The sequence below is a fragment of the Lithobates pipiens genome, unplaced genomic scaffold (genome assembly GCF_037356315.1).
Source record: "Lithobates pipiens isolate NorthernLeopardFrog02 unplaced genomic scaffold, aLitPip1_a1.2 Scaffold_16, whole genome shotgun sequence".
Taxonomy (NCBI): Eukaryota; Metazoa; Chordata; class Amphibia; order Anura; family Ranidae; genus Lithobates; species Lithobates pipiens.
Window position 1 is genome coordinate 555,631,763 of NW_027507748.1, and position 72,089 is coordinate 555,703,851.

The following is a 72,089-nucleotide window of genomic DNA, read 5'->3' on the forward strand; positions in this document are numbered from 1 at the left end:
GGTATTACAGAGTATTCCAGGGTATTGCAGAGTATGGCTAGGTATTGCAGAGTATTGCAGGGTATGGCTAGGTATTGCAGAGCATGGCCAGGTATTGCAGGGTATTGCAGAGTATGGTAGGGTATTGCAGAGTATGGCTGGGTATTGCAGGGTATTGCAGAGTATGGCTGGGTACTGCAGAGTATTGCAGGGTATGGCAGAGTATTGCAGGGTACGGCTGAGTAATGCAGAGTATTGGCAGGGTATGGCAGAGTATTCCAGAGTATTGGCAGGGTATGGCAGAGTATTGCAGAGTATTGGCAAGGTATGGCAGGGTATTGCACAGTATGGCATGGTATGGCAGGGTATTGCACAGTATGGAGGGATGGCTGAGCATGGATGGATGGATCCATGGATGTGACTGCAATTGTCACAGAGCAGCGCTGTGGGCAATACAGATCCAGCCCACAGTGCTGCTGCCATCCGCTCTCTCCCCTCCACTGTACAAATCAGTACACAGAGGGGAGAGAGGAACTGGCGTCATGACATGACGCCGGTTTGTTTACAAGTGTTCGCTCCGTCATTTGACGGAGCGATCGCGTGGTAAACGCCCGCGATCAGCGGCTGTTTACCGTGATTCGTGATGCGCCGGGTAATCTAGACCCAGCGGTCACAGATATTCTTAGGTGCGTGCCCCAGGGGGCATGTAAGAGCAGGATTCTGGGAGGACATCACTATACGCCCTCCCAGAGTTATCCAACCACCCTGTAGCCATCATTTGGCTATGGGCCAGTTGGGAACTGGTTAAGAGAACTACCTGACCTGTAAGCATGAATGCAATATTAAAGTCTAAAGACCCCTAAATTTGGTTAAAAAGGGATGTATGGGAATCAACAAAATAAAAAAATAATGCTGCTCTAGATGGCTGCAGCATGAATTTGAGCTTCATCTGTCCCCCACCGACACTACAGGGAGACTATAAAACGAATCAATCAGCGCTGAACACAACAAATAAGTGAAAAATTAAACAATTAATTAAAAAACATGCAGCTCGAATACTATAGGTCAAAATACCAAATCCCACATTACAAAGTAAAAAAGTAACAGTACAGCGCATAAATAAATAATCTAAGTGAATAAAAAAGTGACACTCTATTAGTGCATCAAAACACAAAAGTCCATAGATTTAAAGAACAACATGTAGAGATGTCAGAAGAAAGATCCGCTTGTGCAATGTGCCTTCAATCGACAAAAATAAGTGATGATGTGATTCCTTCACCAATGAGCAAGATGGACTCTCACCTCAAAATATGGACCCCTGATTTAACAGACAGGTCAGAAAACGCATGTTCCCATCATGGGTAACTCACAGCATTCAGTAGATATAGCGGTAGTGCTCAAAGATTGAATCCTTTTCAGTATCCTCAATTTAATATGATTCCATAAAAAACATAAAAAACAAAATCTAGTGCTCTCTGTTTCCACAAATTTATTTAAAACAGAAGTAAAAGAGATACACTCACATTCTGGTGCACTGATCTCCAGTGCTGAGTGCTGGGCATGAAAACAAATGTACCGTATATACTCGAGTATAGGCCGACCCGAATATAAGCCGAGGCCCCCAATTTACCCCCAAAAAACTGGAAAACTTATTGACTCGTGTATAAGCCGAGGGTGAGACATGGCTGTCCATCCCTGTGTGTCCGTCCATCCCTGTGTGTGTGTCCGTCCATCCATCCCTGTGTGTGTGTCCATCCATCCATCCATCCCTGTGTGTCCGTCCATCCATCCCTGTGTGTGTATCCATCCATCCCTGTGTGTGTGTGTGTGTGTGTGTGTGTGTGTGTGTGTGTGTGTGTGTGTGTGTGTGTGTATTCATCCATCCATCCATCCCTGTGTGTGTGTGTGTGTGTGTGTGTATCCATCCATCCATCCATCCATCCCTGTGTGTGTGTGTGTGTGTGTGTGTGTGTGTGTGTGTGTGTGTGTGTGTGTGTGTGTGTGTGTGTGTGTGTGTGTGTCCGTGCAGCCTTGTGTGTGTGTCCAGCCTACCTGTGTCCCAAGCCTCCGTCCCGAGCCGCCGTCGTCCCGAGCCTCCTCTGTCCCGTGCCTTCCGGTGTCCCGTGCCTCCTCTGTCCCGTGCCTCCTCCGTCCCGTGTCGTGCCGATGGATCGCCGCTCTTCTCGGCGGCCATTCTACGATTCAAAAGCTGCGCCTCCGTCCTCCGCCTGTGATAGGCGGAACACTCAATTTCCCAGCAGCCTGTGTTCCGCCTATCACGGACATCCTCTCATACTCGTCCGTAGTATGAGAATGAACGGATGTCCGTGATAGGCGGAACACTGACTGCTGGGAAATTCAGTGTTCCGCCTATCACAGGCGGAGGCGGAGAAGGAGGCGCGGCTTTTGAATTTTAATGTCCGCCGTCTGTCTGCTCGATACGCTGATCGAGCAGTCAGACAGCGGTGACTCGAGTATAAGCCGAGGGGGCACTTTCAGCCTCAAAAAAGAGGCTGAAAATCTCGGCTTATACTCGAGTATATACGGTATCACAGCGTCCATGCATGGATCAGTATAGCAGCTTGCGGATGACGTCACGGCTTAGGTCACGTGGTCCGTACGCGTTGCGTCCCCAAAAGTAGGCGGGACTTCATCAGCGGCGACGGCGTGACGTCGGACGGCCGCTTTTAAGCTGGTATACTGATAATGAGCCAATGAAAAAGAAGATAGTGCGCAAGGCAATTTCACAGAGATAACACACATCAAGCGTGACTCCGGAAGCCAAATTAACACTTAGATAATTACAAGAAAGAGAGGAAAAGTTATAAAAAATAAATAAAACTAATAACACAGAGGAGTGCATATGAATTGAACCACATCAATGGCAACTTACATACGCACCAACCCGGTGCCCTCAAATGGGGCTTATTAGATAACAAAAGAATTCCTAATTACCTTTAAAAGAGCAGTATTATAGCACAAATGCGGGGACACATAAGTATATCTCAACCCATCATTGCACCACTGCAAAACATAAAATAAAACCACAATGCCGCCGACGCCATCAGCAAGCAATACTGATCCATGCATGGAAACAACAATTTAATACAAATAAGTTACATAATAGAAATAAATACCAAAATAAATAACAAAATAAATGAAATATAAATAAAAAATATAATAAATATGAAAATAAAAATAAAAATAAAAATAAAAATAAATTTATAAAAATAAAAATAAAAATAAAAATAAAATAAAAATAAAAATAAAAATAAAAATAAATGACACATACATAAGTGAAATTAGCAAAACTATCTATCCGAAATGAAGCAATTTAAATCAAAGTCAACGTTCAAGCCACTTGGGGCAAGAACCTTTGTTTCATGTATCCAATGCGACTCACGTCTGCTCAATTGGCGTATGAAGTTACCTCCGCGCCAATGTTTCGTAACCTTCTCTATCCCCCAGAAACTCAAACTCTTGGGAGAACTGAGCGATCAAACACCACTGATCACTCCTTCTGCTCTGAGCAGAGAGCCATGACTTATCAATTAAGCACTGGGCTGTCGAGTAGATATGTGTGGTTTATTTTGTTCCATATCATAATTTGGCCGAATTAAATGAATGAAAATTGTAACAAATTTAAACAAATCTGAAATATTATAATGTAGCGCTAAAAAAAATACTGTGAAAAACACATGTGACAGATAGTGACAAAGAAAGAAAATAAATAAAGTCCATATGTTCAGTGAGTACAAAAAGTCCTTAGAGTCCTCACAGCACATAAATTTTGATATATCACATAATATAAACGCTAAAAGGTGATCATTAAGACATCTTGAAGCAGTGGATTCTCGGTAAAAACAAATAAGATGGGTACTCTTACCAGAACCATGAGGTCATATGTGCATATAGAGATAGGTGGATCCCCACAGGTCTACCAGCCGTTGAGATTACTGGAGGTCCTCTGGTCATAGGAGGAATGATCCGTATCGTCCCCAAGATGCCTGTTTCTCCAGGGTCCCGATGGAATAGACGGAAAAAACTCAACTCCAACAAAAACCAGGAATGGTGGATGACTCCAAACTACGGTCACCACACCAACCACCACCAGCACTCATTCATAATGGCCCACATGATTTGTGGTCCATTATGAATGAGTGCTGTCGCCGTCTTCTGTTCTTCTCTTCTAGAGATGTTGCCTCGTCGCTGTCTCCGGTCACAATGGCAGGGACGCGGCGTGCGGCGACTTATATAGGGACATCCCCAGATGATGTCCCCGCCCATTATGATGTCACAGTCCCAGCATGGGAATGTGACATCATAATGGGCGGGGACATCATCCGGTGATGTCCCTATATAAGTCTCCGCACGCCGCGTCCCTGCCATTGTGACCGGAGACAGCGACGAGGCAACATCTCCAGAAGAGAAGAACAGAAGACAGCGTCAGTGGCAGCGGCGACAGAAGACCAGGCCACCGATTGCAAAAGAGCTAGAAGAAGGCGTGGTGGCCCGGCAAGAAGAACCGAAGAGGGGGACAAGACCCCCGAAGTCGGAAGAAGAGGGCGGCGGCGAAGAAGAAAGCCGGGCTCCTCCGCTAGTGAAAGAGCTAGCAAAAGAGCAGAAGATAGCGGAGGAGTCCGGCGAGAAGACCCCCGAAGACTCCCGAAGACGGAAGAAGACCCCCGGAGCTGTGCAATAAACTATTTTAACCCTTGTGTGTTGTGTTTTGTTTTTTTTACTTTTTTTTCACAGGTGAATGGGCAGGGGTACATTGTACCCCATACTCATTCACATAGGGTGGGGGGCCGGGATCCGGGGGCCCCCTTATTAAAGGGGGCTCACGGATTCAGATAAGCCCCCGCCCGCAGACCCCAACAACCAACGGCCAGGGTTGTTGGGAAGAGGCCCTTGTCCTCATAAACATGGGGACAAGGTTCTTTGGGTTGGGGGGGGCCACGCGGCCCCCCCTTCCCCAAGGCACCCCCCATGTTGAGGGCACGCGGCCTGGTATGGCTCAGGAGGGGGGGCGCTCGCTCGTCCCCACCCCCTTTCCTGGCCGGCCGGGTAGCGTGCTCAGATAAGGGTCTGATATGGACCTGGGGGCGATTTTTCGGCGTAGGGATTCCCCTTTAAGTCCATACCAGGTGAAGGAGGCGTCGCTGGCCCCGGCTGCCTGGAGCCATGCTCAAAATGAGAGGACTTTTCTCCGGGTGGAAAAAGTCCGTTCATTTCAAAAGTACGGTGGACTGACACACACACGGCCGTACTGGCTGCCAAAATGCGAGTCCGGTGGACAGATTGGAGTGCAAAAATACTTTCTTAGTCCGCCGGACTTTTGGGTAAAAAAAGTTCGCTGGAGCCTACACATGGGCGGATTGTCCGGCGGACTTGTGTCCGCCGGACTTTTCCACCGGATTGTTTGATCGTGTGTACGAGGCATTAGGCTACTCGCCAAAACATTTAAGCTGTTTTTATCTGTTACCATTCTAGCAAATAAAAACTTTCACGGATGCTTTGAGTTGCCGACTCCTTATATTTGCTTGTATATTTTGAGTGATCCTGGACGCAAGAATGGTGTGCCACCACACTAGTGGCGCAGTATTCTAGTAAAAATCAAAGGGGAGCTACCCACAGTAGCTGGATCTTTTGGAAAAGCTGCTTGCTTTTAGGGTCTGGCTCAGCTGCCTGCCAACCACACGTCAGTTCTGATGGTGGAGGGCTTTTTATCTGCCTGCAGATCATTTGCCCAGCTCCACCTGCTTTCTGAGGTGTGGCTCCTGCTAAAGAGAGAGAAAATTAGTTAAAAGGGCCTGCGCCTGCATCTGAACATGTTGAATGCTGTATATGGTCACTAATTATAACTAGTGAGCAGGATAACATTGTAACATCAGTGTTTCTTCACTTAAATGGATTAGGTAATTAAGGCAGACAGTCTGGGAACATGGGAATATCGAAGAACATGGAACATGGAAATATTGAAGAACAGCAGGGAAACCACTAGCCCTAGGAACCAAGAGCAAGCTCCTTTAATTCCCTGTTTGGTGTCCCAGAGCAGCAATACCCCCATATTACCATTACGCAAGAGTCATTGGTCACATTGTCCAAGGCTATGCAGTAGCACCTCCATAGCAGTAATGAATCTATACAGACCCCAGAATCAGAGCAGTGCAGAGCCAAGGGAACGTCTCTCAGGCTGCTCCTTGGCTGTGACGTGTCACAAAAGTGGCTCATTTGGGAAAATACACCTTATGTACATGCACAGGTAAACACCAAGAAGCCATCAATGTTTACAAGAGTATGGTAGCATATAGCCATTCACTTTATGTGCAGCTGGCCATGCCCTTTGTGGCTCCTCAGGTATGCAGAAGTCCTGGAAGTTTTCCGCTAGAAGACTTTTGAGCATGTAAATGTCCCTATGGATTAGGCCTTAGAAACTTGCACAATAAAAAAAAAAAAAAAAACAATCCTTAAGTTACTTAAAGTGGATGTTGGAAAGAACACACTGCTGACAAGAGCAAGAAGGGTGCTGCTCACCCCTATAAATCAGAAAAATAAAACGAATTCCCCCACCAACGGGATTTTTAGGCAGCGATAAACAATGAGCGTAGCATACTATATAAAAAAGATTACTTTATTGTGTGGTAAAAACATGAGCTTCACCCAGGTATTTAAAATAAAAGAATATAAATAGAACCAAGCTTGTACATACAAAAATTACAATGACAATTGGGCATACACCAAGCAGACCTAACTATAAATATACTGTATAAGATTAGTAACAGCAAAAATAAATTTATAGTTCTAACGCGTTTCAACCACTAGGGTCTTCTTCAGAGATAGTCTGTTGATAGAGAGACAAGATACAACTTAATAAATCTATCGAATAGGATTAGTATTAAACATATTCTAGATTTGTTAGTGTAGTTACCCAATATGGTATTGCCGAGAGGTTCATACAAATTATAGTGCTTAATGGTGGAGTTTACCCAGGTTCATGCTTAGACGTCCTTCACAAGTTGAGAAAGATATATGGTCCATACATCTCGCCACAGGATCCAGCAGTGGGGTGAGGGTCGGAAGCCCAGAGGCGCGGCTCACGAGCGGTCACACGACAAAAACCCTATGCCCCACAAAGGTTGTAGGGAATAGGTGCAAACGTAGGCAGCCTGCCTGTATGGTAGGCCACGCCTGTGATGGAAATCCCAACATAATCGCAATTAGACATATATATTTTTATATTTGTTTTTTATATTCTATATTATATATATAGACAAAAAAACGTTCCCTGTGACACTGCGCTATCCAAAAAACAGAAAAAAGCTGCTAACACAATCACAAGGATAAAACAGTGAATAATTAACAAATATCAAAAACGTAGTGTAGCGCTAAACAAAATTATGAATGACCTAGTTAGTGCATCATCATACAGTAATTAACCCAAAACACCTTAAGTGTGAAGATTCATGTAAAAAATTATATATAGAAATGAAATTACCCCAGATGACGTCTGTAGAGGACGAAACGCGTCGGGACTACTGCTGTAGCACTGTTTTTATGGAATAAGCGCTTGATTTCTTTTGGTTACATGTGAGTTCATTACTTTTTTATTAAATTTTTTCTTTTAAATGGATTTACACTATTGTGGCTCCTTATTTTCTTTTGTATGAGTTCAACATTTTGTGCTGGAGTGTACCGATGAGGATTTAACAACTAGTTGAGGACATCTTTATGTGGAGTCTGACTTGCTACTTCCCTGGACATTTTACATCTATAATCTCGCCTTCTAAGTGTACAAGCTTGCATGATCCTTCGAATATATATTCGTTTGGATCCATATTATCTGGTAAGCCTTTATTTCTAAAGGTGACGGGAATATCACAGGGTGTCTGCATGCTAGCTTCATCTTGAGAAGGTGGATGGTGACCCGTATTTCACGTTTGGATTGGATCAACATCTTACATAGAGACTTTTTCTATTTATATATATAGACCCACATATGGGGTATGGAGATATCTTATATATGATTTGTGTGCATATAAAGGGAATATCCCCAGATATCTGTATTCACATCCAAAAAAAAAAAAAAAAAAAAAAAAAAAAAAGGGGGGGGGGGGAAAGAAAAACAAAACGCAAAAGCCAAACACGTATTAAAAAGAAGGAACAGAAACAACAAACGTAGTTAAAATCAAAAGAAAACAAACGTGAGATGACATATGGTAGGAATAGTGTGTGTGATAACAACCCGATATTGGGTGACTGGAGTGAGTGAGTGAGTGAATGATGTGCAGGTGAAGTGAGTAGTGAGGTGAGAAGTGTGGGTGTTGGTGTGATGAAAAAAATTTAGAGGGATAACATATTAGGAAATCAAAGTGACAATGGGAAAAGTGCATAGGGGTGCTAGTGACGGATAAAGATAGAAATGAAATTGCATGGAAATGCTAATGTTGAACTAGTGAGAAGTGACAAAAAATAAAAAAATAAAAAAAAAAAAAAGGGGGAAAAAACCATTCAGATGTGATAAACCATGTTTATACTGAGAGTGATAACAGTTACCTGGATAGCTGGGCTGAACAAAAGATTCCCAAAATGGAAAAGGGGAGACAGTAGCTGGGAAACTATCCCGGGAAGAGTGCCAGATACGGTCAATAACTCCTAGTCCATAGGGGCACCCCCATCTAAAAATGAATAGAATGGTAAAGCGAGCTAGCTGTTAGAAAAGCTAGTTTTTCAGAAGTTTATTTAAATAAAATGGGGGCATATCAGCCAGGTTAGCAAATAATCAAACTTACCAACCAGGGATTCAAAGATACGAGAGTCCTTGTTTGTGTACAGGAGCTGATGTTTGCTGCCAAGTGTACTGTGTTATATAGTGCCCCGGGATTGCATCACAGGCATGGCCGCCCACCCATTGGCTGGTACTGCCTATTATTGCTTGGCCGCCTAAACAGGTCGACCTCGTGTGAACGCCCCGGCGTCCCGGAAGGTCGTAAAGCGACCCCGAAACGACGTCACTTCCGACGCAAATGCACGACGTGATTGCGTCACGTCCGTCCGTACGAAGGGTCAGACGAACGTGAGGCACGTCCGGAAGTGTTCAGGGACGCCACCGACAAGGAAATACGTGTCTCCAATGGCTGGGCGGGACCAGCCCGCACCAGTCATATAGGGAGACATCTGTGGAGAGAGCCCTGCATGTGCACAGACAGGGGTCCCTCCTACCCTTGTCGGGGAGTCGCGCAAAAGAGGCAAACAGCCCCCCACACACCACCTCCTCCACATAAAAGCGGAAGGGCATTGGAAGCAATGTGCAGAGGGACCATAAAAGTGGGGGACAAGCATAAACCCGGGTCAAGTCAATGTGGGGATATGCCGCTACTGTCCAATACCTCCCCTAACCCCCAGAACAGGGATGGGGTGAAGGTGTGTGGGTAGAAGGCGGGGAGGGGAGAAGAAAAAAAAAAAAAAAAAAAAAAAAAGGGGGGGGGGGGAAGGGACAGGCGACCGATCCCAACACACCATTAGCTAAAAGAAGCCATTTGCTTAACCAAAGACAAGAATAAGATAACATCTTTTTCAGATTATTACATATACACATATAGCATGCATGTCCCGACGTGCAAACGCACGTCTTTATTCGAGGACAGACAGAGTAAATATATAGCTAAGTGAATATATACAAACAGCAAAAATGAAGTGATAACATAATTATACAATGAATCACAGAAGAATATGGTGTTCAATTGCGAACACTATACCATGGTACCCTGTTTAGTTATAATCATAATAATTAGAGATTGTCAACAATTTATGAGAGGGGCATGGTCAGGAGATGTTCCTAGACACTTACTAAAGAGTTAGAGAGGAGAAAAAGAGGGAACATAAAGGAGAACGGGCTCACAAAGAAAGGGGGCAGGTACACCCGGTCTCTACTGTGTCCTCCCTGAGGAGAACCCCTTTAGAAAGGGAGCAAAAGAGACCGATTCGTTCAGGCCTGGGAAAGAGGTGGCATCCAATTTATGTATCCACCTCTGTTCCCGTTGTAATAAGGTCTTATTCCAGTCGCCCCCCCGAGCAGGTATGTGTATACGGTCCAGGGCAGTAAATGTAAACTTAGGCATTCTATAGTTGTGTATTTGCACAACGTGACGTCCAATCGGCAGGTAATAGTTGCCTATTTCCATGCTGTACACATGTTTGGACATTCGGCGATGGAATTCCTGTTTTGTTTTGCCTACGTAGTACGCCCCACACTCGCATTCTAAGAAGTAAACCACACCCCGTGTCTGACAATTCACGAAGTGTGTGGGTCGAAAGTTGGCACCGTTTGGTAGACAGAAGGTTTTATCACGTCTAATGTATTTACAACATGAGCAGTGATTGCAAGGGAAGGAGCCAAGAACTGAGCAGTGTTTGGACCTTTTGTTCTCATTCCTATATTCGCTCTGCACCAGTTTATCGTATAGTGAAGAGGCCCTTTTGAAAGAGATAGAGGGGCGTGCTGGAACCAGACAGCCGATCTTAGGATCGTCTTTTAAGATCGACCAGTGTTTTTGGATAATACCCAAAATAATATTATGTTGTTTACTGAAGCGCATAATGATCCTCAGTGGGTCCGCTGTGGGGTCACTGCGTTCCTTTTTAGAGAACAAGAGGTCCCTGCGTGGTAACACTGCAACTTTGTTGTAAGCCCTGCGAAGGCAGGAGCGACTGTATCCTCGCGCAAGGAATCTAGTCTGAAGTTTCTGTGCCTCTTCTTTAAAGAGACTGTCATTAGAACAGTTTCTGCGGAGGCGGAGATATTGGCCGTAGGGTATAGACCGTTTTAGGGCCACAGGGTGAAAGCTATCTGCGTGCAATACCGTGTTGCCGGCAGTGCTTTTTCGGTATAGAGAGGTGAAAATGGAATTATCTGGGGTGGGTCCTATAGTGACATCTAAGAACGTAATGCTCTGAGTGTCATATGTCACAGTAAACTTGAGGTTATATGTGTTTATATTCATGCAGGACATAAATTCCAACAGGGCAGCCTCCGATCCCTCCCAGATGACGAGGACGTCATCGATATACCGCCGCCACATAGCAATGTGGCGCGTGTATTCGAGGAGGCCCTCGTCATCCAGGAGGGACTTCTCCCACTCCCCCAGGTACAGGTTGGCGTAGGCCGGGGCACAACAAGTGCCCATGGCCACGCCCTGCACCTGGAGGTAGTGGGAGTCATTAAATAGGAAGAAGTTGTGATGTAGGATGTAATCAAGTCCGTCCACTATAAATTCGTTGACTTCAAATTTATATCTCCCACTTAGTTGGAGTAGATTTTGTATAGCCTTGATCCCCTTCTCATGTGGGATCGAGCTATACAGTGCCTCCACATCAATTGCCACTAAGATGGAGTTAGCAGTTAAGGTATGGTTCTCAATAGTTTGTAATAGATGCGTTGTATCCTTCACATATGAAGGCATACTCAAAACAAATGGCTGTAAAAATGAATCAATGACTTTGCTAAGATTTTCAGTTATTCCCCCTTTCCCTGAAACGATCGGCCGGCCAGGAGGTCTTGTTTGGCATTTATGGATCTTTGGTAAACTATAGAAGGTGGCAGCCTTAGGGTATTTAATTCCAATAAAGGCATGTTGGTCCTTTGTGATGCCACCCTGAGCCAAGGATACATCTATTAACTTGTAGAATTTATTGTAAAAAGTCTGTATTAATGTACTCGGGATAGTCCTATACCATTCTTTGTTGTCTAGAATCTCTTGGCACATGCGTACGTAATTTGAGTTGTCCATAAGGACAACATTGCCCCCCTTGTCAGAGGGTTTTATTGTGATGTTGACGTTGTTTGTCAGCATGTGAAGAGCTTTTATTTCTTCTACATTTAAGTTGTTAGGGTGAGATTTCCTAGATGGCAATTTGCGGATATCCCTAGATACTTGTTTGACAAATGTATCAATATTTGAGTTTAGACTTAGAGGTGGAAATTTACCTGAGGGTTTTTTGACCATCGACCCAGGGGTGTTGGGGGGTTCATTCATTGTATCCAATAGCATATCCAGATCTAGCTGGTCTATGAGGTCCAGAGTATTGTTTTCCTCGTATAGAAGTGTCAGATCTCTCAAGGCCTTAAATTCTCTCATACTGAGTTTAGGGTAATCAATGGCATTGATATCAGTAGCATTCCTAGTGTGCAGGCTCTTTAGCAACAGCCTGCGTGCAAAGAGTTGTATGTCTGTGATGGTCCCGAAGGGATCACAGTTTTCTTGTGGGCAAAATGTTAAACCACGCGCCAGAACCGCAGTTTCCACTGGTGATAGCGCGTAGGACGAAAGGTTGATCACACTGAAGGATTCGCTTGGATCCGTGTGACAAATGCGTCCAAGTTTCCTACTCCCTTGTTTAGTCGGGGTGAGGGAAATCCCCGCTTCGGGTTTAAAGAGTTCTGACCAGTTTCCAAATCGGATACATGGTTTTCCCTATTCTTGCCACTGCTTGTCCCATTAGTATTGGTGACCTCAGCCTTCTGGCTAACTTCCATAGATGATAGCATGATTTCCCTTCCTCTCTCATTACATGTCCCATTGCTGCGGACGGGGTCGGCCATCTCATCAAAATATGTGTACGGGGGGTCTAATGGTGCCAACACGGCATGTGATGTAGCTTGCAATTCCTTGTATGTACTTGAACTTTCTGTTGGAATGTTGTCAGTGATACGTTTTTTACTATTTACTTCCGGGGAATCCTTATTGCTTCTATTTCTTTTAAATTTGCCCCGAGGTTTCTGCATAGATTTAGCTCCTTCATTGGGGTTGGGCATGGCTTTAGATTTAGTGGTATTTCTTGTAGCGGGATGCACTTTCCCACTAGTATTATTATGAGATGGTATATTCGTATTCCATTTGTATGCTCGTCCTTCTGAGAAGGCAAACTTGTCCCTCCAATATTTGGCCTCCTTCTTGCCCAAAATGCTCTTATTGTGGAAAGATAAATCAGCACGGAGTTTAGTCCGGGATTCCACTGGCCACAACTACAAGGGTGAACGGCATCGTTAGAAGCTCCCATCCACAGCCCCGCTGACCCCCCTGAGTCTTCCCTGCAATATTTGCTGTTCTGCTGCATACCTTGCAGCTGCAAGGTAATTGTTTAATATAACCAGCACTGGCACGGAACACCGTTGGAGGAGAGTTGCCCCGGCACATTGCACTTTTTTTGCGGCTGTGAAATCACATCGGAAAATTGCATGATTGAACTGTGTATGGGACACTTTATTGAAATTCACGTTTTTGCTGCTATTTTACTTTTTTTATTAAGGAATGTAATTGAGACATTCCTTTGTTTTTTCTACACATTTTAGATCACCGATTTTATGTGTTTATATGTTTTTGATCACTTAGATTATCACATATACTCTTTCTATTACTTTGCTGCATTGATATCACAGATGTCTATTTAACTTTAATTCATGCACTTTATGGTCTTAAGAACTGTTTCTGCTTATTTTAAGACACAGGAATAATACATATGAACACTATACATTAGTTGCTCAATCTAATACACCCTTTAAGTTCTAAGCACTGCTCACTGAACACTTTAAGAATTATTTATAAGTTTTTTTATACTATGTGATTTATATTTATTGTAAGTGTTTTGTTGGTATTTAGGAAGCGCAACACACCCCTCCCCCCCTGTTCTTTGTCTTTAATATTGAGAGTTCACTCATAGAGTGTTTGCTGCTCCTGCTAGAACATTCCTTTTGCTATCTTCCATTTTTTTGTCATAGAGCGCAGGAGCCCCTTTTGTACACATCTTTGTTCTATTACCTATGTGGAGGGGGGGGGGGTGCCTTTCCTCCAATCAGCTTTCTCCCAGTGTAAGCCAAGAATATACTCCTACAGCTGAATGGGGAAGTGACAATTCTAACCCTATATAAGAGTTCTAAAGAATATAGAAAGGGAAAGACATCACATATACAATTAAGGCTTATGTAGGGATATTTGTTTCATCCCTGTATATCATCTGACGCTGTTCACTTCACTGAGTATAGGAGAGGGTTTAAATCCACTTTAAGTTACCTGATCCAAAAGCTACCCCGTACACTCAGAAAGCCTGAGCACAATGACTGGGGAATATTGTTTTTAGCTATATCGTTAGTTCTGTTGTAACAGCTGAAACTATTCTAGCACGCTTAAAGCACAACTTTTATTTTACATAAGCTATAATTTGCATTAAAAGTCAATATGTGTGCAGTATTATACTTTGTTTTCTTTAAAAATAGGCCACAGCATGAGAAAAAATTTGGGAAAAAAATGGGACTCTTGCTTTCTATGGGAAAGCAGTGGTTGAACATGCCACTTGCTGAGTCAGAGCTTTCTGGAAGTTTAAGCTTCGCTGTTTGCTGATTGTAAGTCTGACTCAGCATGGGGTATATAAAAGCCTGCCCCCTGCTAGTATGATGCAGAGAAGGACCCTTGCTCTAAAAGCAGTGGTCTCTCTGCAGAGTTCTTAAATTAACCTGCTTAGTCAGAGCTCGTGCTCTTCAATCAGCAATCCCAGCAATGCCCAGTGTTGATTGGAGAACTTTAGCTTGGCTCATCGGGTGGTTGTGTTGGACCACTGCAGACAGACCACTGCTTTCATGCAGAAAGCAAGGGTCTTTTATCTGCAGCATGGTGGCAGAACACAACATTTTCTATTCATACTGTGGCTAAGTGTAGTCCTTTTTATATGTAGCACCCTGATGTTTAGTCAGGGTTGCTGGTAAATTTACCTGCCAGGTATAGTTGCATTTGCCAATTGATAGGAGGTCAATTGATTTCACCCTAATTCTGGAATTGCTACACTTCTCTCTTCTGTCACTATATGGCCAGGTATCTGGTGGCATTAGATAAGACAGGGGCATTGCAAGGACAGATTAGGGATATATGGGGTATCTCAGCCAATGGGCAGGCACCTTCTTGGGTCCTTTGGCCTACTGGGAGAGCCTATTTATTTGGGTGAGGTCAGGTGATCGGGGTTCTATGCCACCTGGACGGCTGTCTGGGTGGACATGTGTTGTGCTGCCCCAGGCTTCTAGGCCATCCCGGGGACATCTGGCTGCTAGGCTGTATGAGGGCCTATCCAGAAGCAAGACAGCAGCGTAGGGTTGGGACTGTAGCTTGCAGTCCAACAAGAAGTGATGGTTCTGCTGGCCAGAGAACCTGCCGTGGTCAGAGGTAGAAGGTAAGCTGTCGCCATTAAGGGACCAGCCACCGTGTTACCAGAGACTACAGTGAGTAGCTGAAGCAAGTACCAGAGCATTATTCTCACCAACCGGGGACGGTGAAGAATTGGAAAACTTCAGCAGGTGTCAAGTCAGGGACCCAGCCAGTGGAGGTGAAGCTTGCAGAGAAGTCTTGTGTGTCAAGCCAGTGGGGTGATGCTTGAGGAGTATCCTGAATGCCAAGCTAGGGACCCAGCAGGGATGCGGGGGTGACGCTTGAGGAAGATACTCAGTGAGAAGATTGGAAGAGCTCAGGAGATCCAGTGGCAGTGGATCTGCAGGTCTACTGAGAGAGACTGGGGGCTCAGTTGAGTGAAGATCTACAATAGGAGATTGTGGAGGACGTAAAGAGTTAATTATAACCTTTGTTAGAAACTGTACAAGATCATTGCCATAGGAGACAGCGTGTCTACACATGTAGATGTGGTGTCCGGCTGGGTGCCTTTCCCTGCATGACTGTCCACCTATGGAAGTCTCAGAGTCTGCTAATTAACATTGCAACTACTAAAGGGTGTCCTGGCCCTAAACCCTCTCTCCCACAGTTCTGTTTAAGGGACAATAAATCTTTTTGCATTCAAGAAGTGTCTGGCGGCAATTAATCTACCTTGCACTACACCCACACCCACCATACCTTGTAACCCATACCTTGTAACCCACTCTACACAGAAGGATGTCACTATCCCTAACTCTGGAAGTTCTCATTAGACCAAAGGGGGCCTGGGACCTTGCTAGATTTAGCGCCCAATGTGGGGCAAAGGCGTTATCCTCACAGCTGTCCCCCATAGCAACCGGCTACGGTTTAATTGGGATCTCGTCTGGCTCCGTGGGAATGGTCAGGCTCACCTGCTCGCTCTGATGTCGGAGTCACAAAGGAAAAGGGTGCCAGAGTCAGGTAGGCCTACAAGGAGTGAAAGCAGAGTGCCTGTAGAGGAGGTAACACCTGTGGCCATTAAGGGAGACAGCGTGCTTCTGCCGGTTAGAGCCAGTGCCAAGCTCAACTACCTCCCGAAGAGTGCTCCACCATAACCAATTCAGACATCCCCTCTGATGGATTATCTAAACTGTTTTCAGACACTTTGTCTTGGATGGGGAAGTGTAGTGAAAGTGACAAGGAGCAAGAGTGTGACATGGAAGAGGATGAAGTTTTTCCTGTTACTGATGCTAGTGACAAAATTGATCTGTCTGCCAATGCAGCTCCACTGGTGTGCATTGCCAACATTTTTAAGGAGGATCGGTGGGCTATATGGGTTCACAAAGCTCGCCACACCAATCAAAAGCCGTGAATAAGTCTGATTGCAAGCCGGAAGTTGTTGCAGGGTATTCGGTTCAGCGTGCTCCAAGCGCCTGGATCCCACCCGGGTATGGAGGCCCTAAGACCCTGCCCAGGCTGTCCAAGGTGCAATGAAAAATTATACAAGAAGTGGCTGAGGAATATGGGTATCTGTATCTGTCACGTACCTGGTCCTTGAGCCCAATATGCAGAGGGAGGCCTCTCTTATGTCCCTGACTCGCGGGTACAGGACAGCACGAGTGCCTGGCAGGATCAACAGCTGGATGGCTGGTCTGGAGCTCCGGATGATGCTGAGACAATTGGAAGAGCAGGTGGAATGCAGCAGACAGGAAGCTGAAGCAGGCAAGGCAGGGAGGCACCCACAAGATGCAGGAAGATGGTCCCAGGGATTGGAACACAGGAGGGACAAACAGTCTGGGTCATACACAGGCGAGCAGTACAGGTGCAGATTCAGGAGGCAGAAGAAGGGTCACAGAGCAAGCTGGGTCAACAACAGACTGGTACAGATAAGCCAAGGGATCAGACAAGAGCAAGGTCTTAGACAAGCTGGGGTCAGGTGCAGGTGGATGGCAGAGGGTAGTCACAAGGTAAGCCGTATGTCACAGGAATGGATCAGAAAACACGGATATCTCTCAGCGAACGCTGTAGATCAGACAGCAGGGTCCTCTTGTCACAGTAAGGTTTAAATAGCACGCCTGGCATTGGTAATCGCACGCTCATACACGCCCACGCATAGCCGCGTATTCTCGCATGCACTATGCACAGGCACCCGTAATTGTGTGCACCCGCTTGTGAGGAACTGTTGGTCCCAATAAGCCATTCCTGACATTATTCCTACATCCCGGCTCACCTAGAAGATGAAATCCTGGATAAAGAGACCCAATGGGTAGATGAAGCTGTGCGCAGTTTCCTCTGGATCCCGCTACAGGTAGAATTTCCAAAGTTGTGACCAAAAGTTGCTGAGAGATATGTTTCAGTGTTGCATACCTGGGGCTACAGCCATAAAATCAATCTGGACAGTGTAATTATTCGCAGGCCAGACAAGAAGGAAATTAAATACTTCATCACTACGGTGAATACAAAAGGAAAAGATTTGAAGTTGCCAGATCCCAGATATTACTGGTGAGCTTTATGGAGTGGTATCTGTTCGCTAAACCTTTGGATCACAAATGTGTGCTGTGTGGAGTCAAGAACACTATGCTGGAAGCCACTTCACTTTTGCAAAAAAAAATGTATTGCTACTGGAGAACATTCTTGCTAGCTGTACTGCTGAGGTTGTGCTGGACTGAATGCTGATGACAGATACAGGGAGTGCCCACTTGAGTCATGCTGGCTGGTGCTCTGAAAGTTCTCAGTGTGCCTTCCTCTGAAAAGTAATCTGCTGATGTGACGTTCAGCAAATTTGCTCCTCAACTAAGGATGAGGTCTTCTTCAGTCCCCGGCTGTAATGCGGACAGACTATGGCTTCTATTGCAATGGAACCTATCAAGAGTGCATCGTGGCCTGGCTGCTTGTTGCCTGAATGCAGCTGTGCCTTTGCCCCCGGAGTTGCTCTTAAAGAAGAAAGGGAACTGCTGGGAAATATTGTCCTACCCCACATGAAGCCACTTTTATGGACTGTGAAATGTCAAGGACATTGGGGTATTTAGCTAGTTAGGTAGCATGATCTGTGGAAAAGGGGCAAATTCTCACCTTACATTTGGATGATGGACTGATCAATGTACCAGGACTGTTCTCATGCTGGTCACCAGGCGGCATGAGCGGTACTGACCTGAGTGAACCTTCACTTATGCTATAAATAATTGGTAGCATATGCTAAGTAAAGTTTCTGTAGATTAGTTGTGGAAGGGGTGGCATCTTGAGACGAGGATGGGACCCACTTTTGTCTATATGCATGTCGTTTAGACATATTATAGGGTGTATTTACACTGCTATGCTGTTTTCGGTTGAGAACAATGAACTTCTTAAAGTGTACATATTACACTGTATTATCATAGGGATAGGATGCATTTGCATTGCTGTTTATTTCTCTTTCAGGTGTTCCTGCATCATTGCATCTTCCTTGGACAAGGAGAGACAGTGACCCGACATGGATAATAATTAGGGATGAGCCTAACACCCCCTGGATCGGTTTGCATCAGAACATGCGAACAGGTAAAAAATTTGTGCGAACACCATTAAAGTCTATGGGATGCAAATGTGAAAAATCAAAAGTGCTAATTTTAAAGGCTTATATGCAAGTTATTGCCATAAAAAGTGACCCGGGTCCTTCCCCAGGGGACATGTATCAATGCAAAAAAAAGTTTTAAAAAACGTCTGTGTTTCAGGAACAGTGATTTTAATAATGCTTAAAGCAAAACAATAAAAATGAAATATTCCTTTAACCACTTGCCAACCAGCTCCCGCCAATATACGTTGGCAAAGTGGCATAGGTGCGCAAAACGATGTACCCGTAGGTCACTCCGTCATCGGCGGCTAGTGTGTGCATGTCTGCCAGTGGCCCGCAATCATGTAATGGAGAGGCAGAACGGGGAGATGTAAACAAGGCATTTCCCTGTTCTGCCTAGCAACATGACAGGGATCTACTGCTCCCAGTGTTCGGGAACAGTGATCTCTTTCATGTTCTAGTGAGCCCATCCCCCCTACAGTTAGAGCACACTAAGGGAACACACTTAACCCCTTGATCGCCCCCTAGTGTTTAACCCCTTACCTGCTAGTGACCTTTACACAGTAATCAGTGCATTTTTATAGCACATATCGCTAAATGCCAATGGTGCCAATGGTCAAAAGTGTCCGATCTCTCCACTGCAATGTCGCAGTCATGATAAAAATCTCAGATCGCCGCCATTACTAATAAAAAAATGAAATAAAAATGCCATAAATCTATCCCCTATTTTGTAGATGTGATAACGTTTGCCCAAACCAATCAATAAACGCTTATTGCGATATTGCCATTAGTGCGATTTTACCTACTTTCACATAGTGGCAGGGCCTAGCACTGTCACGATAATTATATAAAAAGTGTACAGCATATGTAAGCTATAGGAGAAAGAGAGAAAGAGAGAAAGAATGAACAGAACCTACTGTCCTAAATCAAATATACTTTTCTGACAGTTAAGTTGTATGTCTGAGCATTACTCCACTGCAACCTAATAATATGTATGTTCACAGGTAATTTTAGGCAGATTGGAGTTCTCCTTCAACCTTTGTCCTACGTCAAACACATTTACCATTTCTAAAATTGCTGTTTCATCCGTAAACCATTTATAGGATTGAGCTGAACACAGATCTTCTCAGCCCAGTGTTGCAATTTTCAAGTGTCACTCTGATTTAGAATCAGTGAGAAGGTATGATAGTTTGCAATTTCCTATCAGATAACATTTAGCTGCAATGCGCTGAGAATTAGACATTGTATTAGATGTGCAGAGGTCAAATTATTATAATTTTTTTTCTTTTTAATTTTGTTACGAGAGATACAAAGTCATCTAGGTCAGCTCTATACAAAGCAGGGAAACTTGGCACACTTTTGCATTCTTTGCTGATTATGTTTTGTAGGTATTAATAAATATGCAATGCTGAAGCTGAAATGTTTAAAAATAAAATCTAAGTATGAGGTTCTGCCCTTGTATAACAATACGATAGATGCCAGTGTTATAATCAAAAGCACCAAAACCTCTTTAACCCTTTCGCTGCCTGGCCCTGCGCTCCACTTTTAAACTCAGGTGCCCAGACCATTTTTGCAATTTTTGCAATTTTTATTCTATTTTTCTCTTACAGCTTTCAGAGTTTGTGAAAGACCCCCTAAACCATAAATTTTCTGCAGCGCATGACCAGTAGAATAAAAAGAAGGTGCTACTGATTTTTAGGGCCCCATGATATTTGTGCAAATGTTTATCAAAAGAATATTTTCGCAAAAAAATACAATTAAATAATTATTAGCAGATACAAACACAGTGAATTACTAAATATAAAAGCTTAGCTTGTATAGAGTTAATAAATAACAAATATTTGTAAATTTTAAATTGCACCTTTTTGCAAAATGGTGAAAATTGAATATAAGCAAAAATGTAAATAACCAAAATTTCTCAAAAAAATCGGAAGGTTTTCATTTTTCACTTACAGCTTTCAGAGTTTGTAAAAGATCCCCCAAACCATAGATATTCTGAAAGCACATGACCAATAGAATAAAAAGAAGGTGCTTTTTGTTTTTAAGGCCCCATGACATGAGAAAAAAAAGGTTTATCATGTCAATATTTTTGCAAATAATACACAAAAATCATTATTCGAGGACAAAACACAGAAAAACTTTCAAAATTCTTACTACATTCCTACTAAATATAAAAACTAAAATTGGTTTGAATTAATACCTAACACATATTTGTGAATTTTAAATTGCGCCTTTTAATGAAATGGTGAAAACGGATGGTGCGCAAAACTGTAAATAAACACAATTTACTTTAATAATCTAAGTTTATAATTTTTCACTTACAGCTTTTAGAATTTGTAAAAGACCCCCCAAAGAATACATATTCTGAAGGCACATGACCTGTGGAATAATACAAAATGTGCTGCTGATTTTTTAGACCCCATGATATTTGCACAAATTTGTGCTTTCTTCACAAAAATCCTTATTAGCAGGCACAAACAGACCATAACTTACAAAATGCCTGCTAAATCCCTACTAAGGCCTTGTTCACATGGGGTAAACTGAAGTGTATGCCCATGGGAGGGTGTGTTTACCTGCACAGGGATGCCCAAGTGTTCCATGCATCTTTGTGCAGGCAGTCCCATTCATGCCAATTGGGATAGGGCGGCTGCACAGGCACAACTGCAGCACCCAATCTGACATCTGTGTGGGTATGGGTGCATGGCTCTGAACATAGACAGTCTGAGCTCAGGGACATGCACCCAGACCCACATGGATGTCAAATTGGAAACAGCGGCTGTGCCCATGCAGTTGCTACATCTCAACTGACATCAATAGAACTTGCACAGAGATGTACAGAAAACCTGTGCATCCACATGTGGATAAACATGGTCTCGTATGTGGTGTATGCAGTAGTATGCCCTGTGTGAACAAGGCCTTACTATGTTTTTTTTTTTTTTATATATTGTACAATTTTATTTTATTTTTGTGGGTGGTGGGGGCTTTGGTGAAATTTTAGAGGTCTGAACAGACCCCTGATATCTCTTTTTTCAGAAAGAGAAAGGGACTGAAGACATAGAGTTTGGTCCATTTCTCTGCAGCTTTAGCTGCAATGCATATGGATGAATAGTCTCTGCATAGAGGCTCCTGTTAATCCATAAACTGGTACATAGTAAACACTGTTTACTATGCTCCAGAGATGAATGAACGCAGAAGCAAACAGTACTGATCACTGTTTGTATTCATTCAGGAAAGGAATGGGGCTAGTAAACACTTGTTTACCACCAGCGCCCTACTCTCCATCCTGATAGCTACTTCCCTCTTGAGCAGTAGGTGCAGCCAACGGGAGGAGGGAAAGCCAGCCGGCTGCACTTTATTTTCCTAGACCTCCAAAATGTGTCCAATGAAATAAGGATAACTAAGAAGTGCTTGTTGGTGACTGTGGTTGCTGTTGAGGCTTAATGCCACCAATATATGCTGACAGTGCTTCACTGGCAGAGGGTGGCTAGAGTCTACAAAGTCATGTCTTTCCTTACTAACCCTTGCATCATGTAAGAAATAGAGGCTTTGAAGGAAGTCATTCTGTCCATCTCTTACACAACCTTTGTTACATTACAAACAGGGGTCAAGCCCTGGGGAAAAAAGTGTGGGAACTCCCACCCAAGATCCACTCCCCCACCAAAAAAAAAAAAATGGTACGCTTATATGCACGAACGATTCAAAAGTGGTATTTTTCATCCAATTTTCAGATTGTGTGTATGAAGCTTAACTGTTAGTACATTAAAAAAAGCAATCCTCAATAAACATAAATACGGTAATTCTCTGAATAATCAGCATTCATTCAATTGTGCTTCCATGCAAATGTGAACATCATGTTCTGATCTTTATTGGGGAATGTTATTTTGTATATAGAGTGTTTATGTGGTGAGTTTACACTTTTCATTGAATGGAGTTTGGATAACACAGGGTTAAATGGAAAGGTCATAAATTAACTGCACATTATCTGGACAGAATGCTTGGGGAGATAATGATGTGTTCCTGCTTAGGAGATGTATGTTAGCTTGGGGGGCTGCAAACTCTGCAAGGCTCCAACACACACTCACTGCTATTCCAACCCTTCACATATTTCCACATAAACTTCCCTCCTGGCATTAAACTTTGCCAGGTATTGTGCTCAGCTTACCACCCCAAACTGATATTCCTCCCTCAGCTCACCTCTCTCCCTGCATGTCCTGTGAGCAGAATAGCTGATCTACCCATCAGATAGACCTAGACCTGATGTACCTGTCAGCTAGCTGTGATTGACAGGTAGATCGAAGCGGAAGCTGTCATGGGGCCCCCTACTGGCAATGCCTGAAAGGTCAGGTGTGCGCCACTTACTATTGCGAGCTGTGTCGGCAGCTGCTGGTGTAGCACATGCCACACAGCTCGCATACTTCAAAGTCTTGCAGGACATGGCTGCTAGCGGGAACTGAGTTCCTGTTGTGGAAAAAGTACAGGAACTCCGTTCCCATGCGTTCCCGCAGGACTTGAGCCCTGATTACAAACCATATTCAAATCAGATTCGACCACTTTAGTTGAAATATTAAATATTTAATGAAATAATATAAATCATGTGAATCGGGACATGGCTCTGTGATTATTGGTAGGTAAAACACTGCAGATTTTATGATAGGTAATGAACATCTGATGGGACCAACATGGGTGGGGTTCACATGCTATGTGAACCCAAGAAGGGTTCACATAGCAATGGTCATAGGCATCTGCATTCAAGTTGTTGCTTGTATGTCAACATGTTTGATAGTGTACTCCCCACCCCTGATAACAATGAACAAGTTATTGCAGATTTAATGTAATTCGTAATAAAGCTTAGGGTCCTTTCACACGGGGCGGATCAGTTCTGATCCGCCCCGTGGATGTCCGTTTGCTCAGCGGGGATCACTCCGCCGATCCCCGCTGAGCAGGGAGATGACAGGTCTGTCTCCGCACACTGTGCAGGGACGGACCTGTCACAGCGCCGCTCTCCCCTATGGGAGATCGGATGACGACGGACCGCAGTGCCCGTCGTCATCCGATCCGATCCGCAGACGGATGGAAAAATAGCTTTTTCCTCCGTCACACTTTTTCGGATCGGAGCGGGTCGGATGTCAGCGGACATGTCACCGCTGACATCCGACGCTCCATAGAGCTCTATGGAGCACCCGTTCAGGTCCGCCTGAAAAACTGACAGGCGGGCCTGAACGGGACGTTAGTGTGAAAGGGGCCTAAAAGAGGATCTTATTTATTTTTTCTTATTCCATTGAACAAAAGGCATACTCGTCTGCCTGGAGATTGAACCATCTCTGAACAAACTCTAAGCTATTATTGTGTTGCGATGTCATGATTAAAAATCTTTTCCAGTTTTCAAACACATTTGCCAAAGATTAAATTGTTAACACCCATTATATGCCGAGTGGTCCTTGTCTATGACAAAGACCTTTTTAAGTCTATAAGAGCAAAACGAACACCATAGGCATAGAACCCCATCTGGATGCTTGTGAATTAATCAGTTCTCCTGTTGATAAAAGCTTTCTCCATAGACTTTGAAGTCAGTTCTCTGCTTCTATTAATTAGTGTTTTTTTTATATTGGCTTTAAACAACAAAAGGCGACTTTGAATGACATGTTGTGGCATCCTTGTCATTGCTTGCCCCTTAGTCAAATTGATGCACAAATTGTAAAAAGGTCCTCTTGATTTGTCAGTTACAACTGCACCGGCCACAAATGTCAGGCATACAGATGGATCAAATCATGGCGATCACTGGGACTTTGGTGACCTTTCATGTAATTTACCAAAACTGGAAAGTGCAATCATGTGAAAATGTATGCACACCCAATGGGAAAAGGCAAATATTACATTATTACATCTTCCTTCAAGCCAATACCTACAGACAAGGATGATATACCACAACATGCAGGGATATACAATGTAATACTGACATATAATCACACACATTGGTTGGACTTGATGGACTTGTGCCCTTTTTCAACCTCACCTACTATGTAACTATGTATATACAAACATTGACATTTTGAGATTATTTTCATTATATAATTTGTTGAAAATACAGATTTGTCTCATGTAAAAATTAAGTACACACTAGTTAGGGAGTATCTTGATGAAACTTTCACCCCCTATCTGCCCAGGCCAATTTTCAGCTCTCAGCACTGCCATTGTTTGAACACTAGTTCACACTGTACAAAATAACATTTTTATAATTTTTTGAGACTTATAGAGCTTTCTTTTGGTATTTAATCATTACTAGCTTCTTTTTCTTTTGCTACAAAAGATAACGGAAATTTTGAAGGAAAAAACGAGATTTTCTTTTTTTTTTGAAACTCCGTTTTTTATTAATAATATTTGGCACAGACATATATAATAAACAGATTGTATACATCTTTGTGGGATATAAACAAAACTTGATAAACAATGACAAACCGTACAACAATAATTGCCCTGTACCTCAGCTATAGCAAAATCCTATTCCACTTGCATTTTTTATTTCCGCCCCCTCCCCCCACCCTCCCATCAACAACAAACAACCCAACAAAGAACAGATGCACTCGTAAGGATACCAATTAGGTGGGTATGAGGTCTAGAACCTCAAATCATCCTGTCAAGGGCTTAGAAATCCTATGACAGCGTTATTTACCGTATAACAACTTATAGAGGGGCAGAATTACATGTATCTATCCCGTCCACCCAGTCTCCCCATATTTTGCGGAATTTCCCTGGCTTACCCCTTGTTTCATACGTTATTTTATATATTGGCAAGTCTTGGTTAATCAAAGCTTTCCATTTGTTCAGGGAGACCAATGATGTGCGCGTCCAATGTAATAGGATCGCCTTCCTAGCATAATAGAGGAGAAAACGCAAAAATTGTTTCTGATGGTTACTAATGCCAACCTCCTCAAAAACTGAGAGGAGGCACCATTTAGGGCTACAAATATTGGGGAGGTCAAAGGTAGTCGCCACAAAGTGGGTCACCTGAGACCAAAATGGTCTTATCCGCTCACAGTCCCACAACATATGTAGTAGGTTACCTTCTTCCCTACCACATTTATGACACAGAGGAGAAGGCAGTTTCCGCATACGGAAAAGGCGTAGAGGGGTATAGTATATCCTATGAAAAATACGTATCTGAATCATTTTATCTCTGGCGGAAATAGCAGTGCTAAAATAGGTATCTAAAAGTTCCTCCCAATTATCGTCCGACAGGTCGGGTACATCCCTCGTCCATTGTTGTCTCAGGATTTGCAGTCTAGAAATTTTAGGCTCATTCAATAATTTATAATAATTGGAGACCAGTTTAGTATGTTCTGGTTGGGCAAGCGCCCCTTCCAAAGTAGAATTCTGAAAGGTAACAGCCCGGAGCCCAAGTTGTGACTCGGCCACATGCTGCAACTGTAAATATCTAAACCTCCAGGATTCAGGTATACCCAGCTCTTGTCGGAACGCCGGGAAGGTTTTAAATCTACCCTCCTCGTACAATTGGTGGACATATTTCAGACCCCTTTCGGCCCAATTGCCAGCGAAAGGGAGATCTCTAAAGTGTGGGAACACCGGATTATTCCATATGGGTTGATTGGGAGAAATCGTGGGGTGGGGTTCAGGCACCAGTGTCTTACAGATCTTAAAGATTTTGAGAGAGTTTGCGATCATATCTGTACCCCTCCTTTCAGAAATCGCTCCTCTGAAAATCACATTTGATAATGCTTCATAGGAGGAGAGCAACGCTGCCTCTGTTGCAGTAGCAGCATTGTTCAACTGTGGAAATAGCCACCAATGAACATATACCAACTGTGATGCATAGTAGTATAATCGCAGGTTCGGTATTGCTAGTCCCCCTTTGTGTATAGGCAATTGTAAAGTAGTCAGTGCAATCCGTGGATTCTTGGGAGACCATAGAAATGTAGATATCAAAGAGTCAATCTCTTGAAAATTCTTCTTTGGTACGTACACTGGGCAGTTCGCCAAGACATACAGCAACTTAGGGAAAAACACCATTTTAAATAAATTAGCCCTCCCCATCAATGTAAGAGGTAAACCCACCCAGTTATTGAGTTTAGCTTTAAGCGAGGCTATACAAGGAAGAAGGTTATCCTGGATGTATGCCGAGATCGGTAGCCTAACCACCACCCCCAAGTATTTAAACGATGTTGTGAATTGAAGCGGACAATGTTGTGGCAAGTGGGCCGGGGACTCTGAGTCCACCGAAAATACAGTGGACTTAGTCCAGTTAATCTTCAGGCCTGAATATACGCCAAAATCAGTGATCAACCTCAGGATTTTGGGAATCGTGTATTTAGGGTTTGACAAGTAGAGCAACATATCATCAGCATATAGCGAGATACGTTCTTCCAAGGAGCCAATCCACATGCCCTGAAGTTCCGGAGAACTCCTCAACAACCTCGCTAGAGGTTCCACTGCCAGGGCATACAACAGGGGTGACAGCGGACAACCCTGTCTGGTGCCCCTGTGGATTCTAAAGGGTCTAGAGATAATCCCATTAAGCCTAAGACGGGCAATAGGTTGATCATACAATATCCTAATCCAGGTGATAACATTCTGTCCAAAACCGAATTTTTCCATAATATATATAAGATACGGCCATTCCACGGAATCAAATGCCTTGTGGGCATCTAAAGATACAATAGCTCGGGGGACAGACAGTTTATTGGGGGCTTGTAAATTAGTGTATAATCTGCGAATATTACTATAAGTAGACCTACCAGGGACAAAACCAGTTTGGTCCGGATTAATAAGAGCAGTAATGATGGTATTTAGGCGGGTGGCCAAAATCTTAGATAAAATTTTTAAGTCCGTATTAATTAACGAGATGGGTCTGTAGGATTCACAGTATTGTGGGTCTTTATTGGGCTTGGGAATTAATACAATTAGGGCCTCCTTCATAGATGATGGTAGGCAGCCTTGTTCAAAAATAGTCAAGTAGAGCTTTCTTAGTCTAGGGATTAGGACATCTTGATATTCTAAATACCATTCTATAGGGAAGCCATCTGGGCCTGGAGTTTTGTGTTTAGCAAAACTTTTAATGGTAAGCAGTATCTCCTCGGCGGAGATAGGTGCTTCTAGAGACAGCTTTTGTTCTAAGGGTAGTACCGGGAAGTCAATTCTATCCACATATTCATATAATTCCGGGATGGTATAATGGGCTTGTGAGCGGTACAATTCCGTGTAAAATTTGTAAAAAGTGTCTACGATCTCCTCCTGAGTATCTCTGAGGGTGTTTAAAGTATCATAAACACAGGGGATAAAAATAGGGTCCGGGAGCGGAGCGGCCAAAAACGCCAGCAATTTCCCGCTTCTGTCCCCCATCTCAAAAATCCGTTGGCGTTGGTATAGATTTTTCTTTTGTGTTTTCGAGAGTAGTGCGAGTTCATACTCCCTACTAACACTTTGCAGGGTTTGATAATGTTGAGGAGAGGGATCTCTAACGTAAGAGTCTTCTGCCCCCAGTAACTGAGTGGCCAGAGTTCTCAAACCATCCCCAGTCGCTCTCTTGAAATCCGACACTCCCTGCATATACGCCCCCCTAGAGACCGCTTTGAAAGCATCCCAGGTGATTAGGTCGGGGAACTCTTCCCTGTTTTCCTTCCAAAAGTGTGTCACTACGTCCTTACAAATTGATGCTACCATGGTCTCCTGCAACCAATATGGGCTCATCCTCCACACACGCTCGCCCAGGACAATACCCGCTCTCATAGTCAGTTGTAGAGGTGAGTGATCCGATATAGCCCTGGGTAGATAGGAGATAGCCTCCACCTCTGGCAATGCAGCCCCAGAAAGAAAAAACATGTCCAATCTAGAAAGCGATCTATAGGATGCCGATGCACAAGAGAATTCTCGGGTATTCGGGTGCTTCCATCGCCAGACCTCCTTGAGGTCATAGGACGCCGCCCAGTCACTTAACACCGTGGATGATGGTCTAGTGCAGCGTAGCCTATCCTGATCAGCATTCATGACCTGGTTAAAATCCCCTCCCATAATAAGGTGACCACGCAGCATGGGGAGAACCACCGCCATGCAGGCTCCCAATCTTTGTAAATCAAATGGAGGGGGCATGTAAAGGTTTACCAAAGTATATAACACACCCAGGTATTGCAGTATGACCACGACATAGCACCCCTGCGGGTCAGTCCTAACCTCTATTATCTGGACAGGTAGGGACCGTAATATAAGTATAGATACCCCTCTAGAATAAGTTGAGTAAGTGGCATGGAAAGCATGAGCAACATGCCTCTTTTTCAGGGCCATAACCTTTGAACCCATCAGGTGAGTTTCCTGAAGCATAATTATTTGCGCCTTAGTGCGTTTCAAATAGTCGAAGACCAGTGATCTCTTAATCTTCGAGTTCAGCCCCCTGACATTCCAAGTAAGACAGTTAAAGCTCATTCGTATAACGCATTAGTCACATGGAGGGGGGAGAGGAGAGAGGGCAGGACATCAACAGGGTCCCACTCCCCTCCCCTCCCCCCCGACACCTTATAGACAATAAACCTACAATGAAAAAGTTGAAACTCCCACCAATATTTTCGGTATCGTTGCGTGCATGCATCAGGTATATCAAGGAAAAAAAACAGGAGCAAACAGCTCCAGACTAACCTTCCCCATTCCCCCCTCCCCCCTCCCTGCTCATTACCCCCAACCATAACGAGCTTTAGCCCTAAAAGAAAAACCAACAGAAAAACTGTTCAGTCCAGGGAGTGACCAGGCGTTGCTCCCAGTGTCAGTTTAGTAGAAAAAAAAAAGGGGAAAAAAAAGAAAACTATGTCAGCACAAAAAAGAGGAAGCTTGTGCCTCCTCCGGCAACACATATCACAAATAAGGCACTTGATACAGTAGCCAAAGAAAGATATGCGCATCCCAAAGTAATTGTAGACACCATGTCCGGGTCCTCCAGCAGGGCAAAATGGCGGTTCAAAGTCAGTGCCGGTGCTTTGGGTAGAAAAACTGCAAAAAGGAGCAAGAACAGAATAAAATCACCCAGAAAGTACCGTATAGATTGGTCGTCCTCCGCCATGTGTATAGAATTCCATCATAAACTGTAGGGAAGGCCCATAACGTGACGATCATGAGAGAGCAGTCAGGGACCGGAGTATTACAGCCCATCCAACCAATCCGAAGCTTCATTTGGTGAAAGGAAAAATTGTACCTTGCCGTCATTAACAACTCGTAATTTGGCCGGGTACATCATACTATATGGAAGATTTTTTTCTCTGAGGCGTTTCTTAACGTGGAGGAAGGCCGCTCTTTGCTTTTGAGTAGTAGCAGAAAAATCCGGGAAAATGGAGATCTTTTTTCCGTTGTACTGTATATCTTGTAGGTTCCGCGCGGTACGCATAATACATTCTTTATCCCGAAAATGAAGGATCTTGGCTAAAATGGGTCGCGGAGGGGCTCCAGGGGGCATAGGGCGCATGGGCACCCTATGAGCCCGTTCGATTGCGAACAGAGGCGACAGTGCCTCCCGTCCCAACAGAGTGCTCAGCCATTGCTCCAGGAATTGCTCCGCGTCCTTGCCCTCCGCACCTTCAGGGAATCCCACAAAGCGTAAATTATTCCTGCGCATTCGGTCCTCAAGGTCTCCCAATTTAGCAGCATGTTCAGTAATCTCTTGTTGATGTGTGCGGAGAGTAGCAGACATAGGTTGCATATTGTCCTCCACCTCACTGATTCTTTGCTCCGCAGTGGAAATCCTAGAGCGAATCTTTTGCATGTCATGCTTAACAATAGAGAGATCCAGCCTAACTGTTTCAATCTGTGTGGTCAGAGTGGTTTGGCATTGATGGATAGCGTCCATAACATGTTTCAAAGTAAGTTCCTCCTCACCCTCTGCCGTTCTCTCCCCCTCCGACCCCCTGTCCACCTGTGGAGTAGGATACCCCGGATCGCTGTCCCTCTCCCAGGCCTCACCCTCCTCCCAGGGGTCTATGGCCTGCTCTGCTCTCGGGGACGCTGGGGGGGGGGTATGCTGTCCATGCGGAGAATCCGCAAAGTGTTCCCTGATAGTTGTCGGTGGTTTTGGCTTACCCGGAGCACCGGAGGGCACTTGTGAGTTCGCCGAGGGACCGGAGTCAGCCTTCGCCTGTGCCTTGCCTTTAGAAGATTTCCCCGCGGCGGAGGACGCGCCGGCGCCATCTTTGGCCTTGCTGCCCGTCAGCGTGGCCGCCTGGTCCGCGGCGGATTTCTGGCTCGCTGGACCGTTCCGACCCATTCCAGCGGGTGCCCGTGAAGGTAGTGGGTATTGCGGTGGTGGCTACGAGGTCGGTGTCTAGATAGGGATATCGGATGCTGTTCAGGATGAATCGGTGCCGGAGGAGCTCCGTAAGCTTGCTGCTTACATGTCCGCCGCTGGCCACGCCCCGTCTGTCAAACGAGATTTTCTTAGTTTCTGTATACAATTTTGCAAATAAATAATCTTCATAACTTTAGACCAAAACTTATTCTACTACATTTCTTTGGTATTAATAACCCAAAACAGTGTTTATTATTGTGAAAGTCTACAATCTATGGCATATATATATTTGAAAATTGATCAAACCCGATGTACTGACTGCCAAGTCTCTAAATGCCTGGACAGTACAAATACCCCTAAGATAATCCCTTTTTGTAAAGCAGACACCCAAAGGTATTTAATAAGAGTCTTGGTGAATTTTTTGAAGTTGTAATTATTTGTCACAATATTTTTGGAAAAATTAAGAAATTAACCACTTGCCGCCTGCCCTATAACAAAAGCACGGCGGCATAGTGGTTTCAAAATCCTGACCGGACATCATATGACGTGATCAGGATTTTGAGCTGCTGCGTGCCCCCGGGGGCGCGCATCACGGCGATCGTTGTTGCAGGGTGTTAGTCTGACACCCCGCAACTACGATCTCGGTAAAGAGTCTCCGACGGAGACTCTTTACCACGTGATCAGCCGTGTCCAATCACGGCTGATCACAGTGTAAATAGGAAGAGACGGTGATCGGCTTTTCCTCACTTGCATCTGTCAGACGCGAGTAGAGGAGAGCCGATTGGCTGCTCCTCTGACAGGGGGGGTCTGTGCTGATTGAATATCAGCGCAGCCCCCCGAGGATGCCCACACGGGACCACCAGGGATGCCACCAGACCACCAGGGATTCCCAGCACAAGGTATGCCACCCTAGACCACCAGGGATGCCACTCAGTGCCCACAATGGATGCCAATCAGTGCCCACAATGGATGCCAATCAGTGCCCACAATGGGCATCACTGATTGGCATGCATTATTGTTTGGCACTGATTGGCATCCATTAGTACAGTATAACACAATACAATGCCACCTATCAGTGCCCATCCATGCCCATCTATGCCGCCTATCCATGCCCATCCGTACCACCTATCCATGCCAATCCATGCCAGCTATCGGTGCCAATTTTTGCTACCTATCATTGTCCATCCGTGTCACTCATCAGTGCCGCCTATCAGTGCCCATCAGTGCCACCTATAAGTGCCACAAATCAGTGTACATCAATGCCACCTCATCAGTGCCACTTCATTGGTGCCACCTCATCGGTGCCCATCAGTGCCACCTTATCAGTGCTCATCAGTGAAGGAGAAAACTTACTTATTTACAAAGTTTTGAAACTGAAACAAAAAAACATATTTTTTTTCAAAATTTTCGGTATTTTTTTATTTGTTTAGCAAAAAATAAAAAACGTAGAGGTGATCAAATACCCCCAAAAGAAAGCTCTATTTGTGGGGGAAAAAATGACAAAAAATTTCATTTGGGTACAGTGTAGCATGACCGCGCAATTGTCATTCAAAGTGCGACAGCGCTGAAAGCTGAAAATTGGTCTGGGCAGGAAGGTGTTTAAGTGCCCTGTATTGAAGTGGTTAAGTAACATTTTTTTTCACTCTTTTTTAACAGACTGTCACCAGAGCAGTACAGGGTCACCATGTGGCATTGAGCAGAAACAATAACTAGTAACAGCATGTAAAAAAATACATGAGTTCATTTTAAATTTTATTTATTTTTTTGCTAATTTTTTTTACATTTTTAATTTTTTTTTACAATTCATTCTTTACATATTGTCACCAGCGCAGTACAGTGTTACCATAGTGAACCTGTACTGCTCTGGGGGGATGATTAGGACTTTTTTTTACACAAGGATTGCTTATTACAGTGATGATCACTGTATAAGTAATCATTTTTACTTTGTGAAAGGCATCCATTTATGTGCCATTGTGTACAACTGTGATAGCTGGGATTGGCCACAGCTATCACATTTTACAGGTATGATGTGATTGGCCCTGTACCATGTGATCACTGTGACCAATCACAGAGATCACAATAGTACACAATGAATGACTATGAATGAAAGAAATTGTGTACAACAGATGAAGGAAAGCCGGCAGCTTGATCTTCCTGAATGAATACATTTATTAATCCAGGTGTGGTACAAAATAATACACTGCTCGCATGTTTTGGCATGTAGCTTTAGTCATAGCCTGACTATGACTAAGGCTACGCGCAGAAACACGTAAGCCCTATATTATTTTGTACCACACCTGGATTAATAAATCCATTCATGCCGGAAGATCAGGCTGCCAGCTTTACTATATCTACATGTTTTCTCGAGTGGTAGGAGGACACTACAAGCCAGTGCACTGATTGTTCACCACCTTGTAGAATTACTACAGGTGTTTTCTACTATATTGTGTACAATTGACATGTGATCGCTGTGATTGGTCACAGAGATCGCATGGTACCAGGCCCGGGCCCAGTACAACAATCTGTGTTCTGCTGTATCCAGTGCATGGCCCCTAGGGCATGCACAAATTGGTGGTTATACCTAAGATATCTAGGGTCTGGTGTTCTCCATGCTATTGCATGAGGTGCCATAATGCCAAAATAGCTCTCTATGACCCAAAAGAAGCTCTCTATAATATGAAAAAAGGTTGTAGATGCCCATGAGTCTTGCAAGGGATTTAAAATGATTGCCAAATAGTTTGAAATTATTCAGTCCACACATTATCTATGTAGCATTAGAGGTGTGCCAGAAAAAAAAGCCTTTGCTGTCCAAAAAGAAAATATTAGACTAAGATTATAGTTTGCCATTAGACATGAAGGCAAAGACGAGACCTTCTATAACAATAAACTGATGAATCAAAGATAAAATTGTTTGGCCACCATAGCATTATTCGCCAAAAAACTTCCAGAGAAGAAACTCATACCAACAGCGAATCATGGTGGTGGAAATCCTGTATATGGACCAAATTGGTCATTTTAAGAAAATCAGGACGATGGAGGTCCTAATCTCTTCTCTTCAACAAGAAATCATGGTTTTACCAGTATCAATTCCAATACTTTGATCAATATAGGTCTTTTCTTTAGAGAACATCACAAAACCAGATATACACTATATTACCAAAAGTTACCAAATATGCCTTTACATGCACATGAACTTTAATGGCATCCCAATCTTACTCAGTAGTAGGGATGAACTTCGAGTTTGAGTCGAACTCATGTTCGACTCGAACACTGCCCATTCGCCTGTTCACCAATCAGCGAACAATTTGGGGTGTTCGCGGCAAATTCGAAAAGCCGTAGAATACCCTGTACAAGTCTATGGGAGAAATCTAAAGTGCTCATTTTAAAGGCTTATATGCAAGTTATTGTCATAAAAAGTGTTTGGGGACCTGGGTCCTGCCCCAGGGGACATGTATCAATGCAAAAAAAGTTTTAAAAACTGACGTTTTTTCGGGAGCAGTGATTTTAATAATGCTTAAAGTGAAACAATAAAAGTGTAATATTCCTTTAAATGTCGTACCTGAGGGGTGTCTATAGTATGCCTGTAAAGGGGCGCATGTTTCCAGTGCTTAGAACTGTCCCTGCACAAAGTGTAATTTCTGCAGGAAAAAAAGTCATTTAAAATCACTCGTGGCTATTTTAAATTGTCGGCTCCCGTAATACAGAGAACAGTCATTGAAAGTCATTGATTAAAAAAAAAAAAAAGAGTGGGGCTCCCCCAAATTTAATTACCAGGCCCTTCAGGTCTGGTATGGATATTAAGGGGAACTCTGCATCAATTTTTTTTTTAAATGACGTAGGGTTCCCCCCAAATATCCATACCAGACCCTTTATCAGAGCACGCAACCTGGCAGACCACAGGAAAAGAGGGGGGATGAGAAAGCGCCCCCCCGAACCGCACCAGGCCACATGCCCTCAACATTGGGAGGTGACAGGTGGCCCCGCCCTCCTCATATAAGAAGTGTCAGGCTGCCGGGATCCCCGCAGTGTCTCCGCTAGTGGAGACAGAGGATGGATGCGCTGCGCTGGAGGGAGAGATAACCCATCGCTGGATCAGATCAGCCATCGCTGGACCCCGGAGAGATTATCATTCGTTGCTGGATAGCAAGAGTGGATTACCACCGCTGAAATCTTTTTTTTATTTTTTTTATTTTTAATAAAGGACTTTTGCAACGGTGTGTGTGCCTTTTTTAACTAATTTTTACATTTTCTTTATGAAATGGTAAGGGTATTTTGTACCCCCTTACCATTTCAAACAGGGGGGGGGGGGCGGGATCTGGAGGTCCCCTTTTTAAAGGGGGCTTCCAGATTCTGATAAGCCCCCCGCCCACAGACCCCCACAACCACTGGCCAGGGTTGTGGGGATGAGGCCCTTCTCCTCATCAACATGGGGACAAGGTGCTTTGGGGGAACCCCAAAGCATCCTCCCAATGTTGAGGGCATGTGGCCTGGTACGGTTCAGGAGGGGGGTGCTCTCTCGTCCCCCCTCTTTTCCTGCGGCCTGCCAGGTTGTGTGCTCGGATAAAGGGTCTGGTATGTATTTTTATGGGGAACTCCACGCCATTTTTTTTAAATTTGGCATGGAGTTCCCCTTAAAATCCATACCAGACCTGAAGGGTCTGGTATGGATATTTGGGGGGAACTCCACGTCATTTTTTTTATTTGACGCAGGGTTCCCTTTAATATTCATACCAGACCTGAAGGGCCTGGTAATTGAATTTGGGGGAACCCCACGCTTTTTTTTTTTATCAATGACTTTCAATGACTGTTCTCTGTATTACGAGGAGCCGACAATTCATTATAGCCGCGAGTGATTTTAAATGACTTTTTTTCCTGCAGAAATTACACTTTCTGCAGGGACAGTTCTAAGCATGGGAAACATCCGCCCCTTTACAGGCATACTATACACACCCCCCAGGTATGAAATTCAAAGGACTATTACACATTTATTGTTTCACTTTAAGCATTATTAAAATCACTGCTCCTGAAAAAAAAGTCAGTTTTTTTAGGACAATAACACTTTTTAGGACAATAACTTGAATATTAGCCTTTAAAATTAGCACTTTTGATTTTGAACGTTCGAGTCCCATAGACTTTAATAGGGTTCTAAAGTTCACACAAAGTTTAGGTCTGTTCGCAGGTTCTGGTGTGAACCGAACCGGAGGGTGTTCGGCTCATCCCTACTCAGTAGGGTTCAATATTGAGTTGGCTCACCCTTTGCAGCTATAACAGCTTTAACTCTTCTGGGAAGCCTGTCCACAAGGTTTAGGAGCGTGTCTATAGGAATGTTTGACCATTCATCCAGAAGCACATTTGTGAGGTCAGGCACTGATGTAGACAAGAAGGCCTGGCTTCTAATTCATCCCAAAGGTGTTCATCCCAATGTTGAAAAAGTTTCCATGGAGTGTACTTAGTTTTTCACATGACTGTATCATACCTTCATCTTGACTGCTTTACACTAATCACTTGCTTGGTGAGGCAGCAATGATAACACATAGCAACCATCATTCATTTTGAGCACATGTATTGATTAGAGCTTTCCTTATAATTCACAGATGACATACCCATGTATGGTTGCATGTCTAAGCACCTCAAAAAAGGAAAGTAATCTGACTGTATTTTTTTCAATGTGAGATGTGTTATAAATAAGTACAGTATACAGTTTATTCATGCCAAGGCTAATTGCAAGTTGCAATTTAAACCAGCATTAACCTAAGAATTAGAACACAGGTGAACTTGATGAGACAAATTATTCTGTCATTGTTTTAATGTCATGTTTGAGGGGGAAGTACAATTCCGGGCTATTATGCTAATTTGCATCTTACATTGTGAAGTGTCAGTGGGAGCTGTTACCTAAATAAAAAATAATTACATTTTAACTGTAATCTTTTCAGGTATTGAGTGCATAGCTAACAATGCCAAGAATAATATCAACAGGGTAAGTGTGATTTGTGTTTTGTAATTGATCTCAATTCCAGAACAGTGCTAAAAGAGGGTCAGAAAGATCATTCGTTCCATCAGAACAGGTAACTACTAGAAAACTTGCAAGTTAATGGGGATTAGATTGTGAAATGTTAGATGTTTTCATATCAGCCCCATGCTTTCTCATAACCAGGGCTATATAGGCATCATGCTGCTCTAGGCACATCAGGATGATGGTAATGGCCTTTTGTTTTCAAGCTCTGCCTCATTTTTTAAGTAATTACTTCAGGAAAATCTACTCCCATGGTGCATAACATGAGACACCTTGTTTGGCTGTACTTCTCAGTTCATTCTGCACACCTCTGACTCATTTTCAGCAGACAACGGGCTAGAGCCCTCTGTTGGCTGACATCACAGAGCCAGTTCAGGCTGGGGAAAGATCTGCCCACACGCCTGGACCGGCACCCTTCTCAGCCTCTCAACGAGCTGCTGAGAGCCTGAGCCGGCCACCAGTGTTAATTTCATCAACAAAAACGTTTTAGTTAAAGCAGCATTTTTAGAGTGACGAAAACGAAACAAAAAGTACAGCACGTTTTCGTCCACTGATGGAAAATCAATTCCGTTTTCATTAACGAACAAAAAGGAAAACAAAAATGTGAAGGAGGGAGGTTTACCCTTGTGAACTTCTGGATTTTCTCATCACCACACGAATGGGCTATGGGGGTCTGGACAGCACATTCTATTGGATCTCTTCTCTCTCCCTGTGTCCGCCCCTCCCTCTGTGCAGCCCGTCCATGCACTGTATATGTGAAGAGGATGTGTAGGCAGGAAAATTTCAATAAAGCAGTCAAAATATGAACTTGGGGACTGAGTGAGTGAGCAGTTCAGCACTGTGACCATACTCTCCCACTTCTTCAATCCCTTCCTCAAATCTCTCTCCCTCCTCCTCTTTCTTATGTTGTCCCCCAGCAGAACCTTTCCCTAACTGCAAGCATAGAGCTTTCTTTCTTCATGGCTATAATAATACTTGGTTCTATGTGCATTTAAGTGGGCTCACCATGCCATTCCCTTGAGGGATTGGCATTTAGGAGGTTAAAACAGGCAGTGAGGAAATGTGATATCACCTCCTCACTCCCTGTCAAATGCCTTTGAAACGTGGCCTGAGCATGGATCACTTTTCAGTGGAGCGACAGTGCCTGCTGCAAGTATGAACAACCCTTTGGGTTTACACTGGTATGCTGTGGTTTGGCCCCAATGGTGGTGTGCTTGCAGTTTTCCTGCATGTTACTCCTGGTTATAGCTGCAGTCCCATTAGGTTGCACATTTTTGTTACTATTAGGTTGCACATTTTTGCCACATTTTCTGAAAGTGCACCAAAAGACCTGCATGCTGCATCTTTGGTGAGCTTTCAGAAAACCCTAAAAAAAAGGTGCAACCTAATAGGACTGCGGGTATAACCAGGAGTAACATGCAGGAAAACTGCGAGTATACCACCACTGCGGCCAAACTACAGCACTGTGCATTACAGGCCTCCTCAGACCATCCAGAGCGGCTAAATCTGTATCTGTGAGTTTGTTCAAACCCCAATACCATAAATTATAATATATTCACATTTTTTACTCCAGGAATGTATAATGAGTTTGGAAATTCTAGAGAAATGCATTACAATTTAACTAAACCCATTCGATTTTAGTCGACTAAAATTATTTTAGTCTAGTAAAATGTACTGTAGATTTAGTCGACTAAATACTGAACTAAACTAACACTAATGCCGCGTACGACTTTTCGGCAGAAAAGGTTCAGACGGAATCATTCTGTCAGATATTACGATCATGTGTGGGCTTCACGGGACTTTTTTCTTCAAAAATTCAGACGGACCTAGAAATAGAACATGTTTCAAATCTGACACTCTTGAGCAAGTCCCTTTGTAGGAATAATTGGCGGCTGCTCTTCAGGATACTAGCCAGTATGCCCTTTCTGCTAAATCCAGCAGCTGACTCTCCTAGCACAGAGGGAGAACCAGGCCTCAAGATCTTTAAAGTCTGTATTCACAAGACCTCTGGACCAAATGGCAGCCTTCTTCCATTTCTCCAGCAGCACCCTCCAGTGATCCCAGACAGATCTCTTAGGGATAGCTCCCCCTCCGTCGGCTCTTCAGAAAACTCTGGTCAGCATTTCAGCCTCCAGGCCACCCACCCAAGGCCACATGGCAGAAGGTGCTGAGGAGGGCACAGCTCAGCTGGACTCTCCTCTCCAGGAAAAGACACTTCCTGTGTGCTCACCGAATATATTTACCTTTCCCAGCATGCATAGGTGTTCCTGTGCCTGTAATTGGTGAGATGGCATCCATATTCATGCTACTGATCTGCATGGGTCACTACTATTCATCTGGCACCTTTGAAGGTTGCCTGGATACAGAGGAGCCAATACAGAAGCACACAGGGCTCCCTTGCTAAACAATGTAAACACACCTAAACATGTGTAAACGTGCCTAAGAGCTAGGTGCGTTTAGGGCTTGAGCATTCATTTATATCAATGCGCAGAATAAATTATTATTCTGGCCAAAGGAGATAAATGAATGCCCAATCCCTTGATGGCCCTAAACACGTTACACACGGTTACAGGTGTCAAGCATGTTTTCTACCAAAATACAGCCGCAAGGAGAAAAGGCATCTAGCTAGGAGAGATAGCAAAATTTTCCTGGGGCCTTACTCATTCACACTGTGTACAGTGACCTGCAGCTTCACACACTGGATGAATGCAGGTTACAACTAGGGCACATAGAAAACAACTGTTTTCTATGTGCCTCATTCACAGCACAGTGCTGCTGTGATGCTGCAAGCCTGTACTGCACTAGTGTGATTGTGGTTTTAAAGTCGTAGTAGAAAATTTTTTTCTCCCTGCAAGGTAAATGCAAATGTGCTAAAATGCATCGCAAACTAGCACATTATGAAAGACTTACCTTGAAACGAAGCCCTTCAGCTCTCACCACTGCAGAGGCTTCCGTCTTCACCTGGTCTCCCTTATGGGTATGCAAGCTGTGGCCGATTGAATGGCTGAGCCGCAATAATGTCACTCCTGCTCATGCACAAGGGAGTTACAGCCATGGCACAGAGCATGCACCTGTGACGTCACCGGCTGCCAACCAGGCGAATATCTCCTAAATAGTGCACGTTTAGGAGATATTAATTTAACCTACAGGTAAGCTTTATTATAAGCTTACCTGTAGGTAAAATTCAAAATCCTGGGTTTAGTACCACTTTAAAGCCCAACATAAAGTGGTTGTAAATTCAGCATAATAAATAACTTGCATCCCCTCTATTTTATCAAGATTGAAAGTAAATTTTTTTTAAATTCTAATCCTAAATACCTTCTCTCACAGCACTGATTTGCAGTCACGTGACAAATTTTTCAGCTCTCCTTCATGGATCTAAGGAATGCGGAGGGAGGGGCTGAGATAACCCTCTGACATCAACCAGGCAAGAGAGGAATGTCATGTGACCGCTGTGAGAGAAGGTATTTAGGATTAGAGTTTTAAAAAAAACAGACACCTAGTACTTTAAATCTTGACAAAACAGAGGGGATGCAAGTTACTTTTGGTATTAAAAATTATATTTGATGTCACAGGGAAAATCAGGAGGAGAGTAAGGGCGGGGAGGAGATCGCTCTCACACACAGGCTTCAGAACGGACAGGCAGAGAGGGAGGGGGAGAGAAAGAGACCGAGAGACAGAGAGCAGACAGCGGGATGATGGAGGCATGTAAAGTGACCACGGTATCATGGATCAGCAGCCATGATTAGCGTGGTCAGCATACACAGGGAGACACAGGTACAGGCAGGATCAACCAGGTATCTTACATCATACAATGGGACAAATTACACAGCACAAGCACTGTGCTGTTTAAAATGCCTTAACCAATTGCCCACTGAGCACTTAAACCCCCTTCCTAACCAAACCAATTTTCAGCTTTCAGCGCTCTCACACTTTGAATGACAATTACTCAGTCATGCAACATTGTACCCATATGACATTTTTGTCCTTTTTTCACACAAATAGAGCTTTCTTTTGGTGTTATTTAATAACCACTGGGTTTTAAATTTTTTTGCTATAAATGAAAAAAGGCCCAAAATTTTGTAAACAAAAAAGGAATTTTCTTTGTTTCCGTTATAACATTTTACAAATTGGTAATTTTTCTTCATAAATTTTAGCCAGAATTTATACTGCTAAATATCTTTGGTAAAAATAACCAAAATGAGTGTATATTATTTGGTCTGTGTGAATGTTATAGAGTCTACAAACTATGGTGCCAATCTCTGAAAATGTATCACACCTGATGTACTAATGGCCTAGCTCAATTCTTGAGACACTAACAACCAAGGAAAGTACAAGTACCCCCAAATGGCCCCTTTTTGGAAAGTAGACACTCCAAGGTATTTAGTATGAAGCATGATGAGTTTTTTAAAGTATTTTTTCCCACAATTCTTTGCAAAATCAAGATTTCTTTTTTCTTTTTTTTTCACTAAATTTTCAAAAGTTATTTCTCACAGACAGCATATGCATACCACAAATTACAGCCTAAAATACATTCTACTACTCCTCCTGAGTATGGCGATACCATATGTGTGAGACATTTTCACAGCCTGGCCACATATAGAGACCCAACATGCAGGAAGCACCATCAGGCGTTCTAGGGACATGAATTACACATTTCATTTCTTGACTACCTCTTACACTTTTGAAGGACCTGGAGCACCAGGACAATGGAAACACCAAAAAAATTACCCCATTTTGTAAAGCAAACACCCCAATGTATAATTTGTGATGCATAATAAGCCTTTTGAACATGTCATTTTTTTCCACAAGTTTTTAGAAAATGGGGAAAGAAAATGAAAAACCCATTTTTTTTTTTTTTTTTTTTTTACACAAAGTTGTCCATGTATAAGATATTTCTAACACATAGCATGTACATAGCAAAAATTACACCCTAAAATACATTCTGCTACTCCTCCTGAGTATGACGATACCACATGTGTGAGACTTTTACACAGCCAGGCCACATACAGAGGCCCAAAAGGGAATACCATCAAGTGTTCTAGGAGCATAAATTACACATCTAATTTGACTACCTATTACATTGTGCGAGACACTGATGGGCACTGTAGTGGCACTGATAGGTACTGTAGTGGCATGGATGTGGCATGGATTAGAACTGATGTGGCATGGATGAGTACTGATGTGGCATGAGTGTGGCACAGACGAGTACTGATGTGGCATGAATGTGGCACGGATGACCACTGATGTGGCATGGATGTGGCACTGATGTGGCATGGATGAGCACTGATGTGGCATGAATGAGCATGAATGAGCCATGAATGAGCCATGGATGAGCAATGGATGAGCCATGGATGGGCATGGCTGGGCATGGATGGGTGTGGCTAGGCATGGATGAGGATGGAGGAGCATGGCTGGGCATTTATGAGCATGGCTGGACATGGATGGGCATAGATGAGCATGGATGGGCATGGGTGGGCATGGATGAGCATGGCTAAGCATCAATAAACATGGATGGGCATGGAGGAGCATGGATGAGCATGGCTGTGCACTGATGAGCATGTCTGGGCCTGGACGAGCATGGCTGGGCAATCGATGAGCATGGATGAGCATGGCTGGGCATGGATGAGCATGGATGAGCAAAATTGAGCATAAATGAGCAGGGCTGGGCATGAATGAACATGGGTGAGCATTGCTGGGCATGGATGAGTAAGGCTGGGTATGGATGAGCATAAATGAGCATTGCTGGGCATGGATGAGCATATATGAGCATGGCTGGGCATGGATGAGCATGGATGAGCATGGCTGGGCATGGATGAGCATGGATGAATGAGCATGGCTGGGCATGGGCAGGGCCGTCTTTAGCGCAGGGCGAACGGGGTACCTGCCCTGGGCCCAATGTTTGTAGGAGGGGCTGCACTGCTACCCACGAATTGGGGCCCAAATGAAGGTTTTGCAGAGTGCGCAGAGGACACGGGAAGGGAGGCTGTATTCCCGTGCTAGCCAGCTGAGAGGGGGCGGGCCGGGAGCTCCACTGACGCTTTGACCCCACCCCCCCCTGCAGCCTGTATGCTCAGAACAGAGCGGCTGTAGTGAGAGCCAGTGATCGGAGTGGGAGCGTCAGTGGAGCTCCCAGCCCCGCCCCCGGACCTCTGTATTCCCCAGCCAGTATAGAGGGGGCAGGGCCGGGAGCTCCACTGACGCTCCCACTCCGATCACTGGCTCTCACTACAGCCGCTCTGTTCCAAGCATACAGGCTGCATGGGGGCGGGGTCAGAGCGTCAGTGGAGCTCCCGGCCCCACCCCCTCTCAGCTGGCTAGCACGGGAATACAGCCTCGCATGTCCTCTGTACACTCTGCAAAACCTTCACCTGGGCCCCAATTTACATGAAACGGGGCCCCCCTACAAAGCATCAGTGGAGCTCAGAGAATGAGATCAGAGAATGGAAGCCCCGCCCACACACCTCTAAATGTAGTGTGTTTGGCTGCTCAGGTATGTCCTTGCACCCATAAAATGCCTGACTGCTTAAACCCTGAGCTGTGTTATTCAACTGTCAAGCTGTGCGTTGCTAAAAGTTCTCTGACCATCACCTGTAGCATGTACGCAGTCTCTGATTGTCTCCTGTGGTATGTCTGCAGTCTCTGATTGTCTCCTGCGGTATGTCTGAAGTCTCTGATTGTCTCCTGCCGTATGTCCACAGTCTCTTATTGTCTCCTGCAGTATGTTCGCAGTCTCTGATTGTCTCCTGTAGTATGTCCCCAGTCTCTGTCTCCTGCAGTATGTCGCCAGTCTCTGATTGTCTCCTGCAGTATGTCGCCAGTCTCTGATTGTCTCCTGCCGTATGTCCGCAGTCTCTGATTGTCTCCTGTAGTATGTCTGCAGTCTCTGATTGTCTCCTGTAGTATGTCTGCAGTCTCTGATTGTCTCCTGCAGTATGTCCGCAGTCTCTGATTGTCTCCTGCAGTATATCCGCATTTTTTGATTGTCTCCTGCAGTATGTTCGCAGTCTCTGATTTGTCTCCTGCAGTATGTTTGCAGTCTCTGATTTGTCTCCTGCAGTATGTTCGCAGTCTCTGATTGTCTCCTGTAATATGTCCCCAGTCTCTATCTCCTGCAGTATGTCGCCAGTCTCTGATTGTCTCCTGCAGTATGTCGCCAGTCTCTGATTGTCTCCTGCAGTATGTCTGCAGTCTCTGATTGTCTCCTGCCATATGTCCGCAGTCTCTGATTGTCTCCTGCAGTATGTCTGCAGTCTCTGAACCTCTCCTGTAGTATGTCTGCACTCTCTGACACTCTCCTATAGTATGTGTATTAATGTGCCCCTTTACTTGCTCAATTATTTAGGATTGCTCCTCTGCTCAGTGAGAGGTAATGATGTGTATTAGCCTGTAGCAACCAATCAGCGAACAGTAGTGATCTGCTTTAATCTCTAGCAGCCAATCAGTAAGTGGTAATGATGTACATTAACCTTTAGCAACCAATCGGCAAGCAGAAATTATGTGTTGTAACCTCTAGCAACCAGCCAGCTAGCAGTAAGGATAGGCTGTAACCTCTGGCAAGCAATTGCAATCACTGCGTGATTTGCTGCAGTAAACTGATTTTGAGTCTACCTGCTATTTTTTGTATGTCTCAGACTGGAGGGGGGGCCCCAAGAAAATGTTTGCCCAGGGCCCAATCAAAATTAAAGATGGCCCTGGGCATGGGTGAGCATTGCTGAGCATGGCTGAGCTTGGATGAGCATGGCTGGGCATGGATGAGCATGGATGAGCAAAGATAAGCATGGCTGGGCATGGATGAGCCATGGATGGAACATGGATGGGCAGGAATGGGCAGAGATCAGCACTGTGGGCATTTCGGATCCAGCCCACATTTCTGCTGCACCAGCCTCCTCCCTCTCCTGGCACACTGTACCGATCTGTGCGAGGAGAGGGGAGGAGCTGAACGGACATGCTCCAGTCTGTTGACAACTGATCACGTGGTAAAGGGCCACTGTCATTGTCCTTTACCCAGTTCTGTGATGCGCCAGGAGGACGTCACAGAATGCCCCCCCCCCCAGAGTTAGCTGACCATGCTGAAGCTGTCATTCGGTTATGGCCGGTTGGCAACTGGTTAAAAGAACAGGATTTTTTTTTTAGGGTTGCAAACATTTTAACTTACAGATTCAATGAGCTAAATATATTACAGGTGCAGCAAAACCATTATAATGGGTGTTCTGGAAATACAGAGCAGAAACAATGAGTCTGCCAGAAGTTATTCACCCAGTGGCCATCCATAACTGAAATCGTTACTGATGGACTAATACTTTAACAAATGTCACACATCTGCAAAATTACAGCACATTACTGCAGCACATTACATAATTTACAAATAATATTGTAATTTCACCAAGTATACGGTCTGCATTTTCTGGCTAGATGGGCATTTTACGGTGTCAGACTTCTGCTTATATGTATTGTGGCTGCTCTCTACCACTCTGTAATATCTTAGATTTATTCTAACAACTATATATAGAAATCCATATTTCACAATTTCTATAAAAGTCAGTATCACAGGGTGCATGTTTCACAGATGTAACCTCCTGCTACATAATGCATCCAGCTTCCTAGCAACCTGTCTGTCTTGTATCCTGTAATTAGCAGGAAAATACACCTATGAGCTTTGAAGAGGATGTATCAAGTTCTATTTTAAAGTGGCATCCACAGGTAGCGGAGATGGAGCTATGTCATTCTGAACTCTGCTTGGTAGAACTATAAAATAACCTGCACGCATAAGCCAACTGATGAATCAATGAGCTCATAAAACTTTTTCATATTCAATTTAATCATTGAGAAATGTATAAAAATATTGAGACAAAAGTATACTGTAAATGGTTGGAATATTTAAAGTTTAACACCAGGTATTTTTTTTATTCATCCCCATAAATATAATTAATATTGCCAATTTCTATTTCTATTCTATGACATGAAACTCATGTAATTCTCCCCATTTTCTGTGAGCCCAGCCTTCTGTTTATTTGCCTCCTGGGAAGGGTGTCATCGTCTGGGCCCACAGTACTCCAGATCTAAAGCTTGTATGCACTAGTAGAATTTCATTCATTTTTTGCTGAAAGAACCTTGTTCATTTTTCTAAGCATTAGTGGGGTCGAATCGACATTTGTACTCAACTGTGCAATGAAGAGAAGATTTGAAGGGGCATAATGGAATTTTTTTCTCAAATGTATGAATTTTTAACAATGTATGTCATTTTTGTTTGGTAAAGTCCATTCATTCCAAAATTAAATGTTAAAAGCAAGCAAAATCCTATTTCTTCTCAGCTCCCTCTTATGTTGTCTCAATATCTAAGAGTAAGCCCTTGTAAACACGGTCGGAGATTCCGACGGAATGTGTCCTATCGGACCGTTTTGGTCTGCATCGGACTGTTTCTGTCGGAATATCCGACGGACCAAGTTTTCCAACTTGCCGGTAAAATTTTCTGACAAAATGCTCCTATCGGACATACTCCGATCATGTGTAGCCTACTCCGATGGACAAAGTGCCACGCATGCTCAGATCAAATTCCTAGACCAAAGCTATTGGCTACTAGCCTGAACGTAGTCCCGTCGTAACGAAATAACGTCATCACGTTATGTGCAATCTGATTTTCTGACAACTTAGTCCGACCGTGTGTATGCAACATCACTTCTGGACCTCTTCTGGAATTAATCCGTCGGAATTACTCCGACGGATTTGGTTGTCGGAATCTCCGACCATGTGTACAAGGGTTAAGATAGACTTAGATTTGCACTAAGGAAAGGAGAGCTTCCTCTAGTGATTTATCTACATACAGTATGTCTATGATCAATACAATATCAAAAACATGATAGAGCAAATTTAAACATTTTTTGAATCATATAAAAATGCACAAACTGTTCAGTGGTTTTGGAAATACTTTTTTTATTATGGTAAATATTTGCATATGAATACTATTTATTCTTCTATCTAGCCAGCATATGAAACTTTAGGCTCCTTTTCACCCTGTTTACAGAGCTCAATAGCTCAAACTGAAATTTACACACTCAAGTGAATATGTCAGAGCAGTGGTTACTCCCCCTCTCTGCCCTTCCACCTCTAAATGCCCATGTCTGTGGTTTCAGCCTGCAATACATGCAATCAGTCCTAGGGAGGTAAAAAGGTAAGAGCAGCATGACTGAAATGAAAAGGACATCCTAATTACAGGAAATTACAAAACTGCTTGTCTTAAAAGCTAGCATTAAAGAGGAAGTAAAACCTGGTGAGTTTACTTCCTCTTTCATTCCCTGCAAGGGTAAAGCATAATGGACTACTATGCATTGCATAGTAGTCCATTATGTGTCACTTACCTGACACAGGAGCCAGCGAAGTCACCGCTGTCCCCTGTAGTCCGGCGCATCCATCTTCTCGGTGGGTCTCGCTGATCCGCCGCTGTCATTCGGCGAAGCCGCGATGACATCACTCCCGCGCATGCGCACGGGAGCAACCACGCGCGGCATATTGCCATTGACAGGTGCCGTGCTCAGTGCGCCTGCACGCTGCTGTCTATGGCGCATGCGCCATAGAAAGCGGTGCCTGTCTTTCGGAAAATATCTCCTAAAGTAGGTTTAGGAGATATTTCTTGGACCTACAGGTAAGCCTTAATCTAGGCTTACCTGTAGGTCAAAGTGTGTTGTAAGGGTTTACAACCACTTTAAACATGTCAATTATAAACATGAAATTTATGCGTATAAAATATTATTGAAATATAACAGCTGCTGTTGGTTACATGGTTTTCAAAAATACAGGCTCCTGGACTAGTGTTCTGATCTAAGCTTCACTACTTAGTGAGTCTCCTAGAAGAAGTATACAGCCAGTGAAGCCAAAACCCCTGAATTATGTATTTGTTTCAGGTTGAGGGCTCACTGAGTAACAAAGCAAGGATGAAAATGAGCTTGAAATGGCAGTTCCCATACTTGTATCCTGATAGGTTTAAAGAAAGTATGTAGAAAAAAAGTAATTGTGCTATAGAATACTAAGGAATAGCTGAACACCCCCGGTTCGGTTCACACCAGAACCTGCATACAAACCTAAACTTTTTATGAACTTTAGAACCTTATTAAAGTCTATGGGACTCGAACGTTCAAACTCAAAAGTGCTAATTTTAAAGGCTTATATGCAAGTTATTGTCATAAAAAGTGTTTGGGGACCTGGGTCCTGCCCCAGGGGACACGTCATTTTTAAAAAAAATTTGATGCAGGTTTTCCCTTAATATCCATACCAGACCTGAAGGGCCTGGTAATTTAATTTTGGGGGAACCCCACACTTTTTTTTTTTATCAATGACTTTCAAAGACTGTTCTCTGTATTACGGGAGCTGACAATTCATTATAGCCGCAAGTGCTTTTAAATGACTTTTCTTCCTGCAGAAATGACACTTTGTGCAGGGACAGTTCTAAGCACGGGAAACATGCGCCCCTTTACAGGCATACTATAGACAACCCCCAGGTACTAAATTTAAAGGAATATTACACTTTTATTGTTTCACTTTAAGCATTATTAAAATCACTGCGCCTGAAAAAACAGCCGTTTTTAAAAGTTTTTTTTTGCATTGATACATGTCTCCTGGGGCAGGACCCAGGTCCCCAAACACTTTTTATGACAATAACTTGCATATAAGCCTTTAAAATTAGCACTTTAAATTTCTTCCATAGACTTTAACAGGGTGTTCCCGCTGCTTTTTGAATTTGCCAGGAACACCCCAAATTGTTCGCTGTTCAGCGAACAGGCAATGTTCAAGTCGAACATGAGTTTGACTCAAACTCAAAGCTCATCCCTATAAAATACACAAAGATAGGTTAATTTAGTATTCTTTTAGGGTGAGCTACAGCAATACCTGCACTGACAGCAAAAAATGTATACTTTCAGAGTGTCTGAATGAAGGAGGTCCAAAACTGATAAATGAACATAATTGTGACAGAGGCAAAGAGGCATGATGAGACTGATTGCACTTACAATAACTGTAACTACGTTTATTTCTGCTACGGTATGTACCTTTCAAAGGGGTCTGGATGTTTTACTTTGTGCCCCCCTAGACTACCCCAAGAATGTCATGTTTCACCCCTTCCTATGCCAGTCAACTGGTCAGCTGTAGAATCAAGATGTCCTATCCACACAGGGCAGGCTAAGGATGGGTGTGAGGAGGCTGAAAGACAGTTTACCTCCTTGGTGGTACATCTAAGACCGATGACTTAAATAGTGGGAAAACTGTCAAACTATGGTGTATGGACCCAAAGTGAATGAGCTGTATATGAGCTGTACATACACAGTAGCCTTTTCCACCAATAAAGATTAGCCCCAAATTTCAATAAACCCGATCCAGTAGACAACCCTTTCTCTGTCCTTAGTGCTGCCCAAGTTTCTATCATACATGAACAGATGTGTTTGCAAACACAGCCATTTATTTAGGACATCTGCATTATTCATCAGGGTTCTCAGTTTACCTTCTAATTCAGAATTAATTTAAGTCCATTTATAATATAGGTCCATTCATTAGATTTCCGTGTCAAAATCTAAAAGGTGGACATGTTTATGAATGGGTTTGAATGAAAACAAAGCCCATTGATTCAATTCTAAACAAGAAAGTAAAGTGAGGAAATTAGTAAAGCCAAGGTTTTCACATTACAGTAGAGTACCACATGAATGACTGTGTTTGCCAACATTGATCATTCATAAAAGTAAATAAATAAATAATAAATTACAATAAAAAATATAACTAAGTCCACTACCATTTACATTTTTGAGTATTTTGATTTATTTTAGTTGTTATTACCCATTTTGTTTTTTTTGTCCAACTTCAAATATTTACTGTAGACCATTGTTTTGTTCACTTATTTTTTTTTTTTATGTTAGCTTATTTGGTAAATGTTATTGTTAAATGGTAAATCTCAATACATTTTCAAGTTGTTAAAAAAAAAAAAAGAAGCTAAAACTGACTTAAAGCACAAATAAAAAAACACTTTAAGACTCCTTAAAATGCCTTTAACCTGAAACCACCTTAACATCTTGTTCTCAATTAATAAATACATTTCACCTAAGGCCTTGGTCACACTTAAGTACATACTTAAGCATACACCCTTGAGAGCGTTATGTTTGCCCAAACGGAGATTCTCAGGTGTTCCACGATTTCCAGTTCAGGCAGTTCGATTCATGCTAAATGGAACATAGCAGCTGCATGGACAGGGATGCAGCTTCCAATTTGACAGCCGTGTGGGTGTGGATGCTTGCGGTTCCCTGAACACAGACAGTGTGCATTGGGGGACCCACACATATGTTAAAAATTATGAGCAGCATAATAGAACTAAGGAAAACAAGTGTATAGGTGCTGCAGCCTTCCCACATAAGCCATGACTACGGACTAGCGTCAGAAACGCGTAGGCCGTTTTACAGCTCTGTGTATGTATTTAATAAAGGAATACTATTTTGGATGTCATCCTGAGTGCCGACCATCCCTTTCCTTATTCTAGCTGCCTACACAGGGATGCATGGAAAATCCATGCAGCCAAAAAAAAACGACACTTGCATGGGTGTACACCTAAAAACACTCATGTGAATGATGCCTAAAGGTGAAATTTTGATGAAAATGTGTGACATTTCAGGGAAGTAAACACATCCAGTTTCACTAATGCTTATTCACATTCAAAAATATATGAGAATGAGAATATGAGAATTTGGCCTAAGCAGTGTGACTTATTTTTACTTACACAAGAATGTGGTATTGTCATCAATACGGTATGGAGATCACCGTGTATGCATTTTCAGGAGGTTTCTATTGCTGGAATGTAGACTCTTGTCTCTATTTCAACTAAATATTTCATAACATAAAACATAAAAAAGGTAAGCATTATTAACCACCTCCCATCTGACCTATTATAATAATACAGCCGGGTGGGAGCTTCTTTATTGTAGGTGGATATCATATGATCATATCCTGTCACACATGATGCTCATACGCGCCCCTGGGGGTGTGCAGAGGCATGATCTGCAGTGTACACAGTGGAAGACAGAACATTGTACATGGTATGGTACCATATGATTGCTGTGACCAATCAAAGTGATCACTTGTCAGTTGTACACAATAGCTTTCATTCATAGCCATTGTGTACTATTATGATCTCTGTGATTGGTCACACTTATCACATGGTACAGGGCCAATCACAGAAGACCTGTACCGTATGATAGCTATGGCCAATCATGGCTTTCACAGTTGTACACAATGGCACATGAATGGATGCCATTCATAAAAATGATTGCTTATAAAAAGGATCATCATGGTAATAAGCAATCATAGTAAAAAAAAGAAAACAAAATGCCAGTGTCCTTGATCACCACCACTTCAGTCAAATTTTCCAAAAAAATTGAGACAAAAAATGAAAACTTCAGAAACTCGCCATGCCTCTTACTAAATACCTTGGACTGTCTACTTTCCAAAAAGGGGTAAATTGGGGTGGGGGGGTATTTGCACTGTCCTGGTATTTTAGAGCCTCAAGAAATAATATAGGCCAACAGTACATCAGGACTGATGAATTTTTAAATATATATATACCATAGATTGTAGACTCTGTACCTTGTACACAGACTAAATAATATACACCAATTTCAGTTATTTTTCCCAAAAAAATATTGCAGTTACATGTTGGCCTAGATTTACGAAGATTATTTATTTGCTAAATTTTACAGAAAGAAAGAAAAACTTTTTTTTTTCAAAATTTTCTGTATCTTTCCACTTATATAGCAAAAAATAAAATACCCAGCAGTGATTAAATACCACGAAAAGAAAGCTCTATCTGTCTAAAAAATTATACAAATTTAATTTTGGTTCAGTGTTGCATGACTGAGTAATCGCCATTCAAAGTGTGACAGCACTGAAAGCTGAAAATTTGCCTTGTGAGGAAGGGGGTGAAAGTGTTGATTTATGAAATGGTTACAGTAGACACACTGGGCAAAATTAGGAAAACTGAAGGAGAATCTGGAGAAGGTGGGCATAGTAACCAATCTGATTGTAACTTGTTCAGTTAAGTTTTGAAAATAAATGATTGGATGCTATGCACAGCTGCTATAGATTCTAGCTGCTCAGGTTTTTGTGAATTCATCTAATTTTGAATTTACTTATATATATATATATATATATATATATATATATATATATATATTACTGATTTGTATTTAGTGTGGAGTTCCCTTTTAATTCTGCCAGTTTCTGTAGCAGTTGTAGTGACCTTGAACAATGGCATGATCCAGGCTGGAAGCAATAATAATTATGTCCTGTACCAGCTGCCCAGATGTTGTAACGATAAAGCTCAGCACATAGAAGAGAAAGCTCCCTTTGGCTACCTTTATAGGAGTTGCTGTCCTCCCTAATTAGCGAATACAATTAACACAAAACAAGCTGGAGTGTGTCATCCTCTGAGTCACAAATTATCCAATGACGCTCTGCAAATACATAGTCTGAGTCACACAAGCATATACTAATTTATATTTTATTACTGCTATTAACAATGTTACATATATACATACATACTGTATGTGAACCTGCTAGCCAGTCATAAAGCAATAACAGCTTCTCTGTGCATAATTCCATAAAACATTGCAAGTTATGAAGATCTGAAACCCGACCGTGGAAATCTACATATAGATTATTTCTGTTTATTAATTTTGCTAGATGACAACAGTTGTGATTCCTTGTGGATTCCTGCATGAATGTCTTCTAATGCATCATCTCGTTTTCATTCTAGTCATAATAAGACATACAGTCTTGTTTTATTTTGCGAAAATCGTGGCTTGTTTTCACTTGTTATACAGGATGGTACATGTGCATTCTAGTTCCTTCTTAGTAAAACAGAAAAGTTTGATTCGTTTCTGGCAGTGGTGGTCAGTTAAATTAATACAGGGGGTTTTAAGTGCAATTCCTGACATCACCAAAAGGCCACACAATTCTCAGTGAATGTAACTGTACAGAGAACTGCAGAAAAGCTACAGGAGGTGGCCAAAGATTACTGCAAGCTACAAGAGATGGTAAGAGACTGTAGACACCCTGCAGAAAATAATTAATTTACTGGCTTATAAAAAGATGCTGCAGAATATGGTCAGAGACTAAAGGCATGCTAGAAGAAAAGGCATGAGCTCCTTGCTGCAAAGGCCAGTTATAGGTGGGGGCAGTGGCCATTTGTTTGTACTGTTGGAGTACTTGTAGGCAGGTGAGGCACTGGACATATTTGCTGCCATTGTGCTATATGTAGGGTGTTCAGTGTGCCCCTGTGCCTTTAAAGAGGTATGGACTCCCTCCAGGCTCACCTGCCCTCTGCATATCCATTATAATGCATGTGCTTCTGCTATGGAGGCATGGAGGCTCTCTGCAGCTTATGCATGTATTTGCAGATGTTTGCAAACTAAACTCCTGTTTTTAACACATACTGTTAGGACAATTCGGTTAGTTGCAGGCTGGTAGGGAATTTTATTCAGTTTTTGTGTCACATGCTTTGCCCTTCCATGTGATCCTTGCTGAAAAGGCCAGTTATAGGTGGGGGCAGTGGCCATTTGTTTATAATGCTAGAAGAAATGGTCAAATACTGCAGACAGGCTGCAGGAAGTGGTGATAGACTATAAGCATGCTGTTTTATAGTCTTTTCTGCTGGTAATGAAATAAACCATTTAACTTCTTGAAGCTAGCCTGAACAATATTTTTAATTCAATGGCTTAAAAAGAACATATAGGTATGGAAAACACAAACCTTTGAATGCAGGGGCGTTGAGGGCCAATAAGTGGCAAAGGCCTTCATTGCGGCTCATAAGCTGTAGGTTGGGACCAGGGCCTTGTAGACTCCTGCATAAAAGTCTCCTAAAATATAAAGGTTTTTTTTTTTGTAAATCATAATAGGAAGGATGGCTTAATTTACATAAATATCTGTTGATAGAAACCTGCCAGGCTGCCATTGTTAACTTTTGAAAATGACCTGGCTGTCTCTAGATAGAATAGTGCTTTAGACACTGACACATAACAATTATATAGATGCATGTAACTTAAAAAAGTACAAGACTCTAGGGGGTATGGCGAACCAGTGAAGCTGATGGCCGCACACTAAGTCAGCTCCTCTCTACAGCAAGCCGTCAGAGCTTACCACAGCGTTTTAAGGGCAATTTTGGGCTCCAGAGCTGCGGGCACATCGACGGATGTCCTCTCCAGCACAGGGACCGAGGAAAATTGGGGAGAATGACTGATATCTTCCCCCTGCCTTGCCGTTATCAGAGCCAAGATAGCGTTGACGGCCCTGTAGGCTCTCCACATTTCTCATTCCATTAGCACAGCTCTGTATGCAGGGGCACCTCCAAACAACATTCGGGACACAAATCAGGAGGAAATTCGCAATATTCTTCATCCACATCCAGTCCAGCTAAACACAGATAAAAAATGCATGCTCCTTCAGATCCCACAGCAGAGGTGAGCGGTTTTAACTCTTCATTTGATGACACAAGGGAACTACAAGATTCAATATCAGAGTATCCCACGCTTAATCAATCTGTAATTGATACTGCACTAAAAGATATTGGTCTCCCTAAAGTCCACCTTACATACTGACATAATGACTCACCCAGCAGTTTAAATCTGAACTTACTGCAGTGTATGATAGAGTAAAACACGTGCAGTCTAAAATGAGGGAGTTTGCATCCACAATTAATGATATGGTCGACGCTCATAATGAGAGAGATGATAAAATATTATGGATGAAGGCCAAGCTGGCCGATTTAGAGTATAGATCAAAGAGAAATAATGTTAAGCTATCAAACCCCCTGATCTGAAAAAAATGTTTTACCAATATCCTAAAGGAGGCACTACCAGAAGCCTCCCTGGAACAATTGCTTATTGACCGCATCCACAGATTACCAAAACCAAATCATATACAGTTTCATCTCCCCAGAGATACCATTGCAAGGGTATATTTTTCATCATATAAAGGAACAATTTCTGAAAATTACCATTTCTGTTGAAGAATCGTTCATTTTTAAATTTCTGTTTTTTTTTTATGTTGATTTTGATTTTTGTTTGTGCATTCCAGTTTCCCAAGCTTGTCTGGTACTCCAGTGTTGAACCTCCTCATTATTCCACTCGTGCAACACTGCTTTGAACACAATATCAGTTTCAACCCTGTTAAATCATCATTAAGGTAATTCCTTATCATTCTTGGTACTTGAACTGTATCCTTGACACAGCTTACTATAGCTGATATACTAACATGGCCATTACAATTTCTTCCCTAAATGTAAAGGGTTTGAATAGCCCGAATAAAAAGGCAGATGGCCTGGAAGGAAGCTTGCCAGTTAAAATGTGATGTCATTTGTTTTCAAAAGACAAATTTTGCCTCCCACAAAACCCCTATATTCCAACATCGCAAATTCCCACATATATTAATGGCCGGTACTTCAGTGAAGAAAAAGGCAGTGGCAATAGTCATCAAAGACTCTGTCCAATTTTCACAAATGGAAATACATCTGGATGACTCTGGCAGACTTATAATACTGATCTGTGAAAATAATAAGGTTGTGTACCCACTGGTCAATATATACTTATCTAGAAAAAAGTCTCCTCCCTCCACCAGGATAGAGCAACTTTAGCCCACTTTATTTCAACGTCTGACTTATTTGATGTTTGGAGGTGCCAACATTCTTCAGAGCGTGACTATACTTTCTTTTCTAACGTCCATCCTACGTATACTCACATAAATGTGTTCTTAGTTGATAAATTTCTGCTACAAAAGGTCACCTCATCAGATATACATTATATTACGTGGTCTGATCATGCTCCAATTTCCATCAGCGTGGGGGAAATTCCTACCGAAACAATAGCAAATAGATGGAGCAATGATATTTTCACATCCTGAGTTTGAAACTTAAATCTCATCAGCACTCGAATACTTTGATATCAATGCCCCATTCGGTCGATGATCCCTTTACGGTATGGAACTCCCACAAAGCATACATTAGAGCTTTACTCATGCAATTAAGCTAAAAAATCTAAAGACAAAGGACTGCATGGCTTAACGACCCGTTAACCATTATTGGAAATCTAGAAGACATTAACAAAAAATCCACAATACAAACTACTCAAGAGAAACTTTTATATGCTAGGCAGGACCTAACCACGATAAAAAAATTACGTTTATTGAAAGCAAATTCTTACCGCTATAGTAACAAGGCCAGGAAACTACTAGCATCTCAATTGAAAGAAAAGACAAATTAGACAAAAGATCTCACATGTCCAAAACCCCAAAATGGGCAAGAGAGTTACTAACCCCAAAGAAATAGCAGATCGTTTCAGTGATTACTATGAAGCACTACATAATCTAATGCCGTGTACACACGATCAAATTATCTGGTGGAAAAGTCCGCCCGTGTGTGGGCTCCCAAAAGTCCGGCAGACTTAGAAAGTAGTTTTGACTCAAAAATTGTCCGTCGGACAATACGGACGTGTGTGTACTAGTCCGCCGTACTTTTGAAATGAACGGACTTTCCCCCACGGAGAAAAGTCTGTTCATTTTGAGCGAGGCTCCAGGTAGCCGGGACTAGCGAAGGAAGTCAATGTCGCCGCCTTTGATGGCGAGATTGACATGTCGCTGGCCCCATCACCTGGTATGGGCTTAAAGGGGAAGCCCTACGCCGAAAAAATGGCGTGGGTGTCCCCCCTAGGTCCATATCAGACCCTTATCCGAGCACGCTACCTGGCCGGTCAGGAAAGGGGGTGGAGACAAGCGAGAACCCCCCTCCTGAGCCGTACCAGGCCACGCGGCCCCCCCACCCCAAAGCACCTTGTCCCCATGTTGATGAGGACAAGGGCCTCTTCCCGACAACCCTGGTCGTTGGTTGTCGGGATCTGCACGCGGGGGGCTTATCAGAATCCGGGAGCCCCCTTTAATAAGGGGGCCCCCAGATCCCAGCCCCCCACCATCTGTCGCATCTGCTCCTGATGAGTGGAGAATACATCCACGAAACGCGTAGAGCTACATTTGATGCTACAGTGATAATTACTACGGCCCGACGTTACTTTTAATTTTTAATATTAATTCAGTACATTTATGTTTACATTATGTGATTACAAACATAGGTACCGGATATGTCGCCCTGAGGCATTTTTAGGCTATGCTGTTGCTCCACATACTATTTATTGTTCATATATGTTTTTTGACTTTATGTGTCTTTACATACACCTTGATGTCTTCATATAACACATTTTGTGCCCAACAATGGCACATGTATGTATGTATATATATGAATTTACTTTGTATCATATATTATGAATTCAATTAAATTACCTTTTTCTGACCCTCACACTTCAGCCGCTTCATTTTAAAGTCCCACTTTTTCCCTCCTTATTGTGCTAAATACCGGGATGGAGGCGCTAACCCGTGCCTCATTTAAAGTCCCAAACTGCTGTGCCTACTATTACAGGGATGGGAGCGGCTGGAGATTTGGATTAGTAGTGCTCCCCTGCTATCCATGTGTTAGGGTCATTCTTTAGATGTCCATATGCCCTACAGGGATATGTACATCGGGTACAGCCAAGAACGGACTTGGTTTATTGGTGTATGTTGACAACAAGTCTATTAAGTATTTTATATGACATCTCCGGTACAATTCCTATGGTTATACATGAATACTCATGTCCTTTTGAATTATGCATGTCTATGTCTCTGGTGGTGATCTGCATTTGGCTGCTGGTGGCGTTGGTGGCGTTGGCGGCCCCTTTTCCTCACCTATGGGAGCTGCGATGCACATTGTGGGCTCCTCCCCCTCCTCCCTGTACATATAATTTTTATGTCCGGGAGGTTCGGGTGGTTGTCCCTCTGTGCATCGGCGCCACGGTTTGCGCGCCATGCGCGTTACGTGTGCATTTTTTTTTTTTTTTTTTTTTCGCGTCATCGCGCCAACGCCGCAGGTACCACCTACGTGACCCTGACGGGGGTGTTTGGGCGGCGCCAATTGCTGGGCGGCTTCACCTGCTCTAGTGTTGGCGCCCCTCCCCCCCCCCCCCCTCGGTTCACACACGTGGTGCTGGCGGCTTGTATTTGGGCTTTCCCAGTTGAGGATGGCTGCTGACACAGCCGGTCTCCTCCTGTGGTTCCTGCACACCAGTTGATTTCTTACTGGGTGATGCTGGGTTTACAGCTATCGGGTAGGTGTAATTCGGTCCTGGATTCACTTTGGTTGTTTTTTTTTTTTTGTTTGCCCACCTTGTTATATCACTTCATTTTTTATCACCTATACACTCACTTGTTTTACATCTTTACCCTTTCACCGCACTCACCTAGCACTCCCTCTGCTTTGGCTCATTTCACACCCCACACTCTCACCACACTGTTCATCCTTTTCATACCTCTGCAGGCACATCACAACCAACATATATGTCTACACTTCATCCTCTAGTCTTCACTCGTATTGTTCTAACACTCTTCATATATTTTATTTTTATACACTCTTATTCCCATACACTATTTCTCATTATCACGGAATTCTTTGTATATTTATTTTTTCACCTCACACACTTACAATCTCTTTTATTTCATTACATTTCTTTTACATGCTCACTTAACGTTCATGTACATACTTTGTTTTAGATACGCCTATTCTCCATATACCAGCACTGTTAGCACATGGAACTTATCTTCATACCCAGGCACCTGTTCACTATATCCGCCGCCCAAATATGCCGCCTCAGCTCCCGGGGGGGGCGATCTGCGCCTCCGACGCACCACGGACCAGTTGCTGTTTGCTGTGTTCGCTGCCGGGGATGGTAGATATGCTTAGTCAATCTTTTTTGAAAGCACTCTATGTACTGTACCTATTCCCCTCTATACAGAGTGTGGTTTACCATATCTATATATTTTACAGATATCTGTCGCATCTGCTCCTGATGAGTGGAGAATACATCCACGAAACGCGTAGAGCTACATTTGATGCTACAGTGATAATTACTACGGCCCGACGTTACTTTTAATTTTTAATATTAATTCAGTACATTTATGTTTACATTATGTGATTACAAACATAGGTACCGGATATGTCGCCCTGAGGCATTTTTAGGCTATGCTGTTGCTCCACATACTATTTATTGTTCATATATGTTTTTTGACTTTATGTGTCTTTACATACACCTTGATGTCTTCATATAACACATTTTGTGCCCAACAATGGCACATGTATGTATGTATATATATGAATTTACTTTGTATCATATATTATGAATTCAATTAAATTACCTTTTTCTGACCCTCACACTTCAGCCGCTTCATTTTAAAGTCCCACTTTTTCCCTCCTTATTGTGTTGAAATGAACGGACTTTCCCCCACGGAGAAAAGTCTGTTCATTTTGAGCAAGGCTCCAGGTAGCCGGGACTAGCGAAGGAAGTCAATGTCGCCGTCTTTGATGGCGAGATTGACATGTCGCTGGCCCCATCACCTGGTATGGGCTTAAAGGGGAAGCCCTACGCCGAAAAAATGGCGTGGGTGTCCCCCCTAAGTCCATATCAGACCCTTATCCGAGCACGCTACCTGGCCGGTCAGGAAAGGGGGTGGAGACAAGCGAGAACCCCCCTCCTGAGCCGTACCAGGCCACGCGGCCCCCCCACCCCAAAGCACCTTGTCCCCATGTTGATGAGGACAAGGGCCTCTTCCCGACAACCCTGGTCGTTGGTTGTCGGGGTCTGCACGCGGGGGGCTTATCAGAATCCGGGAGCCCCCTTTAATAAGGGGGCCCCCAGATCCCAGCCCCCCACCATATGTGAATGCGTATGGGGTACAATGTACCCCTACCCATTCACCTGTGAAAAAAATGTAAATAAAACATAACACACAAGGGTTAAAAATAATTTATTGCACCGCTCCGGGGGTCTTCTTCCGTCTTGGGGGGTCTTCTCGCTGGACTCCTCCGCTATCTTCTGCTCTTTTACTAGCTCTTTTACTAGTGGAGGAGCCTGGCTTTCTTCTTCGTCGCCGCCACCCGGGGGTCTTCTTCCAACTTCGGGGGTCTTGTCTCCCTCTTCGGTTCTTCTTGCCGGGCCTCTGCGCCTTCTTCCAGCTCTTTTACAAGCAGTGGCCTGGTCTTCTATCGCCGCTGTCGCCGCTGTCTTCGCCGCCTTCGCCGCCTTCTGTTCTTCTCTTCTTGAGATGTTGACTCGTCGCTGTCTCTGGCCGCAATGACAGGGACGCAGCGTGCGACGACTTATATAGGGTGATGTCCCCGCCCATTATGATGTCATAGTCCCAGAGAATGCTGGGACTGTGACATCATAATGGGCGGGGACATCACCGATGACCCCGCCCATTGTCCCTATATAAGTCGCCGCGCAACATGTCCCTGTCATTACGGCCAGAGACAGGGGCGCTCGCTCATCCCCACCCCCTTTCCTGACCGGCCGGGTAGTGTGCTCAGATAAGGGTCTGATATGGACCTGGGGGGGACCCCCACGCCTTTTTTTGGCATAGGTCTTCCCCTTTAAGTCCATACCAGGTGACAGGGCCAGCGAAGTGTCAACCTGGAGCCGCGTTCAAAATGAACGGACTTTCCTCCGTGTGTGGGCAAGTCCGTTCATTTCAAAAGCACGGCGGATAGTCGGCAAACTATACGGCGGATAGTCTGGCGGACCTAGTCCACCGGAAAAGTCCCGTGTGTGGGGAGGTCCGCTCGTTCAGACAGTCCGGCGGATTTTACATCGGTTTGTCCGCCAGACTAAGTCCGCCGGATAGTCTGATCCATGTGTACGTGGCATAAGAGATGATTCTGAAACCCCCCCAACCTTTGGAAGATCTCATTCCTGATTTCTTGAGGTCTGTATCTTTACCTACGATCTCAAAATCAGAACTCTTGCAAGTAAACTCACCCTTTACAATTTCAGAAATAGGAAAACCGATTGATAGTCTAATAAATAGAGGAAGTTGAAAACATGGACTTTCGAGGCTCCAACTATAGAAAAATAAACAATAATATTTTATTAACAATTAATACATCACAATAAAAAACATTTAATATAAAATACTGCAAACTAATTGCAATAACAGCTAAACCTCTCCAATATGAACTATAAATGTCAGAAACCATTCCATATAAGACATGTATGACTTAAATAGATAATAGCATTCACATAAGCTCATAGGCTCCACATGTTTCACAAAAACGCGCTTCTTCAGGAGCTTGATAAGCATAAGGAGAGAAAGAGGCAGTAAATAATTGTAACAGTTACAGTGCCTTGCGAAAGTATTCGCCCCCCTTGAACTTTTCAACCTTTTGCCACATTTCAGGCTTCAAACATAAAGATATAAAATTTGTATTTTTTGTGAAGAATCACCAACAAGTGGAACACAATTGTAAAGTGGAACGAAATCTATTGTATTTTTGAAACATTTTTTCTAACTAATAAAAAAATGAAAAGTGGGGCGTGCAAAATTATTCGGCCCCCTTGCGTTAATACTTTGTAGAGCCACCTTTTGCTGCGATTACAGCTGCAAGTCGCTTGGGGTATGTCTCTATCAGTTTTGCACATCGAGAGACTGAAATTCTTGCCCATTCTTCCTTGCAAAACAGCTCGAGCTCAGTGAGGTTGGATGGAGAGCGTTTGTGACCAGCAGTTTTCAGCTCTTTCCACAGATTCTCGATTGGATTCAGGTCTGGACTTTGACTTGGCCATTCTAACACCTGGATACGTTTATTTGTGAACCATTCCTTTGTAGATTTTGCTGTATGTTTGGGATCATTGTCTTGTTGGAAGATAAATCTCCGTCCCAGTTTCAGGTCTTTTGCAGACTCCAACAGGTTTTCATCCAGAATGGTCCTGTATTTGGCTGCATCCATCTTCCCCTCAATTTTAACCATCTTCCCTGTCCCTGCTGAAGAAAGGCAGGCCCAAACCATGATGCTGCCACCACCATGTTTGACAGTGGGGATGGTGTGTTGAGAGTGATGAGCTGTGTTGCTTTTACGCCAAACATATCGTTTTGCATTGTGGGCAAAAAGTTTGATTTTGGTTTCATCTGACCAGAGCACCTTCTTCCACATGTTTGGTGTGTCTCCCAGGTGGCTTGTGGCAAACTTTAGACTAGACTTTTTATGGATATCTTTGAGAAATGGCTTTCCTCTTGCCACTCTTCCATAAAGGCCAGATTTGTGCAGTGTACGACTGATTGTTGTCCTATGGACAGACTCTCCCACCTCAGCTGTAGTTCTCTGCAGTTCATCCAGAGTGATCATGGGCCTCTTGGCTGCATCTCTGATCAGTCTTCTCCTTGTCTGAGCTGAAAGTTTAGAGGGACGGCCAGGTCTTGGTAGATTTGCAGTGGTCTGATACTCCTTCCATTTCAAAATGATCGCTTGCACAGTGCTCCTTGGGATGTTTAAAGCTTGGGAAATCTTTTTGTATCCAAATCCGGCTTTAAACTTCTCCACAACAGTATTACGGACCTGCCTGGTGTGTTCCTTGGTCTTCATGATGCTCTCTGCGCTTTCAACAGAACCCTGAGACTATCACAGAGCAGGTGCATTTATACAGAGACTTGATTACACACAGGTGGATTCTATTTATCACCATCAGTCATTTAGGACAACATTGGATCATTCAGAGATCATCGCTGAACTTCTGGAGTGAGTTTGCTGCACTGAAAGTAAAGGTGCCGAATAATTTTGCACGCACCACTTTTCAGTTTTTTATTTGCTAAAAAAGTTTAAATTATCCAATAGATTTCGTTCCACTTCACAATTGTGTCCCACTTGTTGGTGATTCTTCACAAAAAATAAAAATGTTATATCTTTATGTTTGAAGCCTGAAATGTGGCAAAAGGTTGAAAAGTTCAAGGGGGCCAAATACTTTCGCAAGGCACTGTATGTAATCATCTAAGTATAGCATAGATATGCAAAAAAAAAATCTCAACAAATGCATGAAAAACTGCAAAACAGCATCAAAGGGCGGCCAAACAACAGTGTTGCTTTAACCCCTTCCCTTCTACTGCATAGTAACATTACACAGGACAATTCCCAATGTTAGGGATGCATTAATAGAAATCTTTCCTTTGATAGCCACCAGCTGATGGTTTACACAGCTGGCGGCTCTCAATCTCAGCTGGGTGCAGAGATTGAGGCTTGTGGCTCCTAGTTCCAGTACCCAAAAAGGACAATTCCTGATCATGTAATCACTATATCAGATATGACAAAATAGGCCTTCAGCCAGCAGGTGAACACTTCCCCCTTCAAGCTGCTTTGTGAAATGACAATGCCATTTATTTTATTGTGTAATTGTCAGATACAGTTTTCAGATAATTTATTATAAAATAGTAGGGTTTTTATTAAAACAATGTACCAAGTAGTTTGAAGGTAAATTGCTACTGGTGTAGTATGTTCTAGTGATTGGTAAGATCACTGTGCCTATAAAACAAATATTTGAGTACCGTATATACTCGAGTATAGGCCGACCCGAGTATAAGCCGAGGCCCCCAATTTACCCCCAAAAAACTGGGAAACCTATTGACTCGTGTATAAGCTGAGGGTGAGATATGCCTGTCCATCCCTGTGTGTGTGTCCATCCATCCATCCATCCCTGTGTGTGTGTGTGTCCATCCATCCCTGTGTGTGTGTGTGTGTCCATCCATCCATCCATCCCTGTGTGTGTGTCCATCCATCCATCCATCCCTGTGTGTGTGTGTGTCCATCCATCCATCCATCCCTGTGTGTGTGTCCATCCATCCATCCATCCCTGTGTGTGTGTCCATCCATCCATCCATCCCTGTGTTTGTGTGTGTGTGTGTGTGTGTGTGTGTGTGTGTGTGTGTGTGTGTGTGTGTGTGTGTGTGTGTGTGGCCTTGTGTGTCCAGCCTACCTGTGTCCTGAGCCTCCGTCCGGTCCCGTCCCGTCCCGAGCCGAGCCTCCGTCCGGTCCCGTCCCGTCCCGAGCCTCCGTCCGGTCCCGTCCCGTCCCGAGACTCCGTCCGGTCCCGTCCCGTCCCGAGCCGAGCCTCCGTCCGGTCCCGTCCCAGGATCACCGCTCTTCGTCGGCGCCCATTCCCCTGTTCAAATGCCGCGCCTCCCTGTCTGTGATAGGCAGAACACAATTTCCCAGCAGTCTGTGTTCCGCCTATCACGGACATCCTTTCATCCTCGTCCGTAGTACGAGGATGAGACGATGTCCGTGATAGGCGGAACACAGGCTGCTGGGAAATTCAGTGTTCCGCCTATCACAGGCGAAGGCGGAGCCGGAGGCGCGGCTTTTGAATTATAGAATGGCCGCTGTCTGTCTGCTCGACACGCTGATCGAGCAGGCAGACAGCGATGACTCGAGTATAAGCCGAGGGGGGCACTTTCAGCCTCAAAAAAGAGGCTGAAAATCTCGGCTTATACTCGAGTATATACGGTATTAGAGCTTATAACCCATAACTAAGGTTAAGGTAAGGTTCAGGTCAAACCCAGTATAGCCAGAACTTGTGGGAAACTTTCACATCACGGCAGCCCACCAGCCCAAACAGCTGCTGACATGGAACTCCCTATACTGCCCTAGGGGTGGGGATGCTGGTGACATCAATGACCTAATACGGCCACATGGCCAACTTTAGCTCATTCTTACCCATAACCTACGTGTACAAACACATTCATAGCCTAGCATATGTGCTTTTCAATGGGGTATTCAAGATTTTGCACCTAATAAGCAACCTACCTTATTTTTTTAAATACACTACTGTGCAAAAATTGTAGGCAGGTGTGAAAAATGCTGTCAATTAAGAATGCTTCAGATTTAGAAATCTAAATAAAATTAATATTTGGTGTGACCACCAAAGCGGCATTAATGCATTCCAAACAGCATCAACTCTTCTAGGTATACGTGCACACCATTTTTGAAGGAACTCGGAAGGTAGGTTTTTCCCAAGATCTTGGGGAACTAACCACAGATCTTCTGTGGATGTAGGCTGAGTCAAATCCTTCTGTCTCTTCATGTAATCCTAGACAGATTTGATGATGTTGAGATCAGGCTCTGCGGGGGCCAAACCATCACTTCCAGGACTCATTGGTCTTCTTTACACTGAAGATAGTTCTTAATGACATTGACTGTATGTTTGGAGTCATTGTTCTGCTGCAGAATAGATTTGGGGCCAGTCTCAAGCCTCCATGATTGATATGACATGATGGATATATATCTGCCTATATTTACCAAAATTGAGGACATCATTCATCCTGACCAAATCTCCCAACTCCATTTGCAGAAATGCAGCCCCAAACTTTGAAGGAACCCTCACCATGCTTCACTGTTGCCTGCAGACACTGACTATTGTACCGCTCTCCAGCCCTTTATCAAACAAACTTCCTTCTGCTACAGCCAAATATTTAAAATTTTGCCTCATCAGTCTAGAGCACCAGCTGCCATTTTTCTGCACCCCAGCTTCTATGTTTTCGTGCATAGTTGAGTTGCTTAACCTTGTTTCCATGTCAGAGGTATGGCTTTTTGGCCATAATTCTTTCATGTAGACCACTTTCATCTGCTGCAATAAATTACCCTGGCTGACCACTGCGACTACATTTCTCAACATTGTCCATTTCTTTGTGCTTCTTCAAAAAAGCTTGAATGGCACATCTTGAAACCCCAGTCTGCTTTGAAATCTTTGCCTAGGAGAGAGCTTGCTGATGCAGTATACAGTAACTACCTCGTATCTTGTTGATGTGCTCAGTCTTGCCATGCAGTGTTAATTTTGTCAACTAAAATATTTTCATTGACTAAATGAATACTATTTTAGTCAACTAAAATATGACTAAAATGAAAGCAATTTAGATGACTAAAATACGACTAAAACTAAAATTACATTTTAGTAAAAAGACTAAAATACGACTAAAACTAAAGTGGCATTTTATTTAAAAGACTAAATAAAACAAAATTTAATTTATATCACAATGGCTAAATGTGTGCCTGTAGTGCATGTTCAAACCTTAAAGGGATTGTAAAGTAAATTTTTTTATTTTTTTTAAAATAACAAACATGTTATACTTACCTCCACTGTGCAGCTCGTTTTGCACAGAGTGGCCCCGAACCTGCTCTTCTGGGGTCCCTCGGCGGCTGTCTCTGCTTCCTTCCGCAGGTACTTCTCACGTTCATGCGAGCTCCCTCGCATGGTGAGAAGCACCTGTGGGCATGCTCCCATGATACAGCCGACGGCTATAGCCGTTCGCTGTATCACATGGCCCCGGCCCGTGCGCTGCGTCATTGGATGTGATTGACAGCAGCATGAGCCAATGGCTGCACTGCTTTCAATCTATCCACTCCAGCCAATCAGCGGCCAGGCTGAGTGACGAAGAGAACGGCGGGGGTGAGCACGGGATTTTTGAGGGGTCAGGTAAGTAAAACGGGGGGGACTGGGGGCGCCGGCAGCGTGAGATGTTTTTTCACCTTAATGCATTAAGGTGAAAAAACATTTACCTTTAAAACCCCTTTAATACCATAAATAATAAACATATTATTTGATTTTTACACCAGGAGTATATAATGTATGGCAGTTCTAAAGAAATAATGCATTCAAATTTAACTAAACCCATCAATTTTAGTCGACTAAAACGTACTGGAGATTTTAGTCAACTAAAATATGACTGAAACTAAAACAACTCAGATGAATAAACTATGACTAAACCTAAAATGGCATTTTGTTAAACGACTAAAATACAACTAAAACTAAAATGCATTTTAGTCAAAAGACTATAACTAAAACTATATAGAAATTTGCTGATAAAATTAACACTGTTGTCATGGTGTATGACTTGTGTCTTTCACGACTTCATCTTAGTAGCAGAGTTTGGCTGCTCCTTGCCCAGTTTTAACCCTCCTACACAGCCATTTCTGTTTCGGTTAATGACTGTTTCAACCTACTTATAAAATTGTTTAGCATTAGAACCCACTTGGTATAATTGGTTAATCATACACCTCACTCTAATCCTACAAAATCCCTGACATTGTGCAAGTGTAAGAATTGATGCAGGTTTGAAGCCAAAGGGCAGGCACACCAATTATTGATTTGATGTAGATTTTTTTCTTCTGTTTGCTCACTTTGAATTTTGAAAATTGTGAACAATAAACAATTAAAATATATATTTTTGAAAGCATTCTTACTTTACAGCATTTCTTCACACCTGCCTAAAACTTTTGCACAGTACTGTATATCTTAAAATAACCCCTGCTTTTTCTGCATTTTAAATGCCAGTTTAATTAGTTATGATTGGGTGATGCATGACTTAAACCCAATCTTAGACTTTATTTTTTTAATTTTTATTTTAAGAAAAGATAATATAAAGATTTCTATGCCATAAACAGTTTCATGAAACATTCTTTCATCTTTCCATGGATATATAAACTGTCAAATGTCGTTTGTAATCTGTCAACAGAGAATGTTGTGCAGTGAGAAGTCATGCAGTGTATGAGATCATGGAAGCTCTGTCCAGGGAGAAATATTTCCCTGTTATGGTAGTTTATTGTGTTTTTATTACAGTATCAGGGCTTTCAAAACTGTACTTTGCTTTTGCAAAAAAAAAAAAAAATTAATCTGATTCCTGAATTAAGTAAATGTAGCTATGTATCACACCATGTATTTGCATTTGAGCCACAAATGAGAAAATTCTAACACTTGGTTATTTAATTAATCACCATGTGTTGTTTGTTTATTTATTGTTTTAATTTTAGTTTACTAATGGTTTTGTCACATGGATCTGCTGAAATTACTGCATGTCTGTTATTGATTTTTTTTTTGTTTTATTTTCATCTTCTGACACCCAGACCACTGGTGGGTCCTGTAGTGAAACAGGGGTCAGCAGGAGGAACCAAACCTTATCCACTTCCCGACCGACAAGCGTATATATCTACTGTATGACCTCAGGAAACGGTACTGATATCTCGGCCATGGCTGCAGCTATAATCCAGATATCATTATTAAGACCTAGCAATTTCCTACATGGATACAAAAAGGGTACGCCACTTGCTCCCATTTATAGCTGGTCTTCGCGGTAAGAAGCATTGGAAGGCTAACAACAGTTATAACCAAAGCCAATGATAAATCCTTGGCTTTGTTTACAACTGTTGTTAGCCTTCCAATGCTTCTTACCGTGATAGCCAGCTATAGACGGGGGCAAGTGGCGTACCCTTTTTGTATCACTGTTGTGTTTTATGGTGAGGCAACGGACTGACACCTTTACAGTCATTGTTGCTATATGCTGGGTGTCGTCGGATAATCCGACTGTGTGTGGTATGCATCGGACTGATTCCGTCCGAATCTCCATCGGACCCAATTTTCCAACATGTTGGAAATATTTCCCAACCAACTGGGCCGGTTGGACCTAATCCGATCATGTGTAGAGCATTTTGATCGGACCAAGTGCCACGCATGCTCAGATCAAATTCCTACATCAAAGCTATTGGCTACTAGCCTGAACGTAGTCCCATCGTAACGAAATTACGTCATCATATTCTGAATGATCAGATTTTTCGACAACTTGGTCTGACCGTGTGTATGCAACAATTTCGGACAAAATCCGACGGACAAAATCCGACGGATTTGGTTGTCGAAATCTCCGACCGTGTGTACAGGGGCTTAGAAGGGGTGGCTCCCCTTCAGTCCACCTGCTCTCACTTATCCATCAGAATGCATGTGCCTCCACTGTGGGGACATTTATAAGTTAGTGTTAGGTACCACAGATACCGGGGTGCCTTGACGAGACTCTGTGGCTTACACATGCATTTGTAAATGTGTGCAGACTAAACCCCTGCTTTTAACGCATTCTGTCAGACAGGTTTACTTGGTTGTCTGCAGGCTGGTCGGTAAATTAAGCTTGGGTTTTTCCTTGGATTTATCCTTGGCTTTGTTTAAAACAAATTCCTACACAGTAAAAGTGGTCCGAGTGGTTAAACAGCTGTCCGGTCACTTTTACAGGTGGTGGAAGGGGTTCTCTCTCCTCCCCACAGCTCTCCCATCCCACTGGATGCGCAAAGTGAGGAGCTTCCGTTGTCTCTCCACCCCTGTGAAGTCAGAAACTGGAAGAAACAAGAATGTCATCAGTTCCAGTTTTGGTTTGTTTATTTACAAGCCGTTATTGGCTTGTAAAGCATCTGATCAAACCGATCTTGGTTAGAGCAGATGCTTTGGAGGCCAGAGGAGATATATGGGGTCTAATAGACCCCAGATCTCTCCATAAAGAGGATCGGTTAGTCAGAGCCTATGCCAGTGATGGCGAACCTTGGCACCCTGAGATGTTTTGGAACTACATTTCCTATGATGCTCATCTACACTGCAGAGTGCATGAGCATCATGGGAAATGTAGTTCCAAAACATCTGGGGTGACAAGGTTCCCCATCACTGGCCTATGTTATCACATGAGATGTAGTTCAATCAAAACAAAAGTGTGTGTACAGTGTAGAAAAAAAAAATGAAAAAACAATAATACATTTTTTTTTAAAGTGACCTGTCCCTCCATGCTCATGTGCACCTAGGTCCCACATACATATGTAAACGGTGATCGCAAATGTCAAAGTGAAAGTAATAATTCTGGGGCCAGACCTCCTGTGTAACTCTAAGCTGGTAACCTGCAAACAACTGTGATAAGACCTGCGCCACAGATGAAGTGCTAAAACATGTGCCCCAGCTGCTGCTCTATTATATATATGGTGTGCTCATGCATATACCCAAAAAGTTTTATGTGAACAACTAGTGACCCCCGATCTCTCCGCAGTATCCAGAATGAAGTGATCAGCAATACTATCCACAAAAGGACCAGGACCCCCCAGCACCAGGGCACTTGCTCTCAGTAAGGCCCCTTTCACATTCGGGCAGTGGGTGCATCGGCGGTAAAGCGCCGATACTTTTAGTGTGCTTTACCGTCAATTTTGCTGCGCTATTTGGCCACTAGAGGGTCACTTTTTCCCCCGCTAGTGGCCGGGAAAGGGTTAAAAACAGCCGCAAAAGGGTTAAACCCACCGCAAAGCGCTGCTGCAGCAGCGCTATGCCGGTGGTATAGCCGCGCTGCCCCATTGATTTCAATGGGCAGGAGTGGTGAAGCAGCGGTATATTCATAACTAAAAAATATTTAAAGTGCCCCCATCCCCCTTGTTCCTGCACGCAAAGGTGAACGAACACATCAATTCTGCGTTGTACATAAACAGCTATTGCACCATACACATCAAATCAAGAGCAATAATGTCGCCCATGGATAATATAATTTACGTCGTTTGTCAATGTTCCACAGGTATGCACAATTTCAATGCGTGACATGTTGGGTATCTATTTACTCGACGTAACATCATCTTTTACATCATCATCTACAATAAAATTCAATTGTGACAAATACTATGTGACATAAATTGCAACACCCACTATTTTATTCTGTTATTTGGGGGTTCTAGGTATTTTCTAGCAAAAAAAATACTGATTTTTTCATGTATGTGAGAAGTATCAGACAAAGGCCTGGTCTTCAATGATCGATCAGAGCCGTCAATTACTGTATATGGTGTGGGGGGGGGGGCATGCTACCCATGCCATTTGTACAATGATGACTTTAATTTGGACGTGTGTAGCACGCCCAGTATGGAACTGGTTATATATAACACCTTACCAGGACATGAATATTTTCAGCAAGTACGGAAAACACCTGTTAATCTTGCCAAAATTGCAGAGTCCTTGTAACTTCTTGTAAGCTGACCTGGAAGGATAAAACAATCTTATCTTACTGCTGTAATCTATTGATTCCCCCATCCGTCATAGGTAAGAATGAGAGGAGATCACACTGAAAAAGAAAACGAATGCGGTAGATCCAGAAATATAGCCTGTGGAAGTTATACAGTATATAACTATTGATTTGTGGAGGAACAATCAAACTGGACCTCCTGCGCCTCTTTATTAGTCCCTTAATGTGGCAGATGGCCTAACTGAGGATGAGCAAAATGGGGAACTCCAGAGCTGAAAGAGGTAAACCAAGTTCAATGTCTGTTACGGTAAATTTAGATTTTCATAAAATTTCTATTGTTTATATCTCAAATCCAATGATTGTTCTGACCTTCTGTTTTTTTTTTTTTTGTTTTTTTTTTACCAAAGGCAACCTCTGCTTGTGCATTTAAAAAAAAAAAAAATTATTAAATTTTTTTTTTATCATATGCTCATTTTAAATTGCCTAAGTTTGTGATAGGTCTGCTTTAATTAGCAAATTTTTTTTTTGTATTTGCATTCAGCCCTTGGATATTACTGTTTAGTAGTCACTGCAAGAAGAAAACAAACCCATCATTGTCGAATGATTGACAAATAATCCTCAGTCTTTACATATGTGACATGACACAGGAATAGATGACATTTATGTAGCCGACACACTTCTTTTACTGACACTAATTCTTCAACAGTTTCACCGCTACTTGTCAAAGTCAAAGCAGTATTATGCAGAGGATATCATTAGCATCCTAATCTATATGTGTAGAGTGGAAGGACTTTTACCAGCAAAGTTTGTTTGGCTTGCCCTATATCAGAAGAGTGAATATATTGCTTATTTGTATTTCTTATCTCCTAGCTGACAAACAATCCCAGTACATGCTGTCCAAGAACTCATAGCCTGCCCTATATCTCCATCTAGTGGTAGAAGGGTAGAATGACAGCATCGTCAAATTGTACAAACCAAAAAAGAGTTGTGCATTTCATTCAAGCTAGGGATTTGAATTGACCTTTCAAGTGTTCTAGATATCATTCCCAAGATATTCCATATTTCAAAAACTGACTCTTCTGAATTTTTCAGATTGCTAATTGGACCAATGTTCCCTGTTGTCAAAAAAAATAAAAAATAAAAATAATTTATTCATCAGTTTAGGCCGATATGTATTCTGCTACATATTTTTGGTAAAAAAAAAATGCAATAAGTATATATTGATTGGTTTGCGCAAAATTTATAGCGTCTACAAAATAGGGGATAGATTTATGTAATTTTTTTATTTTCTTTTTTTTTTTTAACTAGTAGTGGCGGCAATCAGTGATTTTTAGCAGGACTGCGACATTGCGGCAGACAGATCGGACACCTAACTGACATTTTTGACACTTTTGT